General features: G+C 39.1%; 3 protein-coding genes across 4 annotated transcripts; 1 reads left to right on the top strand and 2 right to left on the bottom strand.

Moving 5' to 3' along the window:
• Positions 1-6,554: 6,554 nt before the first annotated feature.
• On the bottom strand, positions 6,555-22,380 carry kansl3 (KAT8 regulatory NSL complex subunit 3). Of its 2 annotated transcripts, XM_046871681.1 has the most exons (21): positions 22,159-22,380; positions 20,422-20,709; positions 20,156-20,326; positions 19,832-19,922; positions 18,902-19,219; positions 18,653-18,769; positions 17,960-18,058; positions 17,778-17,849; positions 17,623-17,697; positions 17,378-17,535; positions 17,204-17,267; positions 16,892-17,080; positions 16,278-16,434; positions 15,974-16,051; positions 15,384-15,566; positions 14,790-14,874; positions 14,472-14,596; positions 14,146-14,234; positions 13,834-14,041; positions 10,083-10,195; positions 6,555-7,064 (listed from the first exon to the last, which is right to left on the bottom strand). In XM_046871681.1, exons 2-21 carry the CDS (start codon positions 20,634-20,636, stop codon positions 7,062-7,064), a joined length of 2,610 nt encoding a protein of 869 aa, XP_046727637.1. In that variant the 5' UTR covers positions 20,637-20,709; positions 22,159-22,380; the 3' UTR covers positions 6,555-7,061. The 2 variants fall into 2 exon arrangements, with proteins under 2 accessions (XP_046727637.1, XP_046727638.1); XM_046871682.1 differs by lacking the exon at positions 15,974-16,051 and having other exon boundaries at positions 22,159-22,379.
• A 1,415-nt stretch (positions 22,381-23,795) lies between these two features.
• On the bottom strand, positions 23,796-28,689 carry LOC124400204 (beta-microseminoprotein E1-like). Its single transcript, XM_046871872.1, has 5 exons — positions 28,618-28,689; positions 26,174-26,333; positions 25,956-26,046; positions 25,312-25,429; positions 23,796-24,354 (listed from the first exon to the last, which is right to left on the bottom strand). Exons 2-5 carry the CDS (start codon positions 26,174-26,176, stop codon positions 24,246-24,248), a joined length of 321 nt encoding a protein of 106 aa, XP_046727828.1. The 5' UTR covers positions 26,177-26,333; positions 28,618-28,689; the 3' UTR covers positions 23,796-24,245.
• antxr1a (ANTXR cell adhesion molecule 1a) lies at positions 28,290-59,636 on the top strand. The gene is made up of 18 exons (XM_046871871.1): positions 28,290-28,815; positions 34,170-34,241; positions 35,232-35,303; positions 36,943-37,024; positions 37,171-37,204; positions 37,300-37,379; positions 39,927-39,995; positions 40,129-40,209; positions 40,664-40,724; positions 42,363-42,461; positions 43,879-43,948; positions 44,116-44,194; positions 44,587-44,682; positions 47,243-47,284; positions 49,592-49,687; positions 49,878-50,045; positions 51,882-51,962; positions 58,578-59,636. Exons 1-18 carry the CDS (start codon positions 28,661-28,663, stop codon positions 58,950-58,952), a joined length of 1,812 nt encoding a protein of 603 aa, XP_046727827.1. The 5' UTR covers positions 28,290-28,660; the 3' UTR covers positions 58,953-59,636.
• The last annotated feature ends 6,857 nt before the right edge of the window (positions 59,637-66,493 follow it).

Below are 66,493 nucleotides of genomic sequence, written 5' to 3'. Positions count from 1 at the left end.
AAAAAGTCAAAAATATATAAGATTTGGACATTGAATGACTGAAAGATAATTCTGTGGACAGATGATTTTCATCTTTAACAGAAGAACTTGTGTAAGAACAGGAGAGAAGATGTGATCAAACATGGAGGTGGAAGCTTAATGGTTTGGGGATGTTTTCGGAGCAGGGGAGGTTGGTGCCTTATTCAGGGTATAAGGAATAATGAACCAACATGGCAACCATTTCTTACATCAACACTTCTTTACTTTTATCTGGACTGCGGCAAATTGGACCCGACTTCACCATACAACCTGACAATGACCTGAAGGATACGTTTAAGCTCTGTGTGTTATTTACAGAGTGTTATTTACCATGGAATGGCCTGCCCAGTCACTAGATGTTACATGTCATGGAGAAGAACATCTAAAAAAAAAAAAAATTAATAAAATAAAAATAGTCTTTTATAGTGAGTTTTCAAAAATATGAATTTTTCACATTATAACTTTTTTTTGTGTCATTTTTGTAAGGTGTTAATTGTTAAAATCTCTAAAAAAACTAATTTTAAATACTCAAATACTATTAAATCTTTTTTTAAGCCGCAGTCCTTTTGAATTCTACAATTTGATTGGTCAAAAGATATTGCTTAATTTCTATTATTGCACTCAATCTAACACAAAAATTTTATAGTAACAGGAATTTCTGATTGTTGTGGACTTCAGGTAATCTGGGAATATGGAATATAAAATAGCATGATATTGTGGATATGAGAACATTCTTATTAGCAAGGAGACGTCTAAGCTTGGTTGGTCAATGCTTTGTATCTGTAAAAGGCAAATCTTTACCTACTTTAAGTTCCCCCCATAGCAAAGTCTTCAGAACAGTTTCTCATTGACTATTTGCATTCACATTTCTGGCATTTGGCAGATGCTTTTATCCAGAGCAATTTACAACCGAGAGAGTTAAGGGCCTTGCTCAAGGGCCCAACCGTGGCAGCTTGGTGGTGCTGGAATTTGAACTTGAACCAACGCCTTCACCACTGAGCAACTCCCCTGTCGATATAATATTAGATATAAATAAATACAATATATTCACATCACAAGCCATTATATGAGAGATGTAAAACACAGTGGGACATCATGTTACCGAAAAATAACCATGTTTGGGGGGTTTGGCAGCAGGGGAGGGGGTCTTAAACTTTTGAACTCAAGTATATCTAAGCACAATTTTTGCCAGAAAACCAATTATTCCTAAAACACAGCTTAAACTTTGCATCCTAATAAATCCAGCAAGTAAATCATGTCCTGTCTTTTTTGGAAGCACAGATTGCACACAAGCCTCACATCCATGTGCCAGAGTTATTTCTCAAATCTTCAACACTGCCGAGTCATTGAATGGATGATGTGTTTCGACAGAGCGGAAGCATGTCTCCGGGACACTGCTGTTATTCGGCTCTATATTTCACAAGACGGTCCTGAAGAGGTCCTGCAAACGTGCAATATTTACTATTGAATGAATCATTCAGTTGCAGCAATTAATCAGGAATAATGAATCAGAGCTGACCAGAAAATGTGCAAAAGTGTGAAGAGTTTGTACTTGAGTTTGTACCGATTTATGTATGTTCATGTTTGGACCATACGACCTGGTGCCCTTTTGTTGTATAACTGTTTATAAGACTTTGTTTCCGGTTTCTTTTTTAAGTCAAAGGAAAATGGAAAATGAGTCATGATTTAAAAGCACATTTGGGGGAAGTTTGGGGAATAAACAGACAGATTTTCACATAAATGACTGAATAGCTGACTGAATGAATGAATAAATAAATTATATTTCAATTGAAAGGGTTTTGTTAAGTGTGCTCTGAAGAATATTCTTGACTGTCCTGCAACGGAAGTTTCAATGATTTGGGCGCCACCTGTAGCCTTTATCCTTACAACATCCTCGGTGCTCAATCTCTGAGAAAGAGTGTGGAAATATTCCATATAGTGTAATAGCTAATGCATGTATAAATAACTGATAATCTCCCAGAGTGTAAATGTTATCAATAATAATTTTTATCAATCTGATAGCAAATTGAGTGAAAAAATTATTATTTTTTAAGTCAGCTGTGAAAAATTAAAAAAGACCTTTTTTCCCGGTCATTCAGTCTTCTTCAATATAAGTAGCATCTATATAAGAATGGGCACTGTAAACAATTTCTGTCTTTTTGGAAATACACTACTAATACAATCCAGATGTAGCACAGCTGTAAGTGGTTCTATCAAGGGGGTAAATACTTATGCAGCAGCTTAACATTACAGAACAAATTGTGCACGTGACTGACAGTAATAAATGAATACGTGTCAAACTGTTATTCTATAAATGTGTACATATGAACATATGAACAAGGAGCATGTAAATAATATAATAAAAAACTCAGTAAGGAATAAATATGTTAAAAGAAAAAAATCGCACAGGAAACTGAATTCCAACTAATAAAACGTATATTATATATATTATTATATAACGTATATTATATTTATATTATATATAACATATATATAAGAAATTAATTAATTAATCATTTATTATTAATTAATTAATTAATTTCTTCATTTCACATATATACGTTTTATTAATTGGAATTAATTCGCACCAAAAATTAATTATAAAAAAATATATATAAAATGTATATTCCTATGGAAATAAATGAATCGTTATAAAGACACATGAAAAATGTATACACATGAATTGTTTCTAAAAACAAATTTCGGGAGAAAAAAATTGGCGTGAAACTAAAAAAACAAAAATGTATATATCACAAGGCAGAATGAATTCATTGTTGAATGTGAAAATTTTTAAATATTAAAATCAAAAAAATGAATCACGTTAAAAAAAAAAAAAAAAACCACCTATACACATACACACTATACAACGAAACTACACAAAATAAACATATTAATTTCACATATAAAGTTAAAGTGAGTGCAAATGAAATGTTGAAAAATCCTAACGAAGTCATTTCCGGTCTGCTGCACTTAAAAATGCGAGAAAACGTACATTTACGGAATTTGCTCGAGGCCTTTATCCAGAGTGACTTACGTTTCATTAAATTTCACCTCACAACTAAACAATTAAGGGTTGCACGCATTGCTCGAGGTTTAAGCAGTGGCAGCCACGTGATGCTCACAACCTTCTGATCAAAAGCTCAATGAGCTACAACTTCCATTCAAAATTGAAAGGGGGTCAATATTTATGCACTTCGCACAAAAATATCTGATTATGCTACTATGCTATTATTAGAAATCCTTATAGCAAACCGATATAGTTGTATAACAGCCATTAAGGTGATTGGAATTGTGCTCTGAGGGTTGAGATCAAATCTCAGCGATACCAAACTGCCACGGCTGGGGCCCCTGAATAAGGCCCTTAACCCTCAACTACATAAAAATGAACAAAATAAGTGTGTCTAATGCTGTAAATGTAGCAAAACAGCAAGAAAGAAATATATATTTTGTACACGTTGGTGGAAATATTGTTGAGTCTACGTGGATTGAATTGTAGCTTGCTATAATATATTCCCTTGACATCCAAATAAATAAACAGAAAATCCCTACTGTATATGTGCAGTGTGATACACAGCGAGTGTACACAGCACGCTTAGTTAAAACCTTTTCAGCAGGATCCACGTTAATCGTGTCGATCCGGCACACAGTAGGTAAAGTGCCTGATTAACGCCGTGTGATTAAAGCAAATTAGCGTCCTCGCTCTCCATCTCTCTAATTACGCTACAATCATAGCGACGCTATTCGAATCGTGTAGCTCCGTTATCCCTGCTGTTATCCCAATCCTCATCACTATGGTGAAGGACAGCTTCTTTAATCCAATAAAATACTGAAGCTTGTGCTCAAAAACGATGCCTTTTTATTTAGATTTCGACGAGGAAAATTTCATTAAAAAGCACAAGTTGGGATACAAACTCAGGATCTGTATGGACTAACGTTCTATAAAAATGTATTGGCTTCAGTATGACTTGTTTCATATCCTTTACATGTATTAATTGTTTAACACATCAACAGGAAGTTAAAAGAAAAATCCCAAAGTTTTTCTATCCTTGTTTCAAACCAGTAAATCAGAAAACGTCTCAATTCTCAGGACTCTTAATAACGTTACACTTTCTAGTACTATTGCATCTGACTTGCGTTTCTTTGTGTATTTTTGCACACCTACTGTAAAATATACATTCCACTTATACACCTTCATATTTCATATTTTAGTATAAATACCTCATGATAATACATGTCACATGTAAATATTCATATAATTCATATTATATACAGTACAGACCAAAAGTTTGGACACACCTTCTCATTCAAAGAGTTTTCTTTATTTTAATGACTATGAAAATTGTAGATTCACACTGAAGGCATCAAAACTATGAATTAACACATGTGGAATTATATATGGAATTATATACATAACAAAAAAGTGTGAAACAACTGAAAAATGTCATATTCTAGGTTCTTCAAAGTAGCCACCTTTTGCTTTGATTACTGCTTTGCACACTCTTGGCATTCTCTTGATGAGCTTCAAGAGGTAGTCACCTGAAATAGTCTTTCAACAGTCTTGAAGGAGTTCCCCGAGAGATGCTTGGCACTTGTTGGTCCTTTGCCTTCACTCTGCGGTCCAGCTCACCCCTAAACCATCTCGATTGGGTTCAGGTCCGGTGACTGTGGAGGCCAGGTCATCTGGCGCAGCACCCCATCACTCTCCTTCTTGGTCAAATAGCCCTTGATGCCTTCAGTGTGACTCTACAATTTTCATAGTCATGAAAATAAAGAAAATTCCTCGAATGAGAAGGCGTGTCCAAACTTTTGGTCTGTACTGTATATATATATATATATATATAATCCACCAAATGGCATGAATGTAAATCAAAAATGTTATAGCAGCGATAAACAGTTGTTCTTTCACCAACATTTTTTTCTCTCTTTCTTGAAGTTCATACAACAAAGAAAAAAAAGAGCTTATGTGAAACCCGAAAGTGGAATATCCAATAATTTGTGGTCTCTGTCACGAAGCACTGATACTAAAGACTCCTTCTTTAAATATTAAATAAATATCTTATTACCTTATCAGACCGTAAAATCTAGAACACTAACGTCAGAGCTGCTGCTTTAGTGGTGCTGTGGCATAAATTCCAAGTTTTATTTGTCATATTTACTGATGTCAGTGACAGTAAGGCTGCAGACATACTACAGAAAACTACTTTAAATATTAAATATTAGTGATATTAAAAGGTAAAGAGAAATACAAATGGTAATAATGAGGCATAAGAAAGTTATGATTGTTTATGTGTGTGCAGAAGTGTGTATATATATATACAGTACAGACCAAAAGTTTGGACACACATTCTCATTCAAAGAGTTTTCTTTATTTTCATGACTATGAAAATTGTTGAGTCACACTGAAGGCATCAAGGGCTATTTGACCAAGAAGGAGAGTGATGGGGTGCTGCGCCAGATGACCTGGCCTCCACAGTCACCGGACCTGAACCCAATCGAGATGGTTTAGGGGTGAGCTGGACCGCAGAGTGAAGGCAAAAGGCCAACAAGTGCCAAGCATCTCTCGGGGAACTCCTTTAAGACTGTTGGAAGACCATTTCAGGTGACTACCTCTTGAAGCTCATCAAGAGAATGCCAAGAGTATGCAGAGCAGTAATCAAAGCAAAAGGTGGCTACTTTGAAGAACCTAGAATATGACATTTTTCAGTTGTTTCACACTTTTTTGTTATGTATATAATTCCATATATAATTCCACATGTGTTAATTCATAGTTTTGATGCCTTCAGTGTGAATCTACGATTTTCATAGTCATTAAAATAAAGAAAACTCTTTGAATAAGAAGGTGTGTCCAAACTTTTGGTCTGTACTGTATATATAAAAACAACTGAGCTGAACTTAATTTAATGCCACAGCATTGGCAACTTAGTGGTGCTGGGATCTGAACTCATAGCCTTCAGGTTTAAAGAGTAAAAGACAGGAGGTGTTGAGGTTTTCGTTGGGAGTGACGACGATGGACAGGATTAGAAACGAGTTTATTAGAGGGACAGCGCATGTAGGACGTTTTGGAGACAAGGTGAGGGAGGCGAGATTGAGATGGTTTGGACATGTGCAGAGGAGGGACATGGGGTATATCGGTAGGAGAATGCTGAGGATGGAGCCACCAGGAAGGAGGAAAAGAGGAAGGCCAAAGAGGAGGTTTATGGATGTGGTGAAGGAAGACATGCAGGTAGTTGGTTTGAAAGAGGCAGATGTAGAGGACAGGGGTGTACATGCGCTGTAGAGGACGTCCTACATGTGCTGTCCCTCTAATAAACTCGTTTCTAATCCTGTCCATCGTTGTCACTCCCAACGAAAACCTTAACATCTTCAAAAACCTCATCTTCATGGGAAAGCACCACATATGGCTGGAAAATACGTGTTCCAATATGTTTGTCCATGTAGTGTATATTATCTGTATTGTAGTTTTAATATATATTAGCCGGCATCATTAAAGTATAAACTTCGTAACGCAGTAATAAGAGGGAGGACAATACCAGTACAACAGTTGGAAATGTCTCTTTATTTGGTTTTATTTTGATTTAAATATATATTTAAAGTGAGGTGGTTAAGACGATCTGCTTTGGGTAAATGTCAACACATTTCTAAAGTAAAGCTTGAATTTTCAGAAGAAGTTCTAAAAGGCCCAAAAGACTTTGCACTGCCTTTTTTTTATTGTCATCCACAATAGTAAACACATGTAAAGGATGATGAAATAATGTACTGTTTTTTTTATTACAGTTTCACCATTGAGCAGTACTGTATACACTGACTAATCTGAGGCTCGCCCAGAAGTGATGTTAAAGCGTTCTGATTCATATCCGCTCATATCTGCCTGCCAGTAAGACGTTCGGTTATATGCAGAATAAAGTCCACAGCTGTTCCAAAACTCGGCCTCGGTGGGAAAGCAGGTGCGGTCAGGAAATCAGGGTTTCTCCCAAAGGTTTAGCGATCTGCTTACGGATAAAGCCAGTGAGCGTCAATATGAAACTTTTCCAAGAAAATTCAATTCACTGGGGAAACAAAAGTGGAGTAGTTACTCAGTGCTGCAGTGTTGCTCAAATCACGAAAATAACTTCTCCTAGAAAATGCTGCAAAAGTGAGAAATATTATTTTCGTAAACAAAATTATAATTCAACTGAGCACAAATGAAATGGTTTAAATAGGACAATTGATAAAAAAACAATAAACAGGTTGAATATACAAGTTGAAATACATCACACAGACAAAAGTATTGGGACACCCGACTTTTCCAGCCATATCTTCTGCAAAATGTTACCACAAAGTTAAATGGACATGTATTTTGATGTCTTGGATGCATATAAACTAGGAGACCCAGAACGTGTCCCTGTGCAGCTCCATAAAGATATGCTTTACATGGGTTGGAGTGAAAGATCTCCTGCTATAGAGATCTAACCTTCACCCTAGTGAACATCTTTTTGATGGAATAGAACCCTTACTGCACCATTGGCCTCCTCCCCTCAGGAGGGAATGGTAGCTCAGTGGTTAAGGCTCTGGGTTACTGATCAGAAGGCTGGGGGTTCAAGCCCTGGGATGGCCAATCTGCTACTCTTGGGGCCTTGAGCAAGACTCTTGACCTTCTGTGCTCCAGGGGCTGCTATATTATGTCTGACCACAGCTTTCGAACATGTTTGGATTTGTCAAGAAAAGAATTTCACTGTGTTGTAATGACGAATAAACGCTATTCTTCTTCTCACCTTACTTACATCAGCTCCTGATTTTACTAACACCCTTGTAGCTGAGTGAACACAAATCTCCACAAGCACACTCCAAAATCTAGTGCAAGATCTTCCCAGAAGAATGGAGGTTATTATAACAGCAAATGGGGAACAAAGGGATTTTGAAAAAGCACATCTTATAGTGAGGTGTCACAATTTTTTGTCTATAAAGTAAAAACATCGAATTAATTCCACACACACATACATATACATATATATATAGCCAATTGTATATTATTATAGAGCCAAGGTCAATTTCAAAATCACAAATAAGAAGTGAGGAGGACGACCATGTAATCAGATGCATGATGCGCATCGAGTCCTCCATGAATCCTGTCGTTTATTGGACCCTATTGAAACAAAAATTCTTTTAAAACATTTGAAATGAAAGATATCGATTAAATTTTTGTTAAATTTGTGTTAAATTTGTGTTAAATTACACTTTGGGGAAGAAGAAAAAAAAAAGTCCCTGAAAGATTTGACTCAGTTTGGAATGGCGATGTGTGTAATTAAACTTGTCAGCGATTTTAATGAGATAATTAGCTCTAAATTCTGTTTTCTGCTCAGAGAGACTGTTACTATAGCAACCACTCGCACGAAACCAATCGATTCCGATGCTGGGAAATGAAAAGGCTGCAGATGTGGAGTGGAATTTTTATTTCACGTTTTGTTTTTTGTTTTTTAAAGAAAGAAACCCTATCAATAACGACAGAGATGATCAGTTTGAATTAAATGACAAGTGACAGGCAACAGTGAAAGGATTTTGCACAGCTGTCACCAGAGAATGACATTTGGAATTACATGGAGTATGTGTAGTGATGTAAAGACTCAGGTATTAAATTATAGTCCAAAACAAAAAAACTGCACATCCTGCTCAACTGCACTTTATTAAAAAATTTAAATTAAAAAAACTCCCACTGTTTCTGCCTTCCGGAAATGCAAATGGTGTCAATTCTTATTATTTCTATCAAATTCCATCTTATTTTAAATTACATTTTATTCTTCCTATTCGATTTTTCTTCGTTTTTGTCACTTTGTAAAAAAATACATTTCGGTCACGTACAAGACATTAAAAGCGTCCCACAACACGTCTTACTGTATATGCTTGCGTATCTAATATGCGCCAAATAGAATTGGACAATAGTTAACATTGTCTTTCCCGCAATCCCCAATCGCAACGCTCCCTCCCCACCCACCCCTCAAAAAAAAACATAAACAAAAACAACAACAATAAAACAACTGGAAGGTACCATTACATCAGTTCAATGTTCTGGACTATTGTGTTTTTTTTTTACGTATTTATGGCACGTTATGATCCTCATTAAGTGTATTTTAGTTCCAAAATCTAATACTATAAAATGTGAAAAAAGTTTACTCAGGGTTAAAATCTTCATGCTGTTGCTCTGAAAAAAATGATATTCAACCTAAAAGTGACTCTTTTAAGCTCAGCTGCATCGATTAATCGGCCAATACATGTACAAATGTAAACACTTGAGCAGAAGATTGGTGCTTTTTGAACACCCCATTCCACATGTAGTCCCCATGTCCTATTATAATACCCTTCTGATTCCCAGATTTTGATGTATGCTTGTGGAGATGTTTACTCATTCAGCCACAAGGGTGTTAGTAAAGTCAGGTGCTGATGTAGGTGAGGTGAGGAGGCCTGGGGTGCAGTCAGCATTCACATTCATCCCAAAGGTGTTTACTTGGGTTGAGATCAGATTTCTATAACAGACCACTCAAGATCTTCCACTCCAGCCCTTGTAAAGCATATCTTCATGGAGCTCCTCTCAGCTCCTTTATAGAGTTTGGGTCTCCTAGTTTAAGTTAATGGGGAAATTTAATGCTACAGCATCCAAACTCATTTGTCCATTGTGTGCCTCCAAATTGGGGTAGAAGTTTGGGAAAGAACTACATATGGCTGGAAAGGTCAGGTGTTCCAAATCTTTTGTCCACAGTGTTTCTCCCATAACTGCAGTAGGAGGTTTTACTGTATGTATCTTCTCATTCGCTATGAAATTTAGTTTAAAGTGGTCACTACTGTAGTGTTTGAGAATGTGTTTGAGAAGTGTTTAAGAATTTGACTGAAAAAATTACAATGAAAACTACGTATTTCAGAAGCACCTTCAGCGAGAATGTAAGCAACCCAGCCAGACCACCTATTACAAGGTAAGTGTGGTTTCTTCAGGATCTACTTCCTGCCTGCAGCTGCAAATCACAGCCATGCCAGTATTCGGTAAAACCCCATTGTGGTCCGTGCGATATTGCTTTTACATAAATCCACACCCCCACCTGCTGCTCGGACGTGTTGTGAGGTGGCAGTACAGCTCCAGCGTGACCCAGAGCTTGAACTCGACTCGGCTGGCCTCGCAAAGTCACTGTGATCGTAGTAGGGGCTTTCAGACCTGTTCAAAACATACACACACAAAAAACAGGGGATATTTCATGTTTTGAAACCTGGTTGCCTCTGCCAGGAGGTTACACCTATTCCATTGCTAGAGCTTTCAAGAAGATGATAAGCCCAAACTCTCAGGATGTCTTTCTTTTAAAGTTTTTATACAAAATTGCATTGATCCTAGTCATTGGAACCTCAAACTAAAATTGAAGATAGACATTTATATCATACAAACCTGAGGAAAAAAGAATGAGATCCTTTAACAAGCATCTCCAAGCTTTGTTAGAGGGTATATGAAAAGATTTTGTGCTTTGTCCCCTCCAATATTAATTGCAATGGTGTCAATATTTACATTTCTTTTGTTTCAGTTAAACAGCCAAAGTTCATCCTGAACTTTAGAACCTTAGACGAACAAATTCTCTAAATCGAACACTTTGCACTTTTACACTGCTGCTATCAGTCCTGCACTTTAGACTTCCGAATGTTTACATCTATTTGGAAGTATAGTTGCATATTAACAAAATTCACTGTTTACATTTATTCAGATGTACAATATATTGCCAAAAGTATTGGGTCACCTAGTCATAAGTACGGTATGTGATTTTTGAGCATTGCATTCCATATTTAGTCCCAAATCACTCTTCTGGGAAGATGTTCTACTAGATTTTGGAGTTTGCTTATGGATATTTGTGTTCATCAGCCACAAGGGTGTTATGAAAGGCAGGTACTGATGTAAGTGAGAAGACCTGGGGTGCAGTCAGCGTTCACATTCATCCCAAAGGTGTTCAGTAGAGATGAGTTTAGAGCTTTATACCAGCAAGATCTTTCTTTACAAACTATGTACACCAGATCTCCAAGGAGCTCACTTTCTGCACCGGGGGCATCAGGAACAGGTTTGGATTTTCAAGTTCAAGCAAACGCAAAATTTCATTCTAGCGCATCTAAAGACGTCAGGTACAGTTGAGCGCCTCCAGATTTGTGGTAACAGTTTGAAAAAGAACCACATACAGCAGGAAAGGTCAGGTGACCCAATACTTATGGCAATATAGTGTATATTTGATCAGATTACAAGAATATACATCATTACGAGTATATTCACTTGATATATACACCTTTTTTATATTGAATTGACGATGTACACACTCGATGAGAGAGAAGAGAAACGATTCCTGGCATTCACAAATAAAAACCTCGAATTACTTCCTCAGAGAGAAGTCTCTTATAACACCAACACCATGTCCTACACTGTGACACATTGATGATTCTAGCAAAGCAGACTGCAAACTGACCTCTGCAATTATATCCACAGATGGAACTACAATATCTTCCTCCAAACCAAGGTGTTTAAACAGTATCTATAATAGCGTATGAGGGCAGCAGAGAGGCACAAACAGCCAACATGGCCATTAAAATGTGCTCAAGGAGCCACATATCGGGCAGTTAATTGTGGAGCATGTAGATGAATTGTGTATATGATCGGATCAGTTGTGTGTGGTGTGCGTTTTTTTTGTCCCAGGGTCCACATTTTGCACATGGTTTCTTTGTTAGCTCAATCAGAAGATCCCAAGTTTACATAAATAATTTGATAATGAACTCAATATACACTAAATTGGTATCGGATAACCTGATTTTACCAGCTATACGACTCTTTGAATGTGGTGACATTACATTTTCCCTTCAGTTGAACTACGAGACTCAAACCTGTTCCAGCAGGATAGCCAAAGCTATGAGATGGATTGAAATGGAGATCTTGAGTGGCCTGCTATAGAGCCTTGACCTCAATCCTACTGAATGGTTTTGGGATGAATTGAAAAGCTGCACCATCAGGCCTCCTCACCTACATCAGTACCTGAGTTTACGAACACCCTTGTAGATGAATAAGCACAAATTTCCACAAATATATTTCAAAATCTAGTGGAAAATCTTCCTGGTGGTTATTATGAGAGCAAATGGAGATTAAATGTGGAATGGGATTTTTTTTAACTCAGGTGTACACACATTTTTGTCGATAAGATAATGAAAGCTTTTACCATGAATATGATGATGCAAATATATGGCTTTTGGACACTGTAAACACATGAAATACCAGAGAAATAAATAGCTTATAGGGAAATGTGCAAAAAGAACAAAAAAATTATCAATATATAAACAAAAAAGAGCATAATATGCAAATAAAAATGATTTTGGGAAAACAAGTCATAATGCAGAGATAATGATGTAAACGTTATACAGCGCCCTCTGTTGGTCTAAAATTGTTGTTGCAAAATTCACGGTTCGGTACAATTTCTAAGCAAAACTAAATTTTTTGTCGTTTTTCTTATTAACGCAGTTTATTATTAACATTTGTGAACATCAACAGTTCACATTTTTAGTTTAAACAATTTTACATAAAATACCTGCTTGGTTAAATAACAGAATTGTTCATTTAAAATTTTATAAAAGAATAAATCAAAATAATGCAATACACTAATATATTAATTAAGTTGAGTAACCAATTAAATTAGCAGAAATTAAATTGATTGAATAAAAATAAATGGAAAAATGTAAATAGTTTATTTTTACCCCATTTTGGATAATACAGATGTGTGTGTAAGTGTGTGTGTTTTACATTTAATTTTCTAAACATATGATCTTAAATGTTCTACTTATTTCAGCACACTTTAACAAATGTCTTCATTCATTCCATTCTTTCACTCCCTCGATACGATCCTTTTAAGAGAAATTCTTAATGTTGGACATAAAACGCTAAAGAATCCATAGCTCTAGCCACTTCCTGGTTAGCGGCTAACGCTTCTTTAGCGTTTTAATGTAACAAAAAAAATATCTCATTTGCTGTACGGAGCGAGCAGCCACAGGGACAGTGCGCTAATTCTAGTTTCTTTTTTTTACCCCTGCCATTGTTGTGTACATTTTTCAAATGTAACAAATTTACTAACTAAACAAACTTAAGTGGTCCGCCACTTAATACGTCCTGAGGAAACTGAGATTTTAACTAGTGTTCCGCACGAAAAAAGGATTGCATTCCGCACACGTGTACCAAACCGAATGCCCTGTACCGAAGGATTTCAGTAAGAATACGTGTACCGTCACACCCCTAATATAATATATACGCACACAAAAGAAAAAAAAAAAAAAAAGGATGAGGGGAAAAAAAATGACAAAGCTTGACATCAGTAATGCTGGGTGATTGTTTTTGTTTAATGAATGCACTTGTGAGTGGATGCCGAAACCAGTACATGTGCGTCGCACCAAATAACACAAAATATATTAAAACGGAAAAAGAAAGCACATGAACATAATGAAAATGCGGAAAACAGACAAACATATGAACTATATGAACATTAACGGGAATATTGTTAAAGTCGCTTTGTGTCTAAACTGGAAATCTCGCCTGCATGTTGCTTTTCTAGAAGCGACCCCCCCCCCATAGTACAATATATACAGCGTGATTGTGGACATCTTTTTGCTGATTTAAACACAATACACTTTCCTTCCCTCCTCCGTCTACGGGTAAAGCACTTTCTTGCAGCGTCGCTGCTCGACGCTTCTGGTCGCTTTGCTAAGCCGGTAGTCATGGTAACATTTCCCTGAACACTACTCAGCGCGGTCGCCTCTGTTTGGTGGAGCGCGGTGTCGGTAAGGACGTACCCGCGCTCTGATTGGCCACGTGGGCCAGTCCTGGCAGGCTATTGGCCAGTTTGGCCAGGCCTCCGTTTGTAAGCAGCTGATGGATTGCTGTGCTTTTATTCACTCCAGAGCTGGTGGAGACGACGGGAACGGCACGGACCAGAGTGCCACCTACTGGACTGAGTGATGTTAATACCTGGCTGTGAGTCTGAGCTTTTCCAACTGAAGCCTTAGAGAAAAAGAGAGAGGGTTTAAAAATTACATATTGTCTATTCAGCAAAATACTGCTTGTACAATGTTACAGGTGTGTGACATCATCGTCTGGGTTCGTACCTGTGTGCTGGAGGGCAGAGCAGGAGATTTAGAGCTGATCTCCTGCAGGCTGAAGCTCAGGCCCTGCAACAGGCTACTGGCAGAGGTAGCTATACACACACACACACACACACACACACACAGTCAATAAAAGCCAACATCATAAATATTCATTTCAGGCATAATAGCCCCTTATGACAGAAGCACAAGCCCAGAGACTGGAGACAGAGTGTGTGTGTTTCAGCCTGGATTATTATAAGGATTAGGGATTAGTTTGTTCTTTATGAGGAATTTCAGCTCTAGCTTGTGCTTCTGGACTTTTATTGGTTCTGACCCTCCTTTTATACCTTGTGCAGAAGTCTGGACCTGTGTCGGGGTGGTGGAGGAGCCGGATATGACTGACGCCTGCAGGCTGTGGAAGGAACCTCCTCCTGAGCCGATACCTCCAGAGGCATCAGACAAAGAGCCAGACCTACCGAGACACAACAATCACAGTAGAGCCGGGGCCTCAACCTAAAAACAATTGTAACTAGTATAGAGAATTAGCCATAATATTACTCACTACGTTAATTATAAAAGTTGAAAATACGCAACTAGAAACACATTCTGAATCGATTCAAATCAAGTTTATGTCTGCAAGTTATATATGCTGAATGTTAATATACCTTTGAGCAGTCAACAGTCCAGTAAGATCTTTAGCACCTGATGCACTTTGGCCCATGGTGACTGTAAGGGGTTTTCCAGACGCACCTACAGTAATAAATAGATATTAATTTACAGTCTATACCATTTTAATCACCATGTAGATATTCTTATGTCATGTTTTACTCCTAATAGTAAATATTTTTGTGTTATTTTACTGATACCTTCAGCTGAGTTGGATCGTACTTGCCGATAACCAATTAATCAACCGATTTTGATAGGGATACTGGATAAAAACAAAACTAAAACTGTCTATGTAATATAGTGAACTGAACTTTATTACAAAAAACAAATAATACTGAATACAGAAAATGTGATCAATGAAAAATATGAATATATTCATTATATTAAGAAATATTTAGGGGAAAAAAAAACAAAAAACCCAGCACGTGGTGTCAGAGATTCGCCTCTAGAGGCCGCTCTCGTACTCTACAACAACAAAGGATTTTTCAGCAGCAAACACGACCCAGAAAAACTATCTGTATGGATTTGCTGAAACTATCAGCTATAGATGGCAACGAAGTGGTCGACCTCGAATGTTAAAACCGTGTGTTTACCTTCCTGGATGCCGGGAGGCACCGTGGTACCGGATGCATCGCCGTGCGAGACAATAGTGACTTTGATCTTGGCCCGTTTGGAGGATTTTGTGGAAATCGTTGGACTCGGCGTCTGCCTTCTTTTCAAATTGAGTCGCTGTTCGTTCTGTTCAAAACCTTCTACCTGTTCGCCGGACACGGGCACTACGGCACAGAAAAACAAGAGACGTCATAGAGTCACACACAATCAAGCCATGGGTTTAATGAGTGACTTAGTGACCCCAAAAACAAACAAAAAAAAGATTTGCCATTTTGTATGAATAAGATTAAATTGGGTAAATATTGAGACACTCCTCTCCTTTTTTTTCTTGCAAATATGTGCACACTGAATTCCAAACGCGTCTTCTTTGATGTATGAGACTAGACGCCAGACAGCGACCTTCCTGAAAACATTTCCGCGAAAAAGGCGCGTTTCTTCAAAACGGGATTTCAAAAATGGCCAATAGAAAGAAGGAAGAAGTTTAGAGGAGTGATGAAAAGAGAGAGAGAGAGAGAGAGAGAGAGATGGCGGGAAAGCGAGAGAGAAAGAGAGGAGAGGGAGATATACTCACCAAACAGACAGGAGGGGCTGCCAGGAGGAACACTCTTCCTCACCAGCATGCTCTGTTTCATAATGGCAGCAAACTGAGCTACAGCGGACGGAAGACAAAGAGAATGAAGGAGAGGGGGAAAAAAGAGAAGGATGACAGGAAAGTAGGAAACACTCCCACATACACAACATGGGGAGGTGAAATGAACTGAAAGGTGACTGAATGCTTACAATTGATAAAACTACTAACCGATTTACTGTTTACACACACACACACATACACACACACACACAGGGAATGTGTGGGTACCCTCCTTCCCCCTCACCTTGAGCTTGTTTGTGTGTAAGCATGGTTCCAGATCGCTGCATGTGTGTTTTGAGGAGCTGGGTGGCAGTGATGAGGCTCGACTTTTGAGCCGGAGACAGAGTGCTCGTCTTGGGTTTGGGACTGGCTGTGGGACTGCTGCACACACTGGACATGTCCTACAGGGGGCGACAAACAAAAATCTAACATTAGTCCATATCTTTTATAGTGACAATATGCTTACATCTGATTGTTCAGGAGGCGTTGATTGCAGTTGAAAATTCGGTCCGCCTAGTGATCGCCCCCTAGTGTTTTCTTACTTGCACTGCACTTTAAATTTATTTTGTTGTATTTGTACTTCTGCGCTGCAGTAAACAGAAGACAAAAAGAATGAATTGACAATGATAGATATTTCTTTAAAAGTTTATAATGAACCCAATAAGTCTTGGACCAAATCACTTTTTAATGTTCTAGAAAAGCTACAGGAGGTGTACAGATTACCTGGGTGTGGAACAGCTCTTCTGCTCACACAAGTTCAAACAAATAAAAACAAACCCCAATACCAAGGAGTTACCAACAATCACTGTGAGAAAACTCACCGATCAAGTCCTATTCCTCGCTAATTCATGGTCTAACCTCTGATCCTGAGGGGGAGATGGGAACCCTGATGGCTGGCGACGATGGTCGAGACCTCTCGGTCTCAAAAGGCAACTCGCGACGTGGTTTCTTTTTCTTCTCCGCGTCCAGATCCCGAGTTTCCGCCGAGGTAAGGCTGGAGCTTTCTGCTCGCATAAGAATGCCCGTCAGGAAATCTACGATCTCATCCTGAAGGAGGTAAAGAAACATCAAACATCTGGTCAGCTAATCAGAAAAAAAAGTAACTTGCATCATGGCAATAAAATGCTTTGATGCTGGGTGATAAATATATATAAACATTTAAGTGTGAACCTGAATGCAGCGATCCACCATCGTCTGAGTCAGACCTTCAAATTTCATCTTGGAGGAACCGATCCTGCGACATGGTCAAATGGAAGACAGAAAACATAAACCCGGCCGAGTTGAGACATGTCCGAGATCACAGCAACAATAAACGTTTGTAAAACTTCACGTGCACAGACGCACCTGAGATTGTCATCTGCTCCTCCTACAACCACCATGCTGTTGTCTGCTCGGATCTTCTCCCTGAACTCCTCGATGTTCTCTGTGCCACACTGGAGCGCGTTCTGACCCACCACGAACAGCACGGGGGTCTTCATGTCCAACAAGGGGTCGTCTACGTCCTGAAATTAAAGCTTGTTTACGTTCACCCTATATGTAGCTATACGCCAGGTTTTTTCAGGTCCAACATGATGCCACTGAGTATTTACCCCTCTGGGTCCGCTGACTGTTTGCAGAGGGAACCCCAGACACACGACTGCAGTCACATGCTCCATAAGAGACACCTACAAACATGGAAAATAAATGAGGTGGGGGGAAGGTAAGAGAGAGAGAGCTAAATAACTGTTTTGCATCAATAACTTACATGGCAAGCGATCAGGGCCCCCACGTTCCAGCCCACCAGGATGATGGGTTTGTGAGGGAAGTGACTGTGAACCTGAAATCAAATCACCAAATCATTTTTAAAGCATATTCCAAGCTTCTTCACCCTTTTCCTGAAAATATTTAATGAGACACAAATCAAAGTCCCTCTTTCAGACTTCTCACCTCGATGACTTTCCCCCTGACGGTGCCGATCAGGTGCTCGAGACACTGAGTGATCCCGATGTTTGTGCCGCTGCCCACGTGAGTGTTTATGGGAATGACCTGGCACAAAGGAGTCACGTTACTCATTTCATTCTGATTCAAATGGTGCAGATCTTTACAGGCAGGTGAGGAGAGAGACGAGACCGGGGTTCATTTAGAAATTCAAATATGCAGATTTTTAAGACTATATTTAACATATGAAATATTGATTTTAATTTCCAACTATAATCATGCGTTAGTCGCAAGGTAGAGGGCGCTGTACTGTCATGGCAACTGTTGCATCACAACCAATCACAACTGAATCACCATCCACCCCCCCCCATAATAATCCAGACCCAGAAATCACTCTAATCACTTCCCATACTTTTTCACTCTTTTCCAAAAATGCGTAAGAACTCGGACACAATGAAATATCCAGAAAGAGAAACGACAGACTGATAGAAACAGGAAACACACACACACACACACACACACACACACACACACACACACACACACACACACGACAAAGGCATTGACAACAGATTCACAGAGAGGGAGAGAGAGAGAGGGGGGAGAAAACCAAAACAACAGAAAAGAGAAAGACAGATGCAGAAAAAGAAATGAGGAGACAGAAGGAGAAGAAGTAGAGACTAAAGTGTGTGTGACACTTGCTTTGCCGAGACACGAGAGCTGCGATTGCCAGAATCTCATTCGGCGAGAGGTAGAGAAGGTGGGCAGCGTGGGTCCGGATGGACACATCAGGATCAGAGGTGAACCAGGCAACTTATTCTGAATAAATCAGAAACACACACACACACACACACACACACACACACACACACACACACACAAACACACACTAAACAAACATCGACAAGTTTAAACCATCCAAAGCGCATTGATATAAAGATGCCTGTGTACCGGTTTGTTTTGGGAGAGCACGCCCACCGCTGGATCCCAGGGGCGCTTCAGGAGCAGAGAGAGCGCCTCGCCTCCAGCCGCGCCCGATTTAGTGGACGACGATGGCAGCATCCGTTCGATCAGCGATGGAACTTTGCTTTTGAGGGTCTGTAGGACGTCAAGGTAGGCGGCCAGCATGGCCAAGCTGAGAGACTCCACCAGGGTGCTGTGTAGCCACTGGGTTAGCTTAGCGTCCCAGTTCACGCTGGCCAGAGCGTGCCGAACCTTACGGGCGCATTTGTCCACCGCGATCCTGCGCAGGACGGGCTCGTTACAAACCTGACAGACGATCAGAGACAAACGCGCACGGGTTTTAATTTTCATACGCGGGGAAAAGGTTCGACAATGACGGCTACTACAGAAACATACACTATAGAGTTCTCCAGCTTTATGTGCTTCTCCCTCAAACTGCTACCAAAATGTCTTTGGATGTGTGAACATGAAAAATTTTCCCTTCACTTCAACTAGGAGACGTAAACCTGCTCCACCAGGATGATGCCCCTGTGCACAAAGCAAATTCCATGAAGATGTGCTTTGCATGCTTTTGAGTGGAAGATCTCCTGCTATAAAGCTCCAACCCTACTGAACACCTTTGGGATGAATGGGGAAGCTGACTGCACCCCAGGCCTCCTCACCTCAGCTACACCAATACATGACTTTACTAAGAGCCTTGAGGCTGAATGAGCCCTAACCTCCACAAGCACACTGGAAAATCCAGTGGAACATTTTCCTGGAATGGTGAAGAATGAGGGAATTATACGAGCAAATTGGCACTAAATGTGGAATGTGATGCTCAAAAAGCACAACCTTTTGGTGCATCATGACGCAATTACTACCAACAAGAAGGAGGCGCCGTGTTAAAGGTAAATTACGGAAGTGTAGATCTCTCACACTCTCGTTAGCCAGCCTGGCCAGTCTCTCCGCCTGCAGCGCCTTCAGGACTTTATTAAATAGCTTGGTTTGCGCCATGGTCCACCCGGTCCTAAAAGAGAACAGATTGCCATTGGCCTCATTAGGAGAATGTATAAGTCTTCATACTTCACAATAACTATACACACATAAATAAATAAACACATCAATGATCTGAATTCTCTGATTTGTAAATAATCCATTTCATCCCGGTTACAACTGAGCCTGAAAAACCACAGGTATCATTCCGAAGCGTCTCGGATTCCTACAAGCAGCATGAGGCGGCCCACCGGGTCATTTCCTTACTTGTTAATATGATCTTCCCAGTCGTCTGGAGGAAGCGGTCCGTCTGCAATGGTCCGGGCAAACAGGACGTGGCGCTCGCACTCGTTCATCACGCTCCGGGCTTTCTGGTTGTCGTAGAGAGGCATGGGAGTGGGCGTGATCGTCTCAACATCGATGGACATCTCGGACTCCCTGTAAAAAGCCATTCCGATATTAATTAAATCATGGACGTCTTTAATGCGATAAGATCGACCCTGATAGAAAGTCTGCATAAAAGCGTTACTCACACAGAGGTGTCCGGCTGCCGGCGCGGGGTGACGAACAGCATGCGGGTGGGCCGGGCACTGCTGGCGTCAGGGTGGGCATTCCAGGGCTTGGCATAACTGTGGTCCAGGAACACCAGGTCCAGTTCTCTTTCATGCACCGACAGCTGGAAGAGCAGCGACGTGCCCATGCGTCGGGCCGACGTCTGGAAGTCCCGCTCTCCGCCCACGCGGTACATGATTCTCTAAACGGGAGCACGAAACGTCCCACGGCACGGGCGCACATTCAGCGCAAACATCAGATCGACACAGCTGCAGAGGACAGAGAAGCATCATGATGTCAGGACCAAGAATTCATCCATCCATCCAATTGCAAAGGAGGTGGAACATTTCCAGCAGATTTCCATGGGAACTTTATCTGGGAAATTCTGGAAATATCCCAAATTGAAAAGATTTATGGAAATGTATTAAATGAATTCATTCACTCCTGTTTTAGGCGAACCTGCAATTTTGTAAATTATCAGTATATTTCCATACATTACTTTTAATTCACATGAAAAATTTTAGGTTTGGAAAATTCCTGGAACGTCACAACCCTAAACGATACAAAAACATCTCCGTCTACTTACCACCAGTACCTTTACGGCGGTAAGTGAATTAATCTCCAGTTTAATTTTATTTTGCGAACGGATACTGAGCTTCTAAGTGCCTTCGGAAAACATTTCTGTCAATCGAAAAGACGTAGATCTTTAATCAGCGTTTGAAGTCACCCAGATGCTTGGAGACCTAAGGAAAGTTCATCACATCCAGAGAAGAGCCTCAACCGAGCTTGGCAAGAGAGATAAGCGCGATAAATGCTCTAAAGTGAACACAGCTGGCATGCTGCTGGCGCTGTAGGCAAGTCCTGGATGAGAGTTTTATATCTGATGCAAAGGAATGTAAGCAATGGACTGGTGTGAGGTGGAAAACAAAGTACTGGACAGTATCCTCAGATGTTAAACCCTAGACAGTGCCTAGACACAGCCCTTTGAGAAAGGAATTGCAGTCTGGAAATGACAAGAGACTGAGAATCTGAGAAGCCCATGTGGGATGAAACAGACCAGTGCTTCTAATGTTGTCAGTCTAGACGTATGGATCAGAAAGTCATGAGTTCTGGTCCTTAACATTCAACTGCTCAGTTGTAAATCGCTCTGGATTACGCCGTAATCATGCAAGATGGACAGTTGGTGGTCCATGGTAGAGACATCACAGTTTCCCATGGAGATCACAACATCCTGAGAGGTTTGCTGGATGATGACATGAGATCAGAATCAGGTTTATTAGCCAAGTAATTTGGTCAAAGCTGTTGGTGACTTTCCAAATTACAGACATAAACAACACTATACAACTATCTTGGATTATACAAGACAAAAACAGACGATACACGACAATATAAGCAATACACGTGAGACGTGCTGACACTCGATGCGTATCGCTTTTCCCTTGCTGAAGCCGTCAAACAGTCTACAAGCACTACTTCGATTCCGTCGGAAATATCGCGATATTACACGATATCGCGGATCGAGCCAACCTGCCCGCCTGTTTGCCCACACTCACCCTGATACACTTAGGCTCCAAAAACGCCCACATGTCGCTTTTCTGACAAACAAATAAACAATAAAAGTCAAATAAATAAAAAAAATTATCACCGGAAGTCTAAATAATACGCTTCCTGCCTAATATTAGCAAACTAGCTAGTATTCAGCATACTAGCATACTTACCCTTTTTCTTAATCCGCCATTACCGCAGCACGAGGCTTCACGTCATTGTTTTTGTTTTCTTCGCGTCTATGTAATGCAAAAAAATATATATATTCTTTAGAAATTATGAAGTGAATAAATCTATAGGGCGGGTTTTAAGACGGAAACGCAGCTGATAGCGACCTCGCGGCTCGATCATGGCCGCGTCGCTTTTGTTTTGCCACCGCGCCTCTGTTGGACGCACAGAAAACCCGGACTGGATTACAGAGCAGTGAGGAACACGGATTAGCGACACGTAAAACCCGGACTGGATTACAGAGCAGCGAGGTACACGGATTAGCGACACGTAAAACCCGGACTGGATTACAGAGCAGCGAGGAACACGGATTAGCGACACGTAAAACCCGGACTGGATTACAGAGCAGTGAGGAACACGGATTAGCGACACGTAAAACCCGGACTGGACTAATCCTCGCGGATTGGTTCACGCACCACGGCGCTGCTGAATCCTCGAATCCGATTGGACGAAAGGTGTTAACCAGTGAAAAATACAACTTTCTATTTCGGATCCTTTAATCATTAGTCATACATGAGTCAATCCACCTCTTAATACCGTGTATACAGTAATCCCCTGTTTATCTCGGTGATTTAGTTCCAAAACCGCCCGCAATAAACAAAAAAACGCTATAAACGGACGCCACCCCAAACATGCTATTTTATGTATACAGTACTGTACTGTATTAACATTTCACTTCATTTAATAATTAATAATTATATTTGGCCTATACTATAGTGGTGGAATCGAATGTCATTTAAACATGTTGCATTAATAATGGGAAATACAAATACACGTGAGCTGGGAAGGAAGCTGATAAAGCAAAAAAAAAGGGAATATTTGGTAAAATTGAATGTAAAAGTGAGTATACATTTCGTATTCATCGATCGTTGTACAAAAAACAGTATTGCAAGAGTGCAGTTATACTTAATATTGATATTCCAGTTAATTCACACCAGGCACAAACCTGTGTATCTGCACTCTAGTGAGGCATTGCTTAATTTTTTTTCTACTGTGTGAATTGCTAAATGGTCTCTAATGACAAATATTCAGCAAAATTGTACAGTACGTTAAATACATTTACGCTCAGGATTAAACCCTGAGCTCTGTGAGGCTGCATTGTAATCTTTTTGGAGTGTTTAAAGGCTCTGGCATGGAGAAGCTGGTGCTGGATCTGTGATGATCACAAGTGTTGAGCTCAGTAGCTCCTACTTTTATACCAAAGACTGTAGAAAGAACATTTACTTATAATCTTATAATCCAGTACTCATGTTAGTTCTCACTCTCCAGTGTTCTGTATTGTTGAAAGATTTATGATCAAACTCTTGATATCACCCAAATGAGGATGGGTTCCCCTTTTGAGTCTGGTTCCTCTCAAGGTTTCTTCCTCATTACATCTAAGGGAGTTTTTCCTTGCCACAGTCACCACGGCTGCTCATCAGGGATAAATACACACTATTCACCTTAACTGATGATTTCTGTAAAGCTGCTTTGAGACAATGTCTGTTGTGAAAAGCGCTATAGAAATAAACTTGACTTGATTTGACTTGACTAATCAAATCGGCCATTGTGAGTCCAATCTCAGTGTTTAAACTGTCAGTGTTTTTAGAATATTGTAATTTATTTTGATGGCCTCAGGATGGGTTTGATTGGGTTTCTGATCGGAAGGTCAGAAGTCCCACCGCTTAACCAGCTGCCATTGTTGGGGCCTTGACCAAAGCTCTAACCCTCTCAGCTTCAGGCCGAATAATGGTTTACCATGTGCCTTGACCTCGACCTCATAACAAGCCGGGATATGGAAATAAAATAATTTAAATGTGCTGTAATATATATGGGACAGGTGATATCCGTTGGTGTTGCACACACACTAATATTTCAGTGTTTGTTAAAAAAGCAGTGTCCCCCTAAACCACAAACACATATCTGTGTTAAGAAATGTTTTTATTGGGTGTGGTATCATGAGTGTGATTGTGATCATTGTAATAAATTTACCGGACACATTCTGATGTCGCATTTTGTTTTTAATGTTCAGAATCCAGTATCAATCATCATGTTAGCAGGGTAGTGACGGGTCGTCCCTGTTGACCACTCGGGCCTGGCACGTGTCATAGTCGTACTGCACAGTGCAGAGTTTAGGATTCGGGTTGTTTGGTGGTACAATCCTGAAAGCAAGCATGGATTTTTTATTATGTCAGTAGACATAAAAGTAGACAGTAGAAATTACAGTTCAATCACGAGAAAGACGATTGAAATGTATATTTAGCTTTCCGTCTACAAAATGACTCAAGTGGTGGCCTGATGGTACCAGGATTTAAACTTAAGACTTTCTGCTCTTAAGTCCAACTTCTTAATCACTTAATTATAACTGGGCCATAGTGAATGCATGGTATATCATTTTAATTCATTTCTGCAGTTGCAAAAAATGTTTCATGCATAGAATGAAAAAACATGCTAGTTTTATAGAGCAAATGATCAATAAAGGTGTGATAACTAATAATAGCAGGTGTTTTCTTTTCCTCTTATACCAATAATGACTTTTTTTTTTCATTAAAGGTGTAACTTTTAAATAGCCTTTATAATGTATAAACCTTTATTTTTATATTATTTTATATTATAAATAATAGTAATCAAAATTATTGCTGGAACAACTTAGAAGATTCATCCATACCTTCTGACTCATTATAATGGAGATTTCAAGAGCACCTTGGTATAAAGAATTAATATAAAAAAAAAAAATTTCTTTCGGCTTCTACCAATAGGGGTCGCCACAGCGGATCATCCGCATGTTTGATTTGGCACATGTTTTTACGCTGGATGCCCTTCCTAACGCAACCCTCCCTATTTATCCGGGCTTGGGACCGACACTAAGAGCGGCTGGGGTTGGTTCCCTGACCAGGGATCGAACCCGGGCCGCAACGCTGAGAGCGCCGCATCCTACCCACTAGACCACCAGGGATAAAGAATGAATATTGGTAGTTCTAATTCAAATATCTCTTCAGAAGCAACCCTTGGTGGTGTTTTACTTCTTACTCTCTCTCCATTTTTTAGTTTAAAGTTAACGAACAAATCTGAAGCGCTCTACGAGTGAGGGGGTGGAAAGGTCAAGACGGCTTCCTTACGTGTCGCAACAAGTCATGCCGACGGACGAGCAGTGACATTTATAGCATTGCGAGTTGATCCAAGTGGAATCCAGGTCGTGCTGTATCCCATCCGTGTTATCGATGCAGCTCGTCTGACCTGAAAACATCTCATTTATTAGATCTTATACATTCATCCGTTTTTTTTTTTCCCGAATAATATCCTACACAGTGAAGTGAATTATTGTATTTGAATAAATCAACTTCATTGCTGTACTTAAGTCATTTTTTTTGGCTACTTTCTACTTTTACTATCACAGATATCAAACACGCCTTTGCATAGGAGGTAAACTCAATCACAGGGCACAGTTGCACCTTCACTACAATTTGGAAATAAAATGTCTTTGTACTGAGGGAGGTAACGAAAGTACCAGAATGGAAACCAGTGAAGCATAGGAAACATGGAACTCCACACACACAGGGTGGAAGCAGGACTCAAACCTCAAACCTTGGATGATTTCTTAGGCATTAATGTTAACCACCAAGCCGCCATACTATACCCAGTTCTTATATATGGTCACTGGTCACAATATGATACAGATATACAAAATATATAGCAAATATTTATTTAAACTTCAGATAAATGTAAAGAAATGAAAGGATGATGTTAATATTTTTTTTTTTACCTTGTTCCAAAAATGTTGTTTCACAGTCTGGAAACTCTCCCTTAATCAAAAGAGGAACCAGAAAAACGACCAAACCGAAGAGCAAACACTTCTGCGAAGATGAAATGAACAACTCGTTTTCAAAAATCATTTTCCTGACTATAACATTCATACATACAAAAGTTGCAGCAGATTTTCCTAATCCTAATCTCGCACCACACCTAAAATCAAACTCTTACCATGCTTGTATGGTAGTTCTCTCAAGGCCACAAGATACAGAGCGAATTCCACTTGCCGGATCTCCCACATTTATACTCGCACCAGCACCACAATCGGGCAAATAAAAGTGATAAAAGGAACAATCGGTTCTGTTTGCCAGCAACTTATAGAGGTCATTTCCTTTCATACGAAGAGATATGAGAAGAAAAAACATGGGCGGTTCACGGATCGAGAAACAAGGACACATTCATTAAGAGCTTGATTATGTCATCAAGACTGATTATGTATTAAGAGCAAACATAAGTCAGTGTTAGCATAGGTTTTCATAAAAATCATAAATACTTTAATCTTTGATAACCTGGGTTGTGGCTTGACTTGCAATCGGTTTTAAGTCGAATATTAATCAACTCCTACTGTGTGATTTGTTACACTTTGCAACAAATAAGTTCAAAACCATTTGGAAACTAAGATCTATTAACATTTGTCTTACCTTTAATAGTAGTGTAATAGTAATCCAATTGAATGAATACAGTGCCTACACCTAAAACGTTCTTCTATTAGATGATAGGTTTAAAGTGTGACTTTGTGTGATGACAACTTGTATCTTGTTCATTATAGAAATACATATGCACAAAGCATATTTGTCTAGCCGTATACCATAATTATTTTTGAAAGTGGTGCCTTTATTCAGCATGAACATGTAAAAAAAAAAAAAGGGTGATGGCTACCATACGTGAAATAGAACAATATTTGTAATTCCTTACTTTACACTAATGCTAAGCGCTATAATGGAGCTTTGTTTGTCTAGCAAGCTGTTGTACTGAATCGCATTTATTAAGGATGGCATTCCAAGTGCAGACATTTCAATTCAGATTCCTTTGTGTAACATTGCAATCTATACACTCTATTTCAAATTCAAATTCAAATTGCGAATTCAAATTTTACAATTTCAAATTTTCAAATTTCAAAATTTCAAATTTTCAAATTTTCAAAATTTCAAAATTTCAAATTTCGAAATTTTTTATTTCAAAATTTCAAATTTCACAATTTCTATTTCTCTTATTTCCATTTTATTTGTTCTTTAAACATTGTGTGAGTGCAATTGAAACGTTTTGCTTCATGTCTGGTTATTCTTTTTCCCAAATTATTATTATTATATTGCTCCCATAATTCTAAATAGACTGAATTCATGTACAATCCCACAAATAGAAACAGAAAAGTCACTTGTCCTCCTCCGACTTTGTACTCGCTCTTTTTATGATACTTTGACACCTAACTTAACATTCTCAAAGACCAAGTTACACCTCTCCATACCATCAGTGGTTAAGGCCCTGGGTTACTGATCAGAAAGTTTGGAGTTCCAGCCCTAGTATCTCCAAGCTACCACTCTTGAGATCTTGAGCAAGGTCCTTAACCCTCTATTCTTCATTGGTGCTGTATCATGGCTGAGCATACGCTCTGTTCCCAGCTTCCTAACATCGCTGGGATATACAAAGAAATAATTTCACTGTGCTGCAGAAGCACCCTCACTTTTTATCATATAAATGGTCTTTTTTCAGCAGTGTTAGTGCGCCGTGCTTCACATGAAAAATCGCTCAGGTTTGGTTTGAGGAACATGATGAAGGTTTCCCATATCCGATACATCACCTGTGGGACATACTGGAGAAATGAGTCTTAAAGGATCTCCAGTGAAAGATCGATAGAACTGGATACTGCTAAGGACAGATTTAACTGTTAAGAAAGCGAGTAAAACATGTCTTTTTTGTCGTCTTGCCTGGCTTTTTAGTCTGGGGCAATTCTTTGACAAAATGACATCTACACCTGAAGAAATCTTACAAGGGCAAAGGAGTTCATTTGTTAAAAGAATCGTCAGCAAGAATCCTGGTGCCTGGGCACATAAACACAAATTCCATATACCGTATGTTTTCACTTGAAGATCAGTCATTGCTGCTGTCTGCCATTAGGTGGCACTAGCGCTACACTTCTCCTTCCTGTTCTTAGACTTTGTTGGAAAGAAGATAAAAAGTGTGGGGCTAAAGACTGAAAGACAGTGATTAACAGTCATACACACACTCTTACACTCCCTCCCCTTCCTCTCTCTCTCTTTTCTCTCCACTAGAATTGCTAAAACAAGAAACTAGGTCAGTGAGGTGCTTCATTCCGTACAGTACATATCAGTGTTTACGTGTGCATAAAAGCTTTAGTTATTTCTCCCCCCCAGACAAACATTAAATTAAACTACATTTCTCAGCTCATCTTACTGGACCAGATCATCTTCTGTTGTTTTTTTTTTTTCCCTTATCCATTACTTCAGCATCTAAATGATGAAATGCATCTGGAACTGCGAAGATACACAAAACTTTTGTTGAGGATGGTCTAAACCCATCAGAGATTGCAAAAGTGGAGTACCTTGCTGCCAAGAAGACATCATTCCCAGACAGTTTCTGGACTTTTGAGTTTTTACCTTCTGTTGCTCATCTATTGTTTTGCTGCATTAAGACAAGACTATGGCTCATACAAAGTGGAAGTGCTGGTGGATAATGCTGTTGCTGGGTTTCGTGCTGGTCTGGATTGCTGAAGCAAACGTGGCTTTGTCTCCGGATAGAGGAGTAGCAGTGTCGTCTTGCTACGGAGGCTTTGACCTCTACTTCGTCCTGGATAAGTAAGTCCATGTGTTCTGTGATAGTGACACAAAGAATCCTAATGATACAAATCCTGGGATCAGAATATGTTTATTATTTTCAAAAACTCTGTGTTTGATGCAATTATTGTGCCTGAACTCCAAGTTCAGCTTTGAGACCAATAAGGATTATGAGTCTTATGAGAAATGGAGGTGAAGGTCATATTGTGCATTCGTTTAGAACAGACCCATCACCTCTGACTAAGTGAGTCCTTGACATACCTTGAACAATTTTTCTAAGACGTTTGCTACTTAAACTGCGGAAAAAAAACCATTACATGATCTTTATTATCCTGTGGAAAAATCATTCCCCTGAGGAAATCCATTACTTTAGCACCATCCCTTTCCTTTTTCTTCAATTGACCGCATCCTAAAGCAATGATGCCTTTTACGAGACTGCTTTTGCACTGACTGGTTGTGACTCACTAGTGACCTCTACATCTACAATACAAACATATCAACTTTTCTCTTTAATGACATGATCTACAGCAAATCTCAAACCTGTTGGTTTATAGGGGACAGACGCCTCATTAGCAGGAAAATAAGTTTAATAGACCCCCCAGAACAGATTTATATTATTCTAATTATAGATAATAATCCACTTACAAATTCTAGCCATATATTGGAGCATTGGCACTGTTCCCGGCCAATAACATTGGATCCTTATTCACTCGATTCATTTTCAAGAATTAATATAATACATTTGATCAATATGGCTATAAACACTTTGCTATGCTTCATGCACCACATCTTCAGGGAATACAATAGAGAATGCTTTAGAGCTTCAGGATCCCTGGTTTGAATTTGTAAATATTATTCAGTGTGGGATTTCTGTGCATGTTCTCTGGGGTTTCCTGCCACCATTGATGGCAGTAGGTGAATTGGCTGAGCCTAAATGCTGAATGAGTGTGTGCAAAATGCCCTGTGATGGACTATTAGTCTTCTATTAAGGGTGTAGAGTACACCTGGATTATTTGCATGGTTCCTTAGATGAACTCCAGATCCACTAAAAACCCTGACCAGGATAAAGTCTGATGATGATGATGATGATGATGATGATGATGATGATGATGATGATGATAAATGGTAGCGTCTATGCTCCTTGTTCTTTTAAGATTCTGTATTTAACGTGACAAACATACAGGATCAGATGTTAACGGTATTATGATTTGTATTGTAAATAATGCTGTATTGCTATGTAATGGTGCAAACTGGATTTTTTTTCTTCATGCACCTTTATTTCAAAAGAGCTTTTAACAATAGATATTGTCACAAATGCACATTTCGATTCCAGAATGTCCCAGATTTGACACTGGGAAAGAAAAAAGTGCCAGAAGAACCAACCTTGAAAATGGAACCTATAGAGAGATTATAAATCGTGACTTTTCTATAGGTATAATATAAAACGATGGAAAAGTTTATTAGGTGAGTTAAATGGATGATTGTTATAAGCATTGTTGTAAAATGAGCGCTGGGACCATGTTTATGATTACAGCAGTAGATTTGAGGTATAATCATGGGCAAACCTTCTATTCAGCATTCCAGAAGATATTCTGGGGTCACAACTAACAAACAATACATACACAATATAAACAAAAGTATTGGGACACATAACTTTTCCAGCTATATATGTAGATCTTCTCCTAACTTTTAACACAAAGCTAAAGACCACACAACTTTACAGCATCAGGAAGATGTGCTTTACATGGGTTGGAGTGGAAGATCTCCTGCTATAGACCTCTGGCCTCAACCTTACTGATCAAATGTGGGATGAATTGAAACTTCTGGCATCCTGAGCTTCATCAGTACTGAATGTGTACAAATCTCCACAAGCTCTCTCCAAAATCTAGGGAATAGTGGAGGTTATTATAACAGGAAATGGGCACTAAATGTGGAATGGGATGTCTAAAGTGCTTAAAGTGCTTATGCTCAGGTGTTCATATAGTGTCTTCAGTTACATAAAACTCAGAAGATGGGATTCAATGAAATCAATGTCATATAATATATATAATTTATTTGACTTTTATATAAAATATATATTGTATTTTATTGATTTCTGAACTAAAGCACAATTCGTATTGCTAATGCTAGATAAAAGCTTACCAAGGCACATTCCACAAGGCAGAAATGTTATTCTTTCTTTTTTCTCTCTCTGTATTTTACACACTCCTGCACTATAATTCTAACCAAGAAAATCTTTTTTTTATTTTTTTAATACTGGATTACTGCATTTCTGCATTGCTTGAGGTTTGGTATTATCATGCTGAGTTAACATCTTGATTTCATTTGAGGCTTGATTGTTAATTGCATAAGCACTCTAATGTTTTTGGCAATAAGAATCTAAAGGATTAGGACAGGGGCCTGAGCCAGGACCCCGAGACAGGCCGAATTAAAGGATAGACAAATGGCACGGCATCTGGTTTTAATTGCAGTAGCTGCTTGGAGGCATTCAGTGTTTTATTCTTTCATATCTGCATCATGACTGATAACAATATTAAAAGTTGCAAGTAGAATCTTGTATCTGAGATATATAGACTAAGATTTCTATGTCCTGTCTTTGCACATTTCTTTCTATATTTATTGCTGTTATAAATAACCTACTGTACACTCATTTAAAAAGATGTTCCACTAGATTTTAAAGTGTGGAGATTTGTGCCCATTCAGTCACAAGGGTGTTAGTAGTCAAGTCAAGCACTGATGTAAAGTGAGGAGTCCTGGGGTGCAGTCAGTGTTCCAATCCATTCATGTTGCATAAAGTCAGAGCTCTATAGCAGGAGATCTTTCACTCCAGCCCATGTTAAGCATATCTCCATGGAGCTGGCTTTGTGCACAGGGGCATTTAAATGCAAATGTCATGTCATACAAATATCATTCTTACGCGCCCAAAGACACCCTTGAGTTGTGTGTCATAAATGTTGTGGTAAAATTTTTGGAAAAGACTCACAAATGGCTGAAAAAATCAGGTGTGTACATCCAATATGGTAAAGCATTTTAGGAATTTCATCTGATGAAACACAGAGCACTTTTTTTTGAGCTGAACATTTTATTTCTCAGAATTAAATGGTTATAGAAGCAGCCCTAAAATAGTTCTGTTAGTTTACATTAATCATGGACTAATACACTATTTTCTGGGTTCTATACATAATTATTGTGTACGGTAGCTCCATAAATCTTTCTGTGCTGCAACATTTTTGTAATCATTTTAAAAGCCAGTATACTTCACTGTATGTCCTGTCATTTTAAATCACTTTGTTTAGCTATTTTCTAAGACGGTTTCCCATCTGTGGACCACATTCAGCTAAACAGTTTCGTTTAGCTGAAATGAATACAGTCCGTTAAACACTACACTAGGTTTGAAGTCTGTGTGTAATTTTGTATGTTCCATTATGTCCATGCAGGTTTGCCTCTGGGTTCTCTTGTTTCCTCACAATGTCCACAAACAGAAGAATTTTTGCGACTATTAATGGGCCCTAGGAGGTGAGAGTGGGAAGTGGAAGCTTAGTGGTTAAGGCATTTTGGACCTAAAAGCCGTGAGTTTAAGTCCTCACCACACCAAGCTGCCCCCCCTGTGCCCCCTGAGCATGGCCCTTAACCCCATAGTTCTTCGGTTGTATATATAAGATAAATGTAGGTCGCTGTTTATAAGGGCGTCTGCCAAATGCCATGAAAGTTTGGGGAGTGGGAGTTTAGTGGTTAACTGATTTGGATCCAAATATTGTGAGTCCAAATCCCAGCCACAACATCTGCCACTCCTGTGCCCCTGAGTAAGGCCCTTGTATAAATAAGATCAATTTAAGTCAGTCTGCAAAAGGGCGTCTGCCAAATGCGTAAATGTAATATATGTATGTATGTATGTATGGTGTCCTGCAATGCTTATATTCTCCAAACCTGCCAATAATAAAGCCCAAGATGAAAATGTTTAGCTACACAGAAAACAACACCACACCAATAATGCAATAATAGTGCCTTGAAAATGCACCAAATTTGGGAGGACTTCCTTTTTTTCCCCAGTTCGAATGATGACTTGTTTGTGAAAGTCTTTAAACTTTGCCATTTTCTACTATAAATCTGAACGCTTTCCTTTTTCTCCTTTTTCTTGAACCGGTTTCACCAAGAGATCCAGATGTTCCAATGTCTTGGCTTTTTTTTTGGCAACTGGCTCCTCGTTGGGACTTAGCAACATAAAAAAATAAACTTGAGGAAAACGGAGAAGGGTTGAATGAGTGGGTGCATCTGTATTAAGCAAATGTGTCACATTTTCTAACCACATCTCTACGTCCAACTTGCAGTAGAAAGAAGGGAAGTACAGCATGTTTTCTTGCCAGGGACATGGTCAAAATTTTTATTTACTTGAAACACTCGAAATGAGCAATCTTTCATTCGGCTTTTAGGTGCGTTTTGTGTGGGAGCCACTGTACAAACCTATTGATCATTATTATACTCCAGCTTCCTATCTGACACCATGGCCAGCTGTTACTTGACTGTAATTTCTCCTTTGAAAAGAAAGAAAGGACAAAATAATTTCCTCTCTGACTGAAGTCATCTATGCCTGGGAACTCAGGACTGAGTTGAGATGATAAAGCACTTCACAATCTTCAACTCTCAATGACTTATAAGTGCTAGTTCTCAGGATTAATACAAAACATAATAGCATACGATGGCATCTCAATTTAGCATGTTATGTCTTTAATATGATACTGTATTCTGGATCATATTTAAGGGTCACATCTGGCTCAGAGATTGTCCCATTCACCAGACATGTCTTTGTATTTACTAAAAAAACAACAAAAAAACCCCACACACAAACCACAATAATGAGACCATGATGTCATAGCAATTTTTTATTTTGCCCTAGCAGAGTAGCATTTAGTGCTCAGACACTAAAGCCAAACAATCAGTCGACATGTTAGAGAAAGAAAGCTGAGGTTTGTGTTTAGCATATGTTTGCATTATATCACAGGCTGTCAGGATTGTTTTCAAAAGGTCGTGTTTGAGAGGGAAGAAAATACGGAATCGTGGGGATGTTTGCTTTGGTAGGAATGCTTGGCAAAAAAAAATAAATGGCCTACTTGGTGGGGAGCCAATATTTTAAAATATGACTGTGTGGAGATTTGTGCGCATTTAGAAGTTTCTTGGGCATTTGAAAGGCGGAGGAAGGAATGGTAATTGTTTTATAGCAAAGAAAGAAAAGATGTCTATTGAGTATTGTGGTAATGTGACAGACTAGAACACACAATGACATACAATATAATGTATTATAATGAACATACAATATAATATAATATATAATGTGATACTACTGTGTAATCTAACACCAGTTCTGCTCCTCTGTACAGGTCTGGAAGTGTGCAGCATCACTGGACCGAGATCTATAATTTCGTCGCTCATCTGGCCCATAAATTCATTAGGTAAGGAGGCTTGTAGCGCACACACATGCTACGAATTGTGCTGGATTTCCGTAAAAGCCATGTTTGATCTTTTAAAAGTGTTTTCAAGACACTAAATGTTACTCTATTGTTCTCGATATTAATATATATTTGGGTAGGTAGGTAGAAGGTAGATAGCGTCTTTCTACAAGAGGTGCGATGTCCTGTGATGTGATACAGAAGTGTGAGAAGATGCAGTGTGCTGGATTTATGTGTTGCTGTCATTTATCCAATAAAGCATGCTGACTCTAGGGGCGAGGGTAATTTCTAGGTGACCAAATTGAATAAATAAGGAAAAATTGGCCTCCCAATTTACAAAAAATACACGTGCAATTTTAACAAAAATTGTAGTCAGTTCAAGTGGCTTTGGTTATGGATGGAACTGACTTTTATTCTCTAAAATGGTCTTTTAGACGCCAATGTGCTACATAAACGAGGAGTTAACGCAAGTCTACACCGACATAATCAAGCTATTTGAATCGTAATAGTGTTTTGCATAGAATGAAAGGAAAAAAAGACAATAGGATGTAAAGAATTTATGCATGTAGGCAGCTTTTACTAGCTACTTTTACTTTACTTTCGGGAATATAAAGTTCATTTGTGCTAAATATTTTGTCCAAAATGACTTGAAGACATTGTGTACAATGTTCACCTTTTACTAAATCTACCCAGTAGCATATCTGACTTTACTTTATACTTTATTAAACCATCAATAAACCAAACTGGTTATTGGTATGTGACCAAACTAAACAAAAATAAGGACAAATTGGCCTCGAAAGTCAATTTAAGTGGCTTTGTCTATGGATTAAAGTGTCATTTCATCGTACTTGATGTAGTACACAGTGTTTCTCTAAGACACCAAGGTGCTACAAGGAGTTATGCAAGACAACACAGAACTAAGACATAATCAGGGTATTTGAATCATAACAACTGTTTTAGTAAGTTAGTTGCGCATTTGCTTCTTTCCCTCAGCCCACAGCTACGAATGTCCTTCATCGTGTTTTCCACCGATGGCCATATTCTCATGCGGCTAACAGAGGACAGGTAAGTATTCACGATCCTGCATGATTTTTCAGGGATTCTTTTCCTGATTATCTGCTCTATATATCCTTCATTACTAACACTAAAAGTTTCAACACTTATGACTCAACTTCTGGATACCTTTAAGCACTTCCCAAAGAAAAGAAAATGTATGCTATCAGAGTCTTATGCTAGCTTGCAAAATTTGCTAGATCCTGCTGGACGATGATGTAATTCCCTTACACATTTCCCCGAGATGCTGTAATCGGTGTAACATCATTCTAACTCACAAGATCTATTGTTCCGAAGCACTGCACAAACAAAAAACTGAGACTGAAATAAATTGAAATGTCAAGACAAATATGTCGCAGTTGGATCTTGGACTCTGTGCAACTGATAACACGGCATCAGGTTTCAATTACACGCATGAGAAATTTAGCATTTCACTTGCCAGTGCATATGATTACAGCTGGACTGAATACCCTACATGCTTGATTTTATGATGGATAATTACCCATGCAGTTTGAGACACAATAGGACAGCTGCTCCTTTAAAAAAAAAAAAACGCCCTTGACAACCTGATCATTGCCAAATTGACCTAAACAAGATTTTAGCATATGCTTCACTGTATCGCAAAAATTGTATCTTTCCCTCCTTCCCTCTGTCTTTTTTTTATATACTTATAATCTCTGCAAGCAAAGTTTTTTCATATGTCTGGGAAAAGTAGAAGATGTTTACTGTCTTCCCGGTTTCCAGTTTCACACATGCCTGATTTCCTGACCATCTGCCGCTCTAATTTCCATGCCAACGCCAGCTAGCAGCAGCAGCAGACACTCTTTGCTGTGATTCATTCACATTAATTTGATCTGCTAAAAGTGATATTACGAGATCCAGTTGCTTCCAGAGGGTGGATCCTTTCCAAAATAGATGGCTGGTGACACAGTTTGACTCTTTCCCCTAATCAGGGAAATTTCTAGGCTTATCTGAGAAAAGCTGACGTGGCGCCTGAAGCTCACATTTGAATTTCAACCCAGTCCAGGCAAAATTCTTCTGAGAGATAAAAAAAAAAAAAGGACTACATGGACAAACGTTCTTCTGACTTTTCCAGCCATATGTTCCTCTTCCAAAAAGCTTTGTCTTTGCCATAAAATTTTTCTCTTCACTTGAACTAGAAAACCCAAATCTGTTCCAGCATGACAATGCACATGTGTACAAAGCCAGATCCAGAAAGATATGCGTTACATAAGTTGAAGTGAAAGATCTTCGGGATGAATTGGAATGCTGACTTCACCCCAGGCCTCCTCACCTCCTCACAATTACATCAGTCCGTGAACTTACTACCAACACCCTTGTGGCTGAATGAGCACAAATCTCCACAAAATCTAGTGAAACATCTGCCCAGAAGAGTGGAGGTTCTTATAACAGCAAATGGAGACTAAATATGGATTGTGATGTTCAAAAAGCACATATAATTATAATTGCTGATTGTTTTTTGTACTATAATTTTTTCCTGCAATTGTTTATACCACTATTTTATATTCATTTTTTTTTGCATTTCATTTCATTAAAACCATTGCACTGCGTTTCATCCTGTTTATGGTTTTGTACATGACACATAAAACAGGACCAGCGTTTTTCATGGCGCCACATTTTTATTTTTCAGAGACAAAATTCGCAAAGGTCTGGAGGAGCTCCAGCGAGTTCTGCCAGGAGGAGACACTTTTATGCACGAGGGAATTCAAAGGGTGAGTCCATCTTGGATTAATTGTAGTGCATTTGGGCAGGATTGATGACATACTGTAAAACAAGCCCTTTGTCCAACTGTACACATGTGATGCACGTTTCAGTTATTTCCATGGTTCCATCATTTTTGTATACTTTCATCTTCCAGGCAAGCGAACAGATTTACTATGGGAACACTGAAGGTATGTTCATTAAATATCCACATTTATGTGTGTGAACGTGAAATCCAATGACAAAAAATGATGAAAATGACCTCAATGGTGTGGTTATTAAACAGGATACCGGACGGCGAGTGTCATCATTGCCCTCACAGATGGAGAACTGCACGAGGAACTCTTCTTCTATGCTGAAAGAGAGGTAGGCAAAAATATTGACCTCATGTAGATCGTATTCATGCTGGCATCGGATTCCTCCTTCAACACCCCTTTTTCCGCCTCCCCGAAGCGAAGACTTTCTGTTCCAATGTACACACATGAGGAAAGAAGAGAGACGATGAAAGGAATAAATTAATTTTTATCTAAATTCAGAAACACCTGTCATTCATCACCAGGTCAGCACTTTGATGCCTTTGTTTTAACAGGAGATAAAAAGAGATCGTCAACTTACCTTCTGCCTTCAGCCAAAGTCTGCACCGGAATGAAAGAGCTACTTAATGCACATCTGCTCAGACAGAAATTCATCTCAATGTGATCGCTTTAGCGTGTGCCACAAAAAAAGAGGTTTCCAAAACTCTAATATACTGTTATACTGTACTAACACTTCATAACAGTGCTCCACTTTATGTAGAGTTTGGACATTGGACTTCTTTGAGTGTTTAAAGGCTCTGGCATAGAGAAGCTGGTGTTGGATCTATGATGATCTCAACTTCTGTAAAGCTGCTTTGAGACAATGTCCATTGTGAAAAGCGTACCAGAAATAAACTTGACTTGATTTATTTTTTTAAAATGGAGGGATGCAAGTAAAATGTGCGATGGTCCATCTAACACTAGTGCATCAAATAATTGTATAGGGACTAAACAGGAAGAAATGAGTACATCTGTGGCAGACCCACTTATCCAGAGTAACTTAGATCTTATTTATAACATACACAATTGGGGGTAAAGGGCCTTGTTCAGGGGCCCAGCGGAGATAGATAGAGATTTGATAGTGCTGGGATTTGAACTCATGACCTTTTAAACCAAAGTCTAACACGGATACCACTTCCCTATGCATAGTATTTTTCATATTTGTTTATATCACCAACACACAATGACAAATTCCTTGTATATGCAGTGATACAATGATACTTGGAAATAAAATGATTCTGATTCTCTGATTCTGGTTCATGTGCAAATCTACTACTATTTACTAAATAAAAGTGATGACCCATTCACTTATTTTGTATGGGAAGTGTTAACTCAGTATTTATGGTTTTGGGTTACTGATCGAAAGGTCGTGAGTTGAAGCCCCAGTATTGCCAAGCTGCCACTCTTGCGGCCCTTGATTAAGGCCCTTAACATGGCTGACCCCAGCTTCCTAACATCGCTGGTATATGGGAAGAAAGAATTTCACTGTGCTGTAATGTACATGTGACAAGTATAAATCACATTTCTTTCTTTAATAATAGAAATAAAATAATTGTTTGGAAGCAATACAAGCAAATCAATAATTACTGTATTTTTATAAATCACATCACCATTAGTTACATTTTTTTCCCCTTATATCAGGTCTTAACACCTTTAAGGTAGCAACTGTTCTGCCAACATTTATGATATTTGGCAGATGCCCCTATTCAAGATTACTTATAATTATCCTATAAGAGTTAAGGGCCTTGCTCAAGGGACCACAGTGGGATCTTGGTAGTGCTGGGATTTGCAACCTTGTAATCAGGATTCCAACATCTTAACCACTGAGCTCCCACTTCCCACAAACCACGTACTAAACTACTTCACAAGCAATTCCTGGTTATTCAGGCTTCAAGTGTTTATTGGCACGTCTCCAGAAAACAGTGTGTTACACCATACAGTGGAATTCTCCCTCTGTGCCATGACTTGGACAAGGAAAACAAATGCAAGAAAGGGTAAATAATCATTTAATTATTATATTATGAGTGATTAAACAAACAAAAAGTACGATGATGACAGAAGGAAACGAACGCAGAGACCATTCGTGTCATCTTACTCTATAAAATGAATTTAATCTACAACATATTATGAAAATCTTGCCAACTCTTAAATACCCTCAAGTTCCGAACCGTGGACCTGTGCTTATTGTTGGATTCGGTTCAGCCCAATGTTTTGGGGTTTCATGATCAATATCGTTTTGACCCTTTCTCTTTTTGTGACTTTGGATTATGTATTCAGTTGGACTAAAAGCCAGGAGGTGGAGGTGGAGCTGGAGGTAGCAGAGCTGAAGATGTTGAGATTTTAATTGGATTAGAAATGAGTTTATTAGAGGGACAGGGCATGTAGGACGTTTTGGAGACCAGGTGAGGGAGGTGTGATTGAGATGGTTTGAACATGTGCAGAGGAGGGACGTGGGGTATATCAATAGGAGAATGCTGAGGATGGAGCCACCAGGAAGAAGGACAAGAGGAAGACCAAGGAGGAGGTTTATGAATGTGGTGAGGGAAGACATGCAGGTAGTTGGTTTGAAAGAGGCAGATGTAGAGGACAGGTGGGTTTGGAGATGGATGATCTGGTGTGGCGCCCCCTAATGGGAGCAGCCGAAAGAAGAAGAAAAATAAGAGGATTGTACTGTTTTTTAATAAACCTCCAAAGCCAGGAATCCTCAAATCCTGTGTGTTCCATATATATTATGTGGAATCACATTTGTCCTTTTGTGCATGCACTTTCAAGGTCTGAATTTCATTGTTAAGGATTTAACTAATCTTACCTTGTTTCTGTTTGTTGTGTTGCTTGTCAGGCCAATCGTTCCCGAAGCCTGGGTGCCTCGGTCTATTGTGTAGGGGTGAAGGACTTCAATGAGACCCAGGTGTGTGTTGCTTCTGTTTAAAATGGACACAATTCAGAAATTGAAAAGTGATGACCAAACATAAAGCATGTGAAACTGCAGCTGATTTGATCTATTGCTGTACAACATGACTGCATTTGTGATTTCATTACAGCTTGCCAAGATTGCAGACAGCAAAGATCATGTCTTCCCAGTGAATGGTGGTTTTGAAGCTTTGCAGAGCGTGATCGATTCGGTAAGCGATTCTGCACTGCGTTACGAGTGACAAATGTTCACATGCATGAGCTAAAACCCACAGTTCTGATTAAATAGATTGGGAAATTGTTTACCAAAAGCTCCAACAAAAACATATGCGTTTACACGGAAAACAGTAAGAAAGCTATCACAGACGGCATTCCAACGAATAGTTATAGATTTGAAAAAGTAACAAAGGATGTTTAGGACTTTTTTTAAGGATTACGAGGCATCTGTGGAGTTTATAAAAGCTTATCAAAGAATCAAGACCGACTTGCCATGTACTACACATGAACATGTAACGATTTCAATACGCAATTAAAACAAAATGAAGTTGGTTTTAGAAGAGTGTGTAAATTGATAAACAGGTATCTAAAAGGAGCTAAAGTTAGCGATCAAAGATGCTTAATAGTTCACAATCCACTTATACATTACTTTTCTCTGTATTTCTTCAGATCTTGAGAAGATCCTGTATTGAAATCCTTGCGGCAGAACCGTCCAGTATCTGTGCAGGAGGTGAGCGGGGTTTTGTTAGCAAGTGATTTATCTATCTGTCTGTCTGTCCGTCTGTCCGTCTGTCTGTCTGTCTGTCTGTCTGTCTGCCTGTCTGTCTGTCTGTCTGTCTGTCTGTCTATGAGTCCTTCAATGTGTCTTTCCATTATCCATTTGTAACTCCTTTCAAATTGCATAGCATACAAAATATGTGTTACAGTTAAATGTAATCACAATTGACACCAATCAGGCATAAAATTATGAGAATTATAACATAATGACCGTTAAAATAAATAACACTGATTATCTCTTTATCATGGCACCTGTTAGCGTGTGGGATATATTAAGCAGCAAGTGTACATTTTGTCCTCAGATTTGACATGTTGGAAGCAGGAAAAATGGGCGAGTGTAAGGATTTGAGCGAGTTTGATAAATGTGATGTCTAGACGTCTGGGTCAGAGCATCTCCAAAACTGCTGCTCTTGTGGGATGTTCCTGGTTTGCAGTGGTCAGAATCTATCAAAAGTGCTATAAGGAAGAGTGGTGAACCAGCGACAGGCTTGTGGGCGGAGCAAAACAAATTTGATAATTTCCCATTAAACACAACTGGATGGAGTGAGCTGGCTTTGTAGAGCTTTTTGGGCCGAGATAAGAAACTAAACCAGAACCAAGAAAATGCTGTTTTATTTATATTCCTCAAATAGATATGTATAGTCAGCATTATGGAGAGCAGCTGTTATCACTCCTGTTTGATAATTCTTTGCAAATTACACCCTATTCCAGGGTTTGTGTTGTTTGGCTTTGGTTATGTCGAACACGCTACATCGTCAGGGAGAACTACAAATGCAGCTCACCACAAAGTGCTTTTCGAAGTCTCTGGTGAAAAAGACACGTTTTTCTTAACCACAATGGTTAGCATGGTGAGGTTTCAGGGGATCGTACTAGTGCTTCTAACCTTAAAGTATGCTGGAAATTTGGACTGTAAGCCAACACACAGGCAAGTCTCGGGTAACTTAAATCCAGGCTTGTCCATTTGAGGAGGTGGGTAACCGAGCACAATTATGTATTTCAACAAATTTATTCGTTTTTAGGCTTCATTTACAACTACAATCATTTAGATAATATTCAGTTACGAATTATTACTGCTTTTGAATGACCAACCGCTTTTATGGATGGAAGATAGATCCATAAGATAGAAGATAGATCCTCTATAGATGGAAATACATCTATAGAGGTCCATTGAGGCAGGAATCATGTTGGCGCATTCTCAGGAAAGAAGTTCAGTTCATTTCAATTTGATTTATATAGCACTTTTGACAATGGACATTGTCCCAAATCAGCTTTTCAAAATGTAATAGATTACATATATGCGTTTTCGCATCATATATTATTCCCTGTAACTTAATCCCTAATGAGAGAGTCAGTGGCAACAGTGCCAAGGAAAAACTTCCTGAAATGGTATAATGAAGTCACCTTTAGAGGAACAGATTCAATAACACATTAGCATACTTATTTAATAACCTTCCTACTGTATCACCTTCTAAGAGCTTGCTCTTCTCCTCCACACACAAACAACATTAATCATCCAATTTGTTTCTATTCTTATAAAAACGATCGAAAGACACATTTTGTTTTCCCTGTCACCTTCTACTCTCATTCACAGAGTCATTTCAGGTTGTGGTGAGGGGGAACGGCTTCCTTCATGCCAGGAATGTGGAAAAAGTCTTGTGCAGTTTCAGAATTAATGACACCCTCACCAGGAGTAAGTTGAATCCTAATGTCTATTTCTGTGGTAATTATGCTAAGATAAATAAATCAATAGTATTGGGTAGAAACTTAATCGTTGGATTAAAAGTGTAGATGAAGAAGAAGGATGCTGATGCTGGATAAGAACGATTTACTTAATATTACAGCCGATACTGTAGAAGAGGCGAGGGTCAGGCGATTAGCAGACATTGTTGAGAGAGATGAGATCAAAGCATGTGAGACATGTCATATTTAAGGAAGTACCAATACTTAAAATGGGGCAAAAGGTATGTAGGTGGGAGGAAGCTTTTTTAGATGTACTTTCATCTCAGATGTCTGATAATAGACATGATACACTTATAAAAACCACAAATGCGATCTCAATCTTCACAGTGGCATCCTTGGGTAAAAGTGAAGTAATAAGAATAGGGCTAAAATGAAGAATTGTGGTACAGAGTAAAATCTTTATGTGAAAACATTTACCTTTGTGATTATGCATGTGCAATTATGCTAATCATGCTAATGTTGTGTGTAAGCACAATTATGAATATGAGGGGGGTCTCCATAACTGAGGTCGATGCGATTCACATCTCAATGCACAGTCAACGATACAGTACATTAAAGATACATATGAGGCAGCTACTGATGTGACAAAATGATGTGGTGCCAAATCTTTCTGGCTGTGCATCAAAGTGAGAGAATGGTATGATCAAATCTTCTTGAAACCAGCTTGCAGTACAATCTGCATTAATACAAACTGCTTTAGCACGTGACACTCGGGCCCCCTACTACAATCTTCCATGTGATGTGATATCAAATATCTCACACAGTTTGTCTTGGCCCTTGTGATCCTTTGGTTCAGTGTACCTCAGAAAGTCAAGTCAAGTCAAGTCAAGTTCATTTGTATAGCGCTTTTCACAACAGACATTGTCTCAAAGCAGCTTTACACAAATCAACAGTCAAGGTGAACAGTGTGCATTTGTCCCTGATGAGCAGCCGTGGCGACTGTGGCAAGGAACAATTCCCTTAGATGTTATGAGGAAGAAACCTTGAGAGGAACCAGACTCAAAAGGGGAACACATCCTTATTTGGGTGACATCAAGAGTTTGATCATAAATCTTTCAACAATACAGAACACTGGAGAAAGTGAGATGGTTCCTCCTCTTTGAATTCTGTTTTCTGGAGCTCTGTTTTCAGCCTGAGCATTCAGATAGGGAGACAGGCTACGGAATAAACAGTCAAGTCGTGGGCTATAAAAGTCAGGTTTTTTTCTTTCATTGTGGTTATTTAGCCGATAGCTGCACAACAATTCAATGTGGTTTCGATGACGAAACAATCAGTGTCATCAAGACTAAAGGGTCCATATGAGCAATTTCTATTGTTAGTCTTATTTAATCCAAGCTCTAAACAATCCTGCTACTCTTATTTTCCAGTGGTAAAGCCATTGGTAGTGGAGGACACATACCTGCTCTGTCCTGCACCGGTACTTAGAGAGGAAGGAACGTAAGTCATTTCCTACAAAATCAACAAAAGGGAAAGTTAAATGCAACATGCTCTAAATATCACCGAAGCAAATGAATTTCAGGAGTAATGCTTGTGTGTGTGTGTGTGTGTGTGTGTGTGTGTGTGGGTGGGTGGGTGGGTGGGCATGTGTGCGTGTGTTATTGTAGGGCGGCTTCTCTTTACGTGAGCATGAACGAAGGCCTCAGCTTCATCTCCAGCTCTGTGACCATCACCACTGTGAGCTGCGTAAGTCATTTTCACACAAATCTGTGCGAATACAGGTGCGATCCCTCAACAGAATTCGAATTGCAATAGTTTACTTTAAAACTGACCTCGAACAAATGATTCGTAAAACGGGTTTAACGTTATTGTCTCAATTATTATAGGAAGAGGAAGCTTAGTGGTTAAAGTTTTGGGGTTGTGATCAGAAGGTCGGGGGGGTTCAAACCCTGGTATAGCCAATATGCCGCTATTGGGCCCCTGAGCAAGGCCCTTAACTTTCAGTGCTCCAGGAGTTCTGTAGCTTTGGTACCCTGCACTCTGCACTCGTTCCATTTCACTCAAACCATTGTTTCTCAACTCTCTAGTCTACACCCCTAACTTTCCCTAACATACATGTCCACCTTTTGTCTTTCCAGTCTGATGGTACCATCCTGGCGATAGCTTTGCTGATTTTGATGCTGCTGCTGGTGTTGGCTCTTCTCTGGTGGTTCTGGCCTCTTTGCTGCACCGTGGTATGGAGTCTTAATTGTAGTCTTCTTCTTTGCTAAATACACTTGTTTACTCCAGACACTGCTTTCTCAACAGAGACTCTGATTTGTTGATGCCTGAAAGCATACGTTTGGTCGACAAGGAGGGCATTGTGACATTGGCCGTTTTAAGACTAGAGCACCCAAAGCCAAACTAGCGAAATAGATGCAAATGGTAGATTGGTCCATGAAATAATATTCACTTGATTCTTGTTTATGCATCAATATCCCTCTGTTTATTGTGCAGAAGCGGAGACAAGTACAGTATCCTCATCATGTGATTTTGTTAGGGTCAGAGTGCAGCCAGGCGATACAAGACAAGTCTAATCGATCCATTGAATCCAAGGATCCGGAAACTGGGAAGGAGATTTTGCAAAACAAAAACTAAAACAAGCACAAGTACACGGTGTTATCACCAAAAATAACCGAGACTCAAAGTGGAAAGCCATGGTACTACATCTTAATTTCAATCATGGCATTATTATCAAAAGTACGTATTAACATTGTCCAGTTGTTAGGCCACTGGTAACTGTATTTAAGAAAATTTTAATGCCTAATTGGTTTCTAGTAGACAAAGCTATTTCAGGTACGTCCCAATGAATGGAGATCACAGGGCAGACCTGCGTAATGGTTTTTGGCTCGACAATGTCTGGGAAAATGCTGAAAGGAGCTTGCAGATGGAAAATAGATAAATGATCGAATGAATGAATTAATCCAATTTGATTATTACTCACAATCCTACAACATTTACAGTGCAGAAGCTGATGACATTAAAAAGAGGGACATTTGCCCTCATGGTACCCTCCAAGCCCTGCCAAACGACTGCGCATCTATTAGAGATCTACACAGGATTTCATCAAGAAAGTTCAATTATTGAGGTCAAGAGTACATTAAATATTATATGTCTAGGTTAGTTACACCATGGAACCACAAGAAAGGCAAGGTTCTAGCATTAAAAGGAGAGCGGTTGGTCATGGGCACATTATGCCTTTGAATGATGTTTGTGCCAAAGTTAAGTAATTTACTCCAGGTTTGTTTTGGTCTTGACATGGCACAAGGCCCGAATTCTGCCAAACTGAATTTCTGTGAAGTGAAGTGAAACTGATTTTCATGCCTTTTTACCGTTAAACGGGTTATTAAGTCTCACACAAGGACTAGGGTGCAACTATTCCTGGTGTTTTATGGATTCCTTTTAACCTCCGAATAGTCATGGTCATTAAGGTCAAAGTGATCGAGAAAGTGGATCTGCTTTTGCCATTTCAGGAGTAAGAAAAACAAAGGAAATCCAAATGCATAACTTGAAAATTGTCTACTTTTGAAATCTCAATCTGAATCTTTTCAGATTGTCTGATATTTATTTATTTCATAACTGAAACTGAGGTAACACAAGTTTGGAATGCATGTTTGGAAAGATAAGAAGTGCAGAGAGAGTGCTCGGTCCCATGGTGGAGCGACTTGGAAATTGTTTTTTTTTTAGAGCAAAGTTCATGCAAGGCCATAGAAGCAAAAAAGAAAAAGAAAAAAAAGCCACATGTCGAATTCTCAAAGCTGCTTTCGAACCAGCAAAACACGTTCCTTGTTACACACTGATCTCAACTGCACATTTTACAGAAGCTCATCTCTACTTTCTTTGTGTAATCTTTGTGTTTTCTTTTAAAGCATTTTTCTGTTACTAGAAACTTTTCCTTTTGTTTTAAAGATCCGAACCAGATTTGCAGAGCACTCTTTCGGAAAGTTGTGTTTTAGCTTTTGGGAGGTTCAGAAGGAAAATATTTCTTAGCCCATTTTTACATTCATGGATATTTATTTCATTGGCAAGCACCAGCTGGCTTGGGATACTTGTAACTTTGCAACTCAGGAGACAATATGTAAAAGAAAGCATTCGAAGCTTTGAAATTGAGTCCTGAATGTCTACAAGAAAACCAGTGTTTGTCAAGTAAATATGTCAATTAGTCAAAATAGCTTCGTCTTCAAAACTTAGTGGAAAGAAAAACAACAGGGCAGACCTGCTTATATCACCATAACATGTTTTTGAAAAAGTCGTCTGATTCTATGAAACATTACTCAAATATGATTCTCCGAAACCTTTCAAAAAATCCTCCAAAACAAAAGCAGATTGGTCAGTAGACCCACACAGGTATCATGTGATTTACTCAACAACAGAGCTCACATGCAGAAGAGTTTAACCCCGTCCTCATCTCTGGTTTTACATCCACCCCCTTTCCCTCACCAGGTTCACTGATCTGGCTTGCACCATTTTGGGTTACTCCAACTTGCTTGTAAATATCCCCCAAAAAAAATTCACCATGAGGAAAAGAATTCTTTGGCCATATGTTTTTTGCAGTCCGTTTTTTCTGGCACGTAATGAACACATTACTTTTGACATGTTGGTGCAAAAAAAAAAGTGAAATAAAATTGCCTTCAGGGGAAAACACATGGCCTGACACGGCAATGCAAGAAAAGATTCACGTGAGGCTGTTTATCTCTCTCAGCTCTTACCCATTCTGTTTATTTTCTCTCCTCCTCACCTTCTCTGTGTCTCCAGATCATCCATGAACCTCCACCCCCTCCTAAAGAGGACAGCTCGGTAAGTCCCTGACATCAGTCTGTGTTTATAGAGAGCACTGGCAAGTGTTTAATCCCTTATTTACTACTAATGGATTAGTCACTGATTCTCAGGAACTTGTATACCCTGTTCATGTCTGATATTAAACCTAATAAATAAACAAATAATACACAAAATGTTTGATTTAACATTGTTGGGATGATGAAACTTTGTGAAAGGAGACATTATTGAATTAATCTTCGATAAAGGAGGTTTTCCGCCACATGAAAGTCTTCATTACACAAAACTTTACGCTTTCAGGTTTCTTGCTACAATGACAATGATGTGATGAAATTTTAAATAAAAATGATATTTATTTGAATTAGATTTACAAGAGAGTGAAGACATCGTAGATATTGGAAATGTTGGGTATAAGAGAAATAAAAACACATCAATGGTGTGCTAGGAGTGCTGCGAAAGGAGAATAACCAACCTCCAGTCGGTAACAGTAACGTCACAATGTGTCACAAGAGATCACCCTTTGATTATCCTGTAACATAACATCACATTGTTTTATCTGTTCCTTATCAATCGCAAGGGCTTCCTTGGCTAAAAATAAGGCAATAGGATCATTTGATTATGCAAGGCTACATTTACATTTTCTGCGTTTTGCTAGATACCCTTATCCAGAGCGACTTACAATTAGCTCAATTATACACCTTAGCAGTTCAGGGTTGAGGGCCGTACTCAAGTGCTCCACTTAATGGCCCAGCAGTGGAAACTTAGTCATGGTGGGATTTAAATTCATTACCTTCTGAGCTGAAGTCCAACATCTTAACCAATGAGCTACCCCTGCCCACATATCCGGAGGATCTGACTGGTGATAGGGAAGGTGGTATCTTAGTGGTTAAGGCATTGGAGGTCATGAGTGTGAATTCCAGACACACCAAAGTCACTCCTGGGACCCTGAGCAAAGCCCTGAACCCTGAACTGCTCGTTTGTATCAATGAGATAAATCGCCCTGGATAATACCAATTCCCGTATGAGGGCTACATATCATTAAGGATGTTGAATGGAATACTACACTTGATATTCGAGGCGGGTTTTAATCACATTTCGGAAGAGAATAATGCAGGGTGGCGTTTCGGAAAAACGACCGATTTCTCCTAGAACACTACACAATAAAGTGACGCTATGCAGCGAGGTACAGTCAAACTGGTAGAGGTTCAGCAATCGTGCTTTCGATATATCATTTGGAGCAAGTTGATCTCTCATCACAGCCAGTCATGCTTAAATATGGAAGATCCTTTTAATGCATATACTGTATTACACAGCAGCTTCGCAGAAATACATCGATTAGGGATATACATTTTAAATTAATACGTTTTACCTATAAATGTATCCCTAATATGTGAGCCAGAGGCAGTCATAGTGTGGAAAGCATAAGGAAGAAACCCTGAGGAACCAGAAGGAAACTTTCTTGTTTACAGACACACATACAGAAACATGAAAAAGCTACTTAAGTACAGTAACAGATCCAAAGCCAACATCTTAACCACTGTTACCACCTCTTTCACACTTCTTGTGGCTGAATGAGGACAAATCTCCATATAAATATTACAAAATCTAGTGAAACATCTTCCCAGAAGAGTGTAGGTTATTATAACAGCAAATGGAAATTAAATATGGACTGGGATGTTTAAAAAGTACATTTTATTCTTATGGTCAGGTGTCCACAACTTTGTGTATAACTGCCATCCTCAGCAGGAAAGAGTGGTCCATTATTGGTATAAAATGATGACCTGTAGATACAATAGATACAATAATCTTTCTGAACTGAGCCATTAGGGATAATCATATAGGCAATAACAAATAAATAAAGATTGTATAAACATTTTTATTTCTGTAAAGCTGCTTCTGGACAATGTCTGTCGTTAAAAGTGCTATAGAAATAAAGCAGAAGTGAATCGAATGTGCAGATTGGTGGGTGGGTGGGTGTTTGGGTGGAGCATGGAGGAAAGGGTTAAAAACAAGAAGAGGAATTTCATATGAGGCACGAATGGAGGAATGAAGCTTTGTTTAACTGTGGAAAAGATGAAGTCATGACTTAGGCAAGTCACATCGAATTGCGTTTACTGCGTCAGGGAGGGAGAGCAGCGAGATGTGTGGCTCGGCCTCAGAATAAAGAGCTAACAAATGAAAATGTCAAAGAGAAAAAGTCACACCTCGTTTCTGGCAGCACTCTGAGGAACAACCCAGAAAAACAGGAACTGTGCGCCATTGAATCCCATTCTGGCATCTTTTGCACAAACAAGTCTTGTTTGTTGACTGGTGATTTATTTCTTGAAGGACGAGGAAGATGACGGAGCACTAAAGAAGAAGTGGCCAACAGTAGATGCTTCCTACTATGGAGGGCGTGGAGTTGGGGGGATTAAAAGGATGGAGGTGAGGATAATATAATACATCGGAAAGAATGGACTCAAGCGTGTACATAGTTTTGGGAGCAACCTCATGGCCTAGCCAGTATAACATTCAACTAGACAGACATAAAAGATCTGCAAAGAAAATATTAGTACATATGGGCAAGCAGAAACTGTTACACCATGAAGTCTTCCTTTATCCTTGTCTTGTCCAGGTGCGCTGGGGCGAGAAGGGATCGACTGAAGAGGGCGCTAAACTGGAAAAGGCGAAGAACGCAAGGGTGAAGATGCCGGAACAAGAGTTTGAAGCTCCCCAGATGCGGGTCTTGAACAACGGCATGCACAAATCCCCAAGCCCTCGCAAATGGTATTCTCCAATCAAGGTGAGCACATTTTAGACAGATCTTTTATTCTAGAACACACCAAAGTGCAGCAGTTAGCATTTGTCAATCCCACCATTGGCAGCTTAGTGATGCAGGGATTTGAACTGTTCCAAAGTCCAACATCTAAAGCATGGGTGTACAATCAAAGAGCCAATGTGGGTACAGGTTTTCATTCCAAATAATCAAGGGCCACAGGTAGACAGGTCAAATTTGGTGTGGACTTGCTGGAATGAAAACCTGCACCCACACTGACCCTTTGTGGAAAAGATTTCATGGACCTAAAGATCTAAAGTGTCCTCCAGCTTCTCTGAAATTCTTCACATCCCAAAACCACGTCTCAAGCTGGTTTAGGGTTTGTTTTTTGTTGTGTGAACATGGACTGACTTTGACCAGGATACAGGAACCAGTAGCCCAGATCATAAAGTTTTTCCTAAAGACCAATAAACTCTTCCAAATCTTTGGGTGTGATGGTCAGAAGGTCTCATTTGTATGGCGTATAATACCTTATAATAACCAAGCTTGTTGAAATACACTTGACTCTGTGTGTGTGTGTGTGTGTGTGGTCGGGTTTGGATCCTGCATTCATTTTTTTGGCTGCAATGCTTTTCTTCCAGCGGTTGTTTTTTTCGTTTTTGACATTCGACCCTTCGTCCTCTGTTTGTGAAACATGTGAAGAAATCATACACAACAATGCTGATGGGATACACAGTGTAAATATTTGGAAAAAGATGGCCACTCGAGCGAAGCAGTCACCACGATTTTGGATTTCTTTTGTTTACGAGTGAAAAGAAAAAAAAGTTCACATAAACTTCTCATGATTCATGTGTGAAATTTACAATTTAACAAACCGTCCGTGTGCTTTTGTCACATGTTTTATTTGCATAAATTGAATGTTTGTTTTTTTCATTTGTTTTATAGTGATTTTTTTTTTCTCCGAAAACATGCTTTGTATATTTTCATGCGATTTTATTTTTCACATATTATTCACATGATGTCACATTTCCTTGAGTTCACGTGTTATTTTCATAGATATTCAATCCCTCATTACTCACATGTGGAACAACATGATCACGTGAAACAGCTGGGATTTTTCCACAAGGTCATTTAAGACACTTTAAAAGATCTGCAAGACGTCATGCAACGACTCAGCTGATTTGTTAACCGATCGCTTTATCATGACTGCACTGAAACCTTTCACCTGCATGGCCTAAGCTGCACATATAGCAGAGGGAATTCGTCCTGGGCATGGAGCTGCTTGTTCCATATGCATGTTGCCAGTTGGTGGGGGTTTGTAATGGAGAGCAGACACACTGAGTTGTAACTTTCAGGCGAGTGAGGCAGCAGAGCCAGAATCCTGGGGCTCTGTGAAACAATGCAGAAGTATATAAAAAATATTTTTTTTCCCAAATGCCTAGTAATAACTTTGTTCTGGTGTTCTTTGCCTGTCTCATAATTTTTTCTCCAATTTCCTTTCTTTTCTGTCTTTTAGTGCTATATTAGTGTTGACTTAAATATCGATGATTTGGAGGGTTTGAGTATTTGCCATCATTCTCAGGTTAACAGGTTTAGCCAGTACAGTAGTTTAGTATTTAGTATATATTACTATTATAGGCTTCGCTTTAGAACATGGTAAGCTGATACGAGTCCAGATTTTACTACAATGCTTTAGTAGGTCTTTGTTTGTTGGCTTTACATTTGGTGAAAATAATGGGACAGTATTTATATTTATATGTATGCCTAGAAATAATGCCTGGATAAAAACGTACCTTACAGGTGAAATGTAAGACGGATCCAGTTCCTGCAGTCTGGTCTAATGTCGTGTATTTTTTTTTTCAGGGTAAACTGGACGCCCTGTGGGTACTCCTGAAGAAAGGCTATGACAGAGTGTCCATCATGAGACCACAACCAGGAGACAAGGTAAGAACTGAAAACGAAAAAAGACATGAGTTACTGATATTTGTGATCTGATGCACAGAAAGTCTTGCCGCAGTGACGCCACAGTTCACATCACTGTGTTCTTAACTGTCTCGCAATATCTCGCAATCGTTCCTCAAGAACAGTAAAAAAAACCCATATGTTGTTCACAACCAGAAAAGATGTAGCACATATAGTGTACAGAAAAACTATTGGCCCTAGAACAGAGCCTTTTGGCACACCTTACAAGCTATACAGCTATACCTTGTATGCAAAGAGATGCCTCTATTTACAATATACAAACCGATAGATGTTTGTGAGGTTTTATTTAAACCCAAGTAAGAGATGATTTCGTGCAATTTCACATCAATTGGATTCTTTTGATATTTGAGCAAAGCCTTGATAGTAACATATCAAACTAAGAGGTGGTATCAAACCATTTCCAGCTCTGTTTACAAGAAAGTACAGTATTTACACAATTTTCAAAGTGTGTCAAGCGCTTTCTGCAATTCGTCACCTTTGAGGGTGAAGTCTGCAGGGGCCAAATATGGCGAGTGAGATTGTGGGGATTGTTCTCCGACATCATCATGCGCAAGTTGGCGAATGGTTTAGACATTTTTGCCAGTTGAGCTCGTTGAAGGTCTTCCTGATCTCTCGCCGTCTTCCAGCGACGTTCTTCCACTCTTCAAACGTGCGTGCCATTCAAAACACCTCGAACGACTCTTTGCATCATCGCAGTATGTCCAACGTATGTCACGTCAAACGTCTCAGTGGCAAATTTGCCCAGATTCAAACAGAATTTCATGTTTGCTCTTTCTTAACGCACGTGGATAGAACATCACCAGTTAGCCCCATTAGTAGTTCTATCTACCACTCATTCAATAAACCCTACCCTGAAAGAAAACACTATATATAATTACATACAGCAGCAATGTACACACTGATCTTCTCTTTGGCAGTAAAGGTCCTACTTAAGAGTATAAGAGTGGCAACAGAAACCATAAACAATATTGTAGTTACTAATCAAGATTTAAATTTTTTGAGACAAAATAGTCAAAGGTTTTTTCATAGGTGGTTCATCTGATCATTCTGGGTTTTTTTGCTTCATAAAGCTGTCAGTCACATCCATAAGTCTTGGCTTCATTAAGGATTTGTAGGGCCGGATGAAAGTAGAAGAGCTTAGCAACATCCTACAGCTCAAGAGGAAATTGATACCAGATTCCCCTCTGACACAGAAAACACTCACATGCGTATTACAGGATCGCTCAGAGGGATTACCAATGCACAGAGCTTGCACGACACATTCTCTATAGTGTACACGCTATTGTTGAAAAAGACATTTTCCATGTGGGTGGTATAGGTTCTGTTTACATTTACATTTCTAATGTTCGGCTAATGCACCCGGATTGGTAGTCAAAATCTAAAAATACAGCCGGATACTGGTTTATTAGCACATGAGAGCTAATAAACCAGATCTTTCTGGGTGGTGTATTTTAAACTGATATATATCAGGACCAAAACATAAATGAAAATAGACACATTACACATTAAGAAACAGCAAGAAATAATTCCCAATTGGTAAGGAAAGTAAATGGGCACGAATAAACATACATTTACTTCAGAAATTGTTTCCTTTCAATTAAATGAACCTCATTTGCAAACCCCAACTTTGTAAGCAACCAGTAAATGTAAGGGCGGGACATCTGTGAGCTCAAGTATATGTGAGAGGGCTGATAGCTTTTTTTTCACTGGATGTGATGTGTGGCAGCTGGATTCAGGTGTCTTGGGCCATTAAAATGGAAGGGTTGAACATGCTACATATTTTGTTGCTGTTATTACAGACATTTTATCCACTGATATGTTTTTTGTGGTAACATTTTGTTGCTTTTTCTTTTTGTTTTCTGCCTGCTTGAAGTTTTCATTTCTTTTTTGGATAACACTATTAAAAATGTCTAATTTATTACGTTGTAAAAATCTATAAGTATTATATTTCGGCTTAAAACGACTGAACAAAAAACATCTTGTGTAAGGCTCTAAGGGAGGTAATATATGTACGCCATGATTTTCAGGGCAAATACTTGTTTCTGCAATCCATCCATTCTTATTTGAAAACAAGAGGAATAAAAATAACGCTCAATGGAATGTCCAATGCCAAACCTCTCAGCCCAGGCCAACATACAAACTAGAAAATATTAGTCAGCTATTGAAGACATGGTTCATTTGTGGGAATATGTGTTTCAGCTTTGGTTGGCAGGCAGATAAAGAGGCAATCACGATCTTCAGCTTCAGTTGAAACACACGCATCAGTTTCCACTTTTGTACTTGTATAGAATGGAGCGTCAAAACGCGTTTCCGAACATGTGATCCGGCATCACGTGAAAATACCCGCGGTTACGTTGGGCAACCTCAGTTAAAGCTCGCTTCAGGTATTTAGATGGCATCGTACCAAAAGAAACAAAGACTGATTTTGTATTTATAATTGAAATATTCTACATAACTTGGGAAACCAGAGCTCAATTATATGAATCAATAATATAAAATGAAGTGATTCCTGATAAACAGGAATGGTTCCTGCCCCAAAAAAAAAGAAGGAGATCAGGAATCAGAGCTAATCAGTGCACCAGGGTGCAGTTTGCACAATGAAACACACCCTTCTTGCTGTGCACTGGGAGAGTAGTCATTGTTATTACAAAATGCTCATTTTCTCTCGAGATCCAGTGCTCGGTTTCATATCCTGCTCCGAGATCGAGCTGTGCTATGAGTCATGGTTGGCTTCTGTAAGCTCGGCCGGTGCCATTTTTCTGTTACTAAGCCACTCTGCTGAAATTTCCACAGTTCATGCTCATATTTGCGTTGGACTCCATGCTTGAGTGCCCCGTTCAGGGTTTAGAACTGTAGCTGTAGGGTAACAAGGCATTGAGGCCAAAAGACTTTAATATAGCATATTGAATGAACTTGAGATGGGTGGAGTTTTTAAAGTTGTTCCATAGTGCTTTCGATAATCAAGTAGACAGCAGGTGTGGATTAAATGATTGTAAAAAAAAACAGCTTTTATGGTAAAAACAATAAAAAAAAAACTAATTCCAGGTTTATATGTAATGTTTGTTATTTATTGATTATATAGCAACAAACCAGGAAAGTATTTTTATGTTGTTATTGGACTTTTTAAATTACGGCAATTCTTAATCACAGTCAGATTTTTTTACGATTCTGTAGCCTATCATAGTGTTCTCATCACACTTTCATTTGAATGCACTACGCTTTTATGTCTAATATCTTTTACTCCACAATGTAAAAAACACAGCGTTCCTCATTGAAGCGAAAACCTAAAGAGCGATAAATGAGACGCTGTGGCGAGAGCCCAGGCGTAACCCCGTAGTCCTGATGAGAGTGCGTGTGGAGTAACGGTGTGATCTGTAATCTATATCTGTATTTATAGATAACTCTTCATAACGCTTCGTACTGGAGTCCATTCCGAAAACTTTGACTCAAATACAAATGCAAATGGAGAAGATTTACTTCAATTCGAGTCATGTATATGCAGGGGATTAGTACTTTTGCTCAAGCGCTGTTCAAGGATGTTCAATAACATTAATGTACCTGCTATAAATTGATATAAGATTGTAGTTTGCCACAATGTTGAAGTATAAGAGGAATAAAACACTTGAGGACATTCTGTTACAGGAAAACCAGTTAACCATGAGGTGGTAACACGATCCCGACTTTATGTTGGGCCACATCACACCACCTCCCATAACAGCATGTGTATGTGTTTTATTCCTTAAACACAACATGTGCTTCTCTACTACCCATCAGCCCTATAGGTTAATGCCTTGTATGCTCCGGGGTGAGTTCCTTTGAATGAGCAATGATGGTCTGTTGCTCCCTTGGAGTTTCAGAGGTTAAATTATGAAACAAGACTGGAAACAGCTGTGGGCTGTTAAACACACACACACACACACACACACACACACACACACACACACACACACACACACACTTAAACAGATGTGCTGTGAGGCATGTGTTCTGTGTAGGCATTTGGATTTCTGCCAAAACATCAAGTGCACCAAGTTTAAGCGTTGCATTGAAGCCATGAAAACCATTCCACAGGTCCAGGCTTCAGCAATCTGTGTAGTCTAATGTGTTTTGCTGCCCTCTGAGGAAAAGATTCAGCTGTGTGGCATAGCTAATGCACACACCCCCCTGCTTGTTAGCTCCAAAGAAAATGCCTAAAAAATGACAAAAATTGGCTCGATATGAACACTTTATTTAGACTCTACAAAAACGAGTGATCCTTAATGATTGTCTATAAATCGTTGACCCAGATTCTGAACATCAGCGTGCGGTTGTGTATCTCGGTCGGTTTACACAAAGCAGCTGGGCCCGTTCCAGGGTTTTGGACGACTTTTTGGCTGACTTCGTGTTTGACTTAAACCTTCCATGAAGGGAATTTATTGTAATTAATGTAATGTAATTAAAAAATTTTATTCAAATTATATTATTTGAATATATTATCTATCTATCTATCTATCTATCTATCTATCTATCTATCTATCTATCTATCTATCTATCTATCTATCTATCTATCTATCTATCTATCGAGATAATGGCTCCCATACCCTCTCTTCAGGATAATGATATTAATTACATTGATATTAATTAATTTACCCTGATGATTTCTGTTCCAAAATATATGCACGTCTCTAATATGCTGTTGTGTAATAACATATTTATTAATAAATATATTTACATGATTAAATATCAGTTGTGTATGATGTGAGGGCTGCTTTCATCTCATTTTGTTTGGCTTCCTGAAATATGCTTTTGTTTAATTTAGATTTCCATTTCTGTTTGTTTCTGTTCTAGTTTAGTCTCTGCCCATGCCATGTCTTCGCTACCTGATGGTGTTCACCTGTTCTGTGTTAGCTCATTGATTACTTTGTCTGCGTATACACTGCTTTGTCTCTCCGCAAAGTCTTACCATGCATTCATGTCATACAGCATAAACCATGATCCCTTACTGCTTAGGATTCTCGCTATGTTAAGCGCCACTTCCTGGGTCTTCAGCCTCCGGGGTTTTTCTCCATCTTACGATTAGGGATTATTTTAGTTCATTATAAAAGTCTCATTTTGAAGTGAGTTTCTCATCTGGATACACACTGAGACTGAAAAATAAAAACTGAGAAAAGGTTCTTCGATATTATACATCTAACAAAATGAACCAGAATTCAGAAACAGTATGAAGGGAAATTGTGTGTGCGATTGAGAGCCAGAGAGAAAATCCTTGGCCTGAGGGTTGGAACAATGGAAAAGAGGCTCAAAACGAATAAAAGCAAGGAGCACAGGAGAAAAGTAGTCGTGATGCAAAGAATTCTGCAATACCTGCAGGCGATATTGAGTAAACACTCTTCCGCGGTGCTTCCCATAAACAACTTCATTAGCTTCCAGGAAACCACGCTCTGTAATTTGCCTTCAGTGTTTTTCGGAAAAACGACAAACCACTTCTCTTCCTCTCTGTGTGATTAAAGCCGAGCTTATGTCTGACGATTTCAACAAAATTAGTGTCAGCAACACAGCAGGAGACTCGGCTCCAAAACCCTTACAGTCTCGTAACTTCAGGCAAACAACAAAATCTCAGTGTGTGTGTGCTTCTGTTAGTTCACCTTCCTGGACTGGTCTAGTTGTGAAGAGTGAAGTCACTTGGATCAGAGGATTTTGGATCGTGAATCCTGATAGTAGCTCATAGCCATGAGGTTTCTTCGCCAAAAAGATGTTTATTGAATTTTTCCTTCTGCAACTTTTATATTTCATCTGTAACATACAATTTGAGAAAAACTATACTTAGAATTTTGCAGCTGTATTACAATTAAGGTGTGAAGGAATTTTTTAATATGGGAAGAAGCTCAGTGCTTACAACTTTGGACTTCCGATCAGGTTTTTAGTTCAAATCCCAGCATCTCCAAGCTGCCACTGTGTAGCCTTTGGGAATTCCTTTAATCCTTAACTCCATTGTATAAATGATATAATTGTCTGTCTGGATGAAGGGCATTTGTTAAATTTGGCGTTAAATGCATGAGGTCCGTCGATCGAATAAAATATTTAATTTAATCGCACATTTTTTTATGTTCTAAATGTACCTAAAATAAATGCTTTACAAGTTTTTAATACTCTTATCAACATGGGCATGAACAAATATGGATTCTTTATGGGAATGTATGTTTATTTTTTATTAGTGAAACCGAACTCAATATTATTGTGGTGTTTTAAATTGCTTAAATCATCAGAACAGCAAACGGAACTTTTGCTATGTTTCCACACGGACGGTATTAATTGCCGGATGTGTGCACCCTGCGGAATTTTTTGATGGTTTTGAGACTTGCCGTTTCCTTAAACAAATAATTTGTGATAAATAATATATATATTTTTTTTTATATCAGAGTAAATAAATACGTGTTGCGGTAAAGGTTTTGTTTTCTATGTGTTTCACTGCCGATACAAATTTAATTACTTTTGGCTTTACTTCATTAGATCTTTCAGATCTTTTGGGTTCTGTGAACTTTGTGGCTGTCGTTCTTTTGCGAAACGATCTTCTAAAACCCGTCTATTTTCCCACAGGGTCGCTGTATGAACATCACCCGTATGAAGTCAAGCTCATCTCCACACTATCCAGTGTACAACCGCCACACCCCGATCTACACCCCCCAGCATAGCTGCACTACCACTTCTCCTCCTCCACAGAGTCAACTGCCTCCTCCACCCTGCAGCTCACCATCCCCACATCCTCCTCTTTCCATCACTCTGCCTCCACCCATCACGCCTCCTCCCTCATACACCCCTCCGTCAGCCTGGTCCTTGTCGTCCTCTCCGATTTTCTTTGCCTCTCCTTCTCCTCCAGCTTCACCTACAGCACCGCTGCCTCCTCCCCCTCTGGTGCCACCTCCATGCCGAGCCCCTCCTCCTGATCGCCCTCCTCCATGTCCTTCCCTCTAGGGGTGAGTGGAGAATAAGGATCAGGAAGTTCATGGAAGACTTGAGTCTTCACCTTTTTGTTGTCTAACTGTGTGGCCTTAAAACAAACTTAATGACTGGCCCACTACTGGGAACGAACACAAAGGGAAACGGACTCTGTTTCCAATTTCAGCTACAAAAAACGACAGGAACTACAACACAGACTGAAGCAATATTATAGACCACACTGAACCCCGTGCACAAATCTTTAAACACAAGCTTTTGCAAAGAAAACGGACCACCCCCTGCTTAACCCCACGTGTCCAAATGACAGCTTCATCTGAAGCCATTTGCAATGCGATAACAAGAATAGTGATTTATTGGACCAGTGAATGTTCCATTTACAGAATCTATTTAATGGGAAAAGTTGCAATATGTGCACGTTTGTTAAGCTTATACAACAAGAACAACTCTCTCCAACCAAGACACTCTAGATTAGACCCTGAGCATTCGCTGCCAAAAGAAGCATGTAGATAGTGTGTGAGTCTCAGGCCCTGAAGTAATAATTGGTGGAATCTGAGAGCGAGCAAACGTGTTGTGGGGAAAAATAAATCATACAAATAATGTACACTATATGGACAAAAAAGGTTTTCTGGACTAAAGTTTGTGCTTTTTAAACTGCCCATTCCACACTTAGTCCCCATTTGCTGTTATAAAAAGCGCCAGTTTTCTGAGAAGATGTTCCACTTGATTTTATGGCGATTTGTGCTCATTCTGCTCAAGTTCCCAAAGGTTTGGAGCTCTATAGCAGGAGATCTTCCCCTCCACCCCATGTAAAGCATATCTTCATGGAGCTGTGCTTTGTGCACAGGGGTATCATCATGCTGGAACAGGTTTGGGTCTCCTAGTTCAAGTGAAGGGGAAATTAAATGCTACGCATCCAAAGACGTCCTGTTCAATCGTGGACCTCCATCGTTGTGGTAACCATTTGGGAAAGAGCCTCATATGTCTGGACAATTCAGGTGTCCTAATGCATTTGTATTTTAATGTTTATGGCTTGTTTTAGCCAAGAATTGTCAGCGTCATTCCATCTAATCTTGATTTTTACATTAAACAGCTCATGGGCACGTAAACATGGGTTCAGGATCATGAAGCTGGCTTTATGCACAGGAGCATTGTAATTGTGAAACAGTTTTGGAGTTGAAGGAAAGGGAAAAGTTCATGCAACTGCACCCATATAATGTATGTTACATAGATTCGGGTGAAAAAACTATAACGAAGACATGATATGCAGCGATAATCAAAAATTATTACTCATTAATAGGGATTTTTTTGGTGGTATTCATTTGCACATGCTGTTGACCAGATATGATATTTTTGAAATGCACAATAATCCACACATTTTTTTTTTTGCAGCACTCAGGCATTCAGGATGAAAAACTACACCCCTATTATATTAATGTGATGTGCTTTAATATTGTAGATTTAGGTTCATTGTCGTATGACCCTTTTTTGTTTGATAGCTTTTTGCAATAGTGTTTGTTTAAATCCAAAAAGATTGAATTCGAGTTTAGTTCTTGGCATATCTTGTGCACTATCCACGTTTGTGACGCGGTACAAGTGCACAAACACCTTATCACATCCTTTTATACATACATTATGTATAAATATATGTATTTCCTTTTTTTGTCATTAAATCGAAATCAAATATTATATCTTTGTTTGTATCCTTTACTGTGATGTGATCTTCGAATCACATTTAACCGGGCATCGAGGCGTCCTCATTCACGCCTTTGGTAAAAGAGCTTTTGAGCCTTTATATTCATCAATATTCATCGATTCTTTGGCTAGATTTATGCAAAAGAAAGACTCTAAACGATATTTCGGGTTTTACTTCCATCATATTTGCCGTCTAAATGATTACCGTCATTTCCGGACTATAAAGCGCACCCATTGAATTTTACAAATATTTTTATTTTTAACATAAATAAGCCGCACCTGTCTATAAGCCGCAACTAATGAACTTTACACAGGCTTTAATGAAAGACACGTTACACACGGTGTAACGGGTGAAATATGTTGCGCTTCCTTTAGAAGCATAGCGGTATTTTGGGAATAGCATGGCACTGCATTTTTTCCGGTATTACTGCATGTGTGCAAGACCGAGGAATATGTCCTCATTATTTTCTGATGCTCATTTCTAAGTTTCTTTGACTAACCCGTAACGCTGTTGCCAAGAATAATAAAAAAGCACGAGTTTTGGAATCCTGTCTGTGCTTATATGATTTCTGTTGCAACTGGAGTTAGCGAGCTCTCCCTTCACCCAGACTCAACGCGTTACAACGGCTTGTATCTAAACAGTAGCCGACCAAGAAAGTCATTGTTCACTGTCTTCCTCCTTCCTTTCACAACTATTTCTCTCGGGAGTTTATCTTTTTGCATCGTTGTGCGTTTAAAAATCACCCGCTGGAAGTTTTTTCTCCCGATGCCGTGCAGCTCAGAACACAGGTGAGGTGCGTTGCTTCCGCTCGAAATTTCATTGGTCTAATGTTATGTCGCTCAGTTTTTTAGCTTGAAGTTTGTGAAACCGGGAAAAACCCAGGAAAAAATTATTAATTAGCCGTGTCGTTGTTTAAGGCACAGGGTTCAAAACGTGGGAAAAATGTAGCGGCTTATAGTCTGAAAAATACGGTGCAGTCTATGATACTGGACTGTATCCAGAAATCACCGCACCAAGATGAGAATATGCAGGATAGGGTTTTGATGTTTTCCCCTTTCTTTCCTCGCTTTTGTTTTGTATTGGTGATAAAAGCTCGCTTCATTCATCGTTCCTTGTGCGATCGAATTCGAGGAGGATCGAGATTCGGAACACTTCATCCTTAGAGGGGGGAAAAGCGCCTGATTTATTCTTTCCATTTGGAAAGTAATGACCGACGTAAACTATCCGAGTACAACTCTTGGATCTTCACAGGGACACAAATACTGCAAACGGATCAGCTGGTAACATTTGTGGAGGTGTGTATGTATATACTGTATATGCATTAGCACACGTGCTTGTGTGTATGTCATTCTTTTTTAATAAATTCATTTGATAAACCAGACTAGCATGCATTTGAATTCAGTTCTTGGTCTTCTGAGTTATTGCTAATGAATGTATCTGTCATGCAAACACCTGTGGCTTTCATTTTTCAGGTTTCAGGGTTTTTTTTGCCGGGGCAGAAGCCTGACATGAGCTCCAGCGCTGCAGTGGCAGCCGATATCCCTCTGTTCAGGATTCTCTTACACAAATACACACTATTCTAGCCATCTAATGCTGTCCCACATAACGTGTGACTCTCGGTTTGGTTGAACATCGCCCATACTTGGATCGTAAACTAACAACAACAGCGCAGCTGAGGCTAATTTGTAACATGTGCTACAGAGAAAATCCCATTCTGCAATTCTGACTAGGAATCGAATACAGAGCATGTCACTGAATCTCCAACTATGTGTTCATTTTCATTTACGGCATTCGGCAGATGACCTCATACAGAGTGACTTACATTTTTCTCATTTATACACCTGAGCAGCTATGGGGTTAAGGGCCTTGCTCAGGGGCACAAAAGGAGTGCTGTGGTGGGGACTTAAACTCACAACCTTCAGGTCCAAAGTCCAATGCAGTAACCACTGAGCTACCACCGCCTACATCCCCATTCAGATTCATGCCCAAGGTGGACGTGGTCTGAATCCAATTTTTCAAATGACACACACACACTGCAAAAACAAATGGACCAAAACCCAAAATGGCCCAAAATTGACCAAAATCAGTGGTCAGGAAACTAGAAAGAATTTAACAAATAGATAAAAGGACACTATATGGACAAAAGTTTGAGTGTAAGATTAGTATGTGCTTTTTGCATCCCATTCTGCATGTAGTTCCCAGAACCTCCACACTTTTGGGAAGATGCTCCACTAGATTGGTAGAGATTTGTGCTCACTCAGCTACAGGAGTGTTAGTAAAGTCAGGTACTGATATAAGGTGAGGAGACCTGGGGTGCAGCCAGTGTTCGCATTCATCCTATAAGTCTTTAGTAGGGTTGAGGTCAGAGCTTAGAGCAGGTCTCTCAAGATCTACCACTTCAACACATGCAAAGCATATCTTCCTGGCCTTTGTACACAGGTGCATTGTCATGCTGGAACAGGTTTGGGTCTCCTAGTTTAAGCGAAGGGAAAATGTCATACTGCCACCTCCAAAGGCACCCGATATGATTACATGCCCCCATTGATTTGGTAACAGCTTGGGAAAGAACCTCATATGTCTGGAAAAACCAGGTGTCCCAAAATTTTTTTTAGTTTGATTTATTGCCAAGAAAAATCAACGTCGCTCCATTCTGGATCGATTTTACTCCAAATGGTTCCTGGGTTGTTGAAAGTCAACACCCCAGGAACCATTCCCTCGCGCTAACCTGTAGCATGACCACTGGATCACACATTCATGCACATACAAAACTTGTAGGTGAACTTTTCTGACAAGCCTAAAAACAAACTCCAGAGCCACCAGAACAACCAAAACTCAAATACCCTCCAGCACATCATTTTCTTTCTCTTTCCCCATAATACTCCCAAAACTCAGAAAACATCGTCTCAGAAACACGTAAGTGTCCAAGACTAAAGCCAAGATCCCAAATGTTATTATGATAACAGTGTGTTTGTGTGTTCAATGTGAAGCTCGCTCGACCATACGCTATTTCAGTGTGTTTGTTGGTCTCAGTCCAGATCTTTGAGTCGGCTTCAGCTGCTTTCACAACTTCGGTTTCAACGAACCCTCTGGAACTTGTGTTTACAAACCCTGCCTGCTTTTCCCGATCTGACGGATCAGTCGACTCGTCAGCCTATTAGGAAGCACTTTATGAGTGAGACGTGTAAGAGACAGGAAATGGACTAAATGAGCACAACAGCGAGTTTGCATCAGCCTACAAAAATCCAACAGGATTAAACTGGAAAATGAGGCAGGAAGTGAATGTAGCAGTCTTTAGTAGACGTTTCATTAAACCAGTGTCCGAATGATTCACCACAATCCAGTGTCAACAGCCAAATAAACCAATTTAAATTCATCGATTAGAAGATTAAATGATGGGGATTAAATTAAATGTGAAAAAAGGATTTTTAAAAGGTACATACCAATATTAAAGAGAGAGAGAGAGAGAGAGAGAGAGAGAGAGAGAGAGAGAAAGAAAAAAAGAAAAGATCTAATGAATGTGTTGTGATATTACACAGATGTTGACATGTGCTGGAAGGATCTCAAACAATTAGAGCAACTTCTCACAGCAGGAAAAGCTGAAAGAGATACAAGTGTGTGTGTGTGTGTGTGTGTGTGTGTGTGTGTGTGTGTGTGTGTGTGTGTGTGTGCAGCGCCACATACATGTCCTTGTGTATTCCGGTGTAAAAGTAGTTTTACTGCTCACAGTGATTGTGTGCAGAGCGAATCCAAAAGCGTATAATGCAGTAAGAAGTCAAAGTTCCTTGTGAACACAAACAGATGCTGTACAGGACGTCATATAACCCAGAGCTCACTAACAGCTCTTAGTCTCCTTACAGCATGTACCCCCACATGTATACACAATATACTTTAATCACATGTAAACAGAGAAAGAAAGAAAGAAAGAAAGAAAGAAAGAAAGAAAGAAAGAAAGAAAGAAAGAAAGAAAGAAAGAAAAGAATGAATAAATGAATGAATAAAAGACAAAATAACTAAGAAAGAAAGATTAAAATAACTAAGAAAGAAAGAAAGAAAGAAAGAAGGAACGAAGAGAAACAATAACTATGAAAAGAAAGAAAAAGAAAGAAACAGTAAGAAAAGAAAGAAAGAAAGAAAGAAAGAAAGAAAGAAAGAAAGAAAGAAAGAAAGAAAGAAACAATAACTATGAAAAGAAAGAAAAGAAAGAAAGAAAGAAAGACACAATAACTAAGAAAGAAAGAAAGAAAGAACGAAGAAAAGAAAGAAAGAAAGAAAGAAAGAAAGAAAGAAAGAAAGAAAGAAAGAAAGAAAGAAAGAAAGAAAGAAAGAAAGAAAGACACAATAACTAAGAAAGAAGGAAAGAAAGGAAGAAAGAAGAAAGAAAGAAAGACAAAAACTAAGAAAGAAAGAAAGACACAATAACTAATAAAGAAAAGAAAGAAAGAAAGAAAGAAAGAAAGAAAGAAAGAAAGAAAGAAAGAAAGAAAGAAAAAGAAACAATAACTATGAAAAGAAAGAAACAATAAATATAAAAAGAAAGAAAGACAATAACTAAGAAAGAAAGAAAGAAAGAAAGGAAGAAAAACACAATAACTAAGAAAGAAAGAACTAAGAGAAAAGAAAGAAAGAAAGAAAGTAAGAAAAGAAAGAAAGACACAATAACTAAGAAAGAAGGAAAGAAAGGAAGAAAGAAGAAAGAAAGAAAGACAAAAACTAAGAAAGAAAGAAAGACACAATAACTAATAAAGAAAGGAGGAAAGAAAGAAAGAAAGAAAGAAAGAAAGAAAGAAAGAAAGAAAGAAAGAAAGAAAGAAAGAAAGGTAATAATAAATAATAATTGGGGTTAGGGTTAGGGTTAGGGTTGATGTTAATTTGATGTTAGTTTGCTGGTAAATCTGAACAGATGTTACGTTAATTCTACTGGTTTAGAAGTCAAGCAACAATGATGTCTGAACTCTCTGAACTCTGAAGGAACTGGTGGACGCTGCCCCAGTAAAACGCAGCTAAACGCTTTGTGGTGCTCAGTGGACACGTGGTAGCGTTGGCTTGCACGACTGACTTATACGATCTATAAAAGAAAGACCGGTTCTTCTTGGAAGATTTGAAGACTACACATATTCAGGTGCTTTCAAGCCTCAAGCTTCCATTGGAATCTTCAGGATCCTTTTTACCGAGAACAATCCGAATCAGTCTGACCAAAATATGGAACCGCAGAAGACCTTTTATTTTAGACAGTTCAGAAGGTAGCAATCGGCTACTGTTGGGTTCTCGAGCAAGTCCCATAATCCCCATCAACCAAAGTATTGGAACACCTGACATTTCCAGCCATATGTGGTTCTTCTCCAAAACGTTCCCACAAAGTTGGAGGCACACAATTGTACAGGACGACTTGGGATGCGGTAGCATGACATTTTCCCTTTAACTGATCTAGAAGATGCAAAACCCCTGTTCCAGAAGACACAAAGCACACAAAGCCAGCTTTATGAAGATGTGGTTAATATGGGTTTGGAGTGGAAGATCTCCTGCTATAGAGCTCTGACCTCAACCCTATTTAACTTTTGGGATGAATATTAATGATGACTGCACCCCCAGGCCTCCTCACCTCACCTCCATCAGTTTGCTAAGACTCTTGTGGATGAATGAACACAAATCTTCAAAATCTAGTGGAACATCTTCCCAGAAGAGAGGAGTTTATTATAACAGTAAATGGGGATTGTCAAATTAGATGTTCTAACAGCACCTTTGTTCATTATTATATTTCCCAAATCCATGCAGAGAACATTTTAGGAGCTTTCTGAAGATGTTTTTTAAAGATGAAGAACATCAACAACAAAGATGGATGTTGATTGGGTTTGAAAAGCATTCC

Source organism: Silurus meridionalis, chromosome 17 (genome assembly GCF_014805685.1).
Source record: "Silurus meridionalis isolate SWU-2019-XX chromosome 17, ASM1480568v1, whole genome shotgun sequence".
Classification (NCBI taxonomy): Eukaryota; Metazoa; Chordata; class Actinopteri; order Siluriformes; family Siluridae; genus Silurus; species Silurus meridionalis.
This window is presented reverse-complemented; position numbering and strand designations above follow the sequence as displayed.

Coding starts and splice junctions, on each gene's coding strand:
- antxr1a (XM_046871871.1), top strand. CDS start 28,661: ATGGCTCATACAAAGTGGAAGTGCTGGTGGATAATGCTGTTGCTGGGT. Junction 37,025..37,170: donor TGCACGAGGGAATTCAAAGG/GTGAGTCCATCT, acceptor TTCATCTTCCAG/GCAAGCGAACAGATTTACTA. Junction 49,688..49,877: donor GGGGGATTAAAAGGATGGAG/GTGAGGATAATA, acceptor TGTCTTGTCCAG/GTGCGCTGGGGCGAGAAGGG.
- LOC124400204 (XM_046871872.1), bottom strand. Junction 25,430..25,955: donor AACAACATTTTTGGAACAAG/GTAAAAAAAAAA, acceptor AGATGTTTTCAG/GTCAGACGAGCTGCATCGAT. Junction 24,355..25,311: donor GGCATGACTTGTTGCGACAC/GTAAGGAAGCCG, acceptor GCTTGCTTTCAG/GATTGTACCACCAAACAACC.
- kansl3 (XM_046871681.1), bottom strand. CDS start 20,636: ATGTACCGCGTGGGCGGAGAGCGGGACTTCCAGACGTCGGCCCGACGC. Junction 19,923..20,155: donor TGGGAAGATCATATTAACAA/GTAAGGAAATGA, acceptor GTTCTCTTTTAG/GACCGGGTGGACCATGGCGC. Junction 19,220..19,831: donor CCAGGCTGGCTAACGAGAGT/GTGAGAGATCTA, acceptor ATCGTCTGTCAG/GTTTGTAACGAGCCCGTCCT.